The sequence below is a fragment of the Vulpes vulpes genome, chromosome 1 (assembly GCF_048418805.1).
Source record: "Vulpes vulpes isolate BD-2025 chromosome 1, VulVul3, whole genome shotgun sequence".
NCBI lineage: Eukaryota > Metazoa > Chordata > Mammalia > Carnivora > Canidae > Vulpes > Vulpes vulpes.
This window is the reverse complement of record NC_132780.1, coordinates 24,290,057-24,358,929: the sequence shown is the minus strand read 5'-3', so window position 1 is coordinate 24,358,929 and position 68,873 is coordinate 24,290,057. Positions and strand designations below refer to the sequence as shown.

Here is a 68,873-nt window from a genome sequence, read left to right as displayed (position 1 = left end):
CCTCGCCTGGCGCCTCGCCGCGCCCCTCGCCCGGAATGAGGAAACTGAGAGAGAGAGGGACTTACCTCAGGTCACACAGGTCAGGCTGTAGGAGATAGAGAGGAGAAGCCAGACCTAGCTGTGTGGCCTGAGTGGAGCGGCCTCTCCTGAGGACCCTGCCGGTAGCGAAGGACGCCAGCCCGGCAGCGACCCTGACGAGGAGCCTTTGCCTTGCCTGAGCCTCAGTTTCCCTCTCTGTGAGCTCGGGCAGCTCTCCCCCGGCTCAGGAAGCCGCAGCCACACAGGTGCGGCTCCCAACTACAAGGTGGAGACGGAGATGGAGTTGGAGAGCCCACAGCAAGGAGCGAGGGGCCACTCTGTGGCCACTGCGGACAGGGCTTGGCCTTCCCACGTTTGCGGCCCTAAGGTGCGGCCCCGACCCTGAGTTCACCCCAAGTCCGCACTCCCCCGTGTGTGCGTCAGCTGTCCGGATAGAGCAGCCCCGGGACTGCCCGGCGCTGCTGGGTGCGCGGGGGTCTCCGGGAACAGGTGCACTTGTCTGGAAATCCCAACTCTTGGGGCTGGGCTTGGCGGTCACTGCATGGGAGCTGCCCTCTCCCCAAAAGCGGGGAGTGGATCTGCCTGGCTTCCCTGGGAGACCCAGGCCAAGGGACCACAGGGGCAGGAGGTCAGGGCGCTGCCTGGGGTTCCTGCTGGCCTGTCACCTGCGCGCTAGGGCGCGTGCCACCAGCTGCCGCCGGGTGCTCCCTCCACAGGAGCATCCCCATTGCTCCGCGTTCCGCACACGGTCACCCCCCTCCCTCTCGAGTGTTTCTCAGTCTAGGAGCGAGGTCAAGCGCTGTGAGGGCGGGGTCTGCATGGGACTGGGGGTTTCCCAAGTGCTCCCCTCCTGCAGCCAGCGCCACCAACATTACACCTCCACGGCCACTCCCGTGCGTGGTGGGTGGGACACAAGCACAAAGCGTTGGACAGGCCTCCCAGGGACAGGAGTCTCTCCAAGGGTCCCCACCCGGTGCACACGAACTGCTCCTCTGCGCCCTCACTGTGTCCTCTGGGGAGCTGGGCGAACTGTGCGGTGGGGCAGGGGTCTAGTAGCCCGGCCCCCACCCCGGGAGTGGCAGGTGGTCCTCCTCTCCTGCCCGAGAATGGTGTTCTCCCCACCACGGTGGCCCCGCAGGGCAGGGGTCCTGGGATCCCTCACCCCCCTGCTGAGCACTGAGGGTCTCACATGGGGAGGGATCGCCTGTAGGGCTTTGTGGGGACCCCTGAAGTTGCTATCCTTGCCCTGGACCTCCTGACTCACTGGCCCTGACCCTTCCACCTCAGATTTCCCATTCTTTTGAGTTGTCACTATAGCGTGATTTATGTGATGGGAAAATAAACTATTTTAAAAGGTCATGGAAGCACACCCCAGGTGGTGTCTGCACCTGCCCCCCCCTGCCCTGACCCTCCCAGGGTGCCCCTTCCTTATTCAGGCCTCTTCTTGGCCCCTGCCTCAGCCAGGTCCAAAGGTAAGACCCGGGAATGCTGGCAGCTCACCACACAGGGGGCTCATCTCCCTAATAAAGACATCCTGTAGGTCAGAAAGGGGTCAACACCCCTGTATTCAGTGAAGGGGGGGCAGGCTCATGGGCCCTCCATTCTGACCATGATGAGAATCTCATGTTTCATGGATCTGAGATCCTGGTCAAGCCCTGCATGTGCCAGCAGTGGGGAGTGCGCACCACAGGGCACCTCCCAGGCTCTGGGTCCTGCCCCTTAGCACGGCCTGCCATCTCCCCATGAGGACGTTGGCTCCCGAGGACGGGGCCACATCTGCCTTGGTCGTGGTGCAGGCATCCAGCAGGCGCTCCACAAGTGAGCCGAGGAAGGAGGGGCTGCAGGCAGTGGGGCTGTGGGGTGCCACGGGCTGGGGGCTGACCTGTGTGGCCTAGCTGACCGTGCAGAGGGCCAGTGCTTGGTGATGAGGGGCCTGCGTGGGGAGGAGGAGCCAGCATGTCCTCCTCTCACATTCTCACGCTGCCCAGGGCCCACCGTTTGATCCTTTGCTTTTTCATTCCACACATGCTTCCTCCACACCTGTCACACACCCAGCTCAGGGTTAATCGTTGCAGGGAAAGTAGAGGGGACCCCCATCCCCTCTACTACCCACGGGTAGGTTCCCGTGATCCTACCAAGTGACCGGGTGTGGGCACTGGCGACAGCAAGAGGCTAGAGGCCTGCTGAGGGGCTGCTGGCCCCCAAGATGGCTCCACCACCCTCACACCCCTGGTCTCACCCTTTGGCAGTGCCCTCCGATGGCCAATCGGCCTGGCCTGTGCATCTGGTGACCTGGGGCAGAGCAAGCCAGTGCCCTTTGAGGCCAGGTCATCCAGTGCACTGGGGCTCTGCCCTTTCCCTGGCCGGGCTGCCTGCTCTGGGGGCACCACGTGCTAGGGTCACTCACGCCACTCCTGTGACCCCTGGCTGTGGCACCCCCAGCTCTCCTGGGCAATGGCTCTGCCATCCAGGCTGCACCTGCCCCAGTGGTCACCACATCCTCTCCCTCCTTCCTGCCCCCCTTCCCCTGCAGCCCCTCATGGAGCCTGGACTCCATCTCTGTAACCCTAGCTGTTGGGAACCGAGCAGAATGGGGCCACCCTCCGTGGCCCTCTCCATCCCGGTCTTCCTTCCCTCCAGCAGCCCAGGGTCACATACCTGCCTCCCCTCACGGGTACCCCCAGACCCTGACAGCAGGCTTGCCACCGCCTCATCCTGACAAGGGCTAGGGCATGAAGAGGGCCAGGTGACCCAGGACTTGAGACAGAACTCAGAGCCTCGGCAAGATGTGCAGAAACCCCATAAGGAGCAGAGCCGCTTCTGACAGCATCCTCATCACCCTCGAGGGGATCAAGGGCACAGGGCAGCCTGTTGGCCCAGCTTGGGCCCCTGCAGCTGAGTCTGCAGCACCATCAGAGGTGTGTATGTGGCCAGGAACTCCCATTGTGTGGACACTGCACTGCTCTGGTTAAGGGCTGGGTAGGACCCTGCCCACCCAATATCCCCCATGTTCCCCACAGGAGCCTGATGTGGAAACTGCCACGTGTCCAAGCGAGTGCTGCATATACTCTCTGGACTCAGGACCCCACTCTGAGACCCACCCTATGGAACAGCACCCCAGAACAGGAAGGATGTTGGTACCAAACGTAACAACTGAAAACCACCCAAGGGTCCCTCAGCAGGTGGCTTCCCACAAGAACCAAGGGACAGACGGCCCCCTCCACATAGCCCACATCAGGATGTATTTGTAAGTGATGGGAAACGACAAACATGGCTTCAGAGGCAGCACGGACTTCTTAGGACCATCTGCGGAACTCCTCATGGCCCCAGCGTGGCTGTAGGAGCTCTAGGTAGGATGCAGGGAAGGTCATAGGACAAACTAGGGACTTTTCCCAATGGCCACACAGGTCCTACCTAAAGTGCAGGAGACTAGAATTGGATCTTAACTGGCCCAGGGCAGACGTAAGCTCCACAGCACTACTGGTGAGGGAGACACAGAGGGCGGGACCAAGGGGTCGCCAGGAGCCCGGCAGAGGCATGGCCAAGCCGTCATGAAGGTCATCTTGGATGGAGCAGACAAGATGCACGCCAGCAGGTGCACCATCTAGGGCTATGTGTGGTGGGGGTGAACACACTTGGACTGTACGTCCATTACCTCGGGGACAGGACTGGGGCAAGACATGGAAAGCTGCTCACTACACTGCCAACAAGTTGGGGGCTGTGGGCTGGGGGTCCTGCCTGGTCCTCTGACCCCCAGCATGGAGTCCAACTGCCCTCTGCCTCAGGTAGAATGCAGCAGCCACAGCCTGGAATGATGTCCCAGGCCCCCGAAAGGGGAGGCTTGCCCTCAGGACTCTCGTCATGGACTCGGGCCACCAGGGTGCAGGGAGACCCAGGCCACCTGACGTGGCCACTGCCGGCGAGGTCTGTGCCCACAGCTGCAGCGGCCGGATGCCTGAGCCGCTGGCCTCCTCGTGGCCCAGCCAGCCACCAGCTGACCCACTGCCCAGTGGAGGTGCCACAAGCCCGGTGCCTGGAGCGGGAACGACAGCAGCTCTTCTGTGTCTTGAGTCAACCTGCTTGATGTTTTGTTACAGAGATTGAAAGTTCAGACAGTGAGTCTTACCTTCCCTTTTCCAGGGTCAGAACTGTTTATTTCACACCCCCATACCCTCGTGACTACTTGGCCGAGAGCAGAGGCGGCACCCAGCTGGGTCCCTGTTTACAGGCCAGGCGCCGAGACAAGGCAGCCCACAGAGCTGTGCCAGCAATCCCTGCTCCTGGCATAAAACACCCCCAGTGTCTTCAAAGGAGTCAGGTCACAGGGCTCACCTGGGGGGTACCTCTGTGGAAGCTGCCCAGCTGGGCTCCCCTGCACAGGACACCCCGCCGGAGCCCCTAGCTCGGCTCCCCGAGGGCTCCCAAAACCTGGAGGCTGACCAATCTCAAGCTGGACACGCAGGTCGAAGTGGGTGGCTGGGCAGTGGGGTTGGCGGGTCCCCCCGCGTGGCAGGCAGGCTCTGGACTCTGCCCCAGTCACCCAGGGACGTAGGCCATGTGCTGTCGGGACATTCCCACGGGGGCCCAGGAGGCCGGCGGTGTGCACCCCAGGTCTGCTGTGTGTACCATCGCCTGGGCCCAGGGGCAGCCAGCAGGACAACCAGAGGTCCAGGGGTCCTTGTCCACGCCATGGGCCGTGCCAGCCAGCTCTTGGGTGCCCTCACCCAGGTCTCTGCAGGAAGAAGATGGCAAGACTTGGGGGCGGAGCGGGGACCCCGTGTAACTGCGGTGTGTTCCATGCTGACCTTCAGTGGGCTCAGGGCAGCTCGAGACCTGGCACCCCTGCCTGGCCTCCGACCGCTCCCCTGTCCAGGCAGGGGGCCCAAGAAGCAGTGTGGAAGGGGCTCATTCAGGGTGTGCATAAACCCCAGGGGCCAGACTTCCTCATGGCCAGAGGGCCCCAGGCAGAGAAGGGACCCAGGGGTTGCAGGCACGTCCAGGGGAACCCTGCTCCTGTCACGCTGTCCTGAGGTCATCTGCATCTTCCGTTCCCTTATGCACTTCACCCTCAACCCACAACACAGGCTCTCCCGCTCTGTGCACCTCAGGCGCAGGCGGCCCCTCCAGAAAGCTCCCCCTAGATCTCTGCTCCCACCCACATCTAATTCTCAGAAGAGCTCTAGGAAATAGTAGGAATTGAGAAGCTATCTGTTAGTTCGATAAATGAATGAATCAATTACTTAGTGGAGAGAAAAGGCTGCTTAGCAGGCGAGTCTAGGTCCTCCAGGAGCAGGACCTCGGAGCCAGATAGGCTTCACTCAAACCAGCCTCACGCTCAGTAGTTGCGTGTGATGCTGGACACGCCTCTCAAAGGGGGATGAAAAGTGCCCCCACCTCCAGTTAGAACAGTGTCTGGCACAGGGGGCGGGAGCTGGGGGCCAGGAAGCACCCAGGAGGCAGAGTCAAGGGCAAGGGCGCACCTCGCCTCCCAGAGATGGGCTGGCCGCTGTGGTGCGGCTGCTGGGTGACTGGGCCCTGCTGAGGAGGGCACGTCCCAGCTAGACACGAGACAGTCTGTCACAGGTCAGTAACGGGGTAGACACTGCTGGGTGGGGTGACCCCAAACCTCTGTACCTGTCTAGGATCTGCTGTCTGAGGTGGGGCTACATTGGCAAGACCCTGCCCAAGGCTAGAGCCGGAGGAAGGTATCTGAGCGGGCCCCTAGGATCGTGCTCCATGTAGGCATGCTGCACCCAGAACTGACCCGTCACTGCCGTGGCTCAGCACACAAACCCACTAAAGCCAGCAATGTGGGCAGCACCGAAGGCGTGGGAGACGCATGTCCTCAGTGTGCATGGGGGAGGCACCCATGCGTGGGACACTGACACCTGCTGCGTTAGCAAGCAGACAACTCACAACCCAAGGTGATTGGGCAGCGGCCGGGGGATGGCCGGACTTGTGCTCCCAGGGACAGAATGGGGAACGAAAACATCCAGACTACTTGGCCCAACAGTCCAGCACTTGGGGCACACCACCAGGGTGGCGGGAGGCAGGAGGTGGTGGTGGAAAGGGCACAGGGCAGCATCTCTGCCACTGCACCACCACAGATACCTGGTGCCTGTGGGGTCCAGGGAGGGAGATGGGACATGGGTTCCTTTCTGCTGGCCCAGCCTGGGGCACCAGACAGCCACCCCATGTCCACACGGATGCCACCCCCTGAGCCTCAGGGACAAGAGCAGGATGAGCGGTGACGGTCACACTCACTGATCTGGCCCCAGCCCGACCGAGACCCTGGCTGCTCCAGGGAGGACACAGGGGTGAGCGGCCACCACGTGGGATGGCCATCGGGTTGGGGACGGGTGGAGGCAGGGGGCAGCTGGCCCAATTCTGAGTGCTGCCCTCTCCCCACCTCCTCAAAGGGCAGGGGGCTCCAGGCCATGGCAGGAGGGGCACAGGGTGGCCCAGAGCACCTAGTGGGAGTGGAAGTGGGTGTGGTTCCCACAGAGAAGGACTGGGGTCGGCAGACAGAGACCGTGAGCCTGGCGGGTAGGGCCAGGGACCCATCACACTGGTCCCTCTGCTTCTGGGTATTCATGACATTTCTCCAAAACAAAGTTTTAGGAAGGAGTTCCGAGTGACGTGCAAACAACACAAACAGAAAAGGAGTAAAATCCGCAGAGCCCACCCTTGCTCCTCAGGAGGGGCAGTGACTGACCTGCACGCAGCACAACCTGACATCAGGTTCTGTGACCCACAGGGCATGGCGGGGTGACCCCCAGACCCTGAGGCCTGGGTCGTGGAGCAGCAGAGTGGCTACCTCACAGGGTCCCTTTTTCATCACCTGACCTGGACCCACCTTGCAGAGACCCTACCCCCACCCCAGTCTGTGACCTACACCCACGCCCCCACAGGCACCTCATGGGGACAGTCTCTGTGGGTCCACAGGCCCAGACCAACAGGCCATGCTGCCAGATTACAGCACTTGGAGACCCAGCCGCTGCTACCATTCGTCATCAGGGTCAGAGAGCACATGCTCAAAGCTGGTGGCACCAAGCCACGCGCTGCCCGGACCAGACTCCTTGAGTCAGAGGAACATACGAGGACGTCCTTGTAACAGTTTGGGAAGCGTGTGCGTGCAGGAATCATGCGAGGACAGGAGGCAGCAACAGGGAGCGTGCTGTGTCCTGGGGAAGGGAGCTCGCTTCCCCTCGGGTCTGACTTCCCCAGATAAAGGCATGTGGTGGCAGTGGCCCTGGGCGCTCAGCTGCGGGGTCTGGACCCTAGACCCAAGGACCGCCCGCCATCAGCCCAGAGGGTGGGAGTTGAGGCCCAGGTGAGCCTGGGGTGGTGGTGTCCTGACCAATCTGGGCCCCCTGCCCCTGCCCGACACCCCCCATGCCGCGCCCATGCCCACGTGGTAAAACTGTAGTTGTCGTGCGCCTGGCCAGGCCAGCCCCTGGGCTCCCCGCCACTGCCGCTGCCGCCGCCGCTGTTCAGACCCCTGAGGTCGAGGTAGGCAGCAGGCACTGTCTCCAGGTCCCCGGCCCTCAGCTGGAGCCACAGCTGGGTTGCCCTGGGGAGAGACGGGGAAGGACGCTCAGGATGCCAACATGTCTGCGAGGCAGGAAGCTGTAGGATGGGTCGGGTTAGCAGGGCAGCTCGGACACTGTGAGTGTTCTGCAGTGAAAACATGCAGGAAAAGCTACGTTTATGGTGAAGACGGTGAAAGCGCAGCACCGCTGGGCAGTCCGGCTCACCCAGCACGGCGGGGCACAGGCCGAGTCCTGGGTTCCTGAGGGGCCAGGGCAGCCCCTGATCCCGTACGCCCGGAGGAGGCCCCAGCTCGGACGGTGGGACCAGCATACCTGTCAGGCGGCAACTCATTCCTCTTCATGCACCGCAGGAGGCAGCAGGTGAGGAAGGCCATGGACATGAGCAGGATGATGGCGCAGCTGACAATGGAGGCGATCACGGCCACCTTGAAACCGAAGGTCTCGTAGGGCGGCACGGCTGCAAGGGACACCGGGCCATCTCCTGCGTGGGGCTCGCCTGGGCCCTGGGACAGCCTGTTCCCTCAGGGAGGGTGGGGAGGGCAACACTCCGTGCTAACTGCTGTGTGTGGAGGTGCTATCAGGGATCCCTGCCTGTAAGATCAGGGTGCCAGGCAGGGTTCTGGAGGGTATGTAGGAGCTTGCAGCGGCATGCTGGGAACGGCTCTAATGGAGAGGGGAGTGCGGTGCTCTGGTCCCCACACTGCAGCCTGGGCTCTGGTGCTGGCACATAGCCCTCGGCCTCCCCCCCAATCCTTCAGGGCCCCAGGCGCTTTCTCAGGTCATTCAACAAGAAAAACACCTGTGTTTGGGGTCAAAGGACCTTTGCCACTTCTTGGGTCCTAAGGGCGTTCTGGGAAGATGAGGCCCAGGTACACTCGCAACACTGCACACTGTGCCCATGAGGGACACCACTTGCACCCAGCCTGGTCCTGCCTGAACACGGCCACCCAGGCCGGGGGCCTCCCTGGGCTCCCTGCAGCTACATGTCCATGTTCTGGCCAGAGGAGGGCGTGGACACCTCTGAGGGCTGTCCTTGCCCGGCCTGGCCCAACCAGGTGCCGTCATCCAGGGCCGTGCTCCAGAGCCATCATGGGGGTACCCTACGAGATGCCCTTGCTGAGGGCCACGGGCATGAGAACGTACCATCTCAGTGAACCCCAATATCTTGGGTTTCCTGTATCCTAGAGCCTGGTCCTGACCGGTACTCTTCTTCTGAGGTTCCCCCGGCCCACGATCAGGTTAAAGGCTCTGAGAAGTACCACAGCCTGTCAGCCCAGCATGATCGCGGCTGTGTTGGCTATGGAGCCTCTTCCGGGCACACGCGTCAACACAACACTGACTGCCTGTGGAGGATCTGTACTGCATGTTATCCCCTAATGCCCCATGTGTCACACAACTGGAAGCCAGAAAGCCATCTCTTCCCCCCGATGGGGAGCATCCTGGCCCTCAGCAGCCCCAGGTCTAGGATGGGTGGCACATGCTGGGCCCTATCTGGGGCTGCCACGTGCATTCATGAGAGAATGAACAAATGCAGCTGCCTGCTTCAAGGGTGACACAGTGCTAGTCCAGAGGACCCAGGTAACCAAGCTGCAGGTGCTGGGCCTGGGGGGCACATGCACACATGGCAGGAGGCTGTCCAACCGCCAGCACCGGCCCAACAGTCACCACACCCACTGTACCCTCTCCATGGATCAGCCCCCCCCCCAACCCTACAGGTGCTGAGCCAGGGGCGGCTCGGGGGACCGGACCTCACATTTGCACACGGGGGTCACTGAAGACCACTCAGCGATGCTTCCCTTCCAGGCGCAGGTGAGGAGGCCAGACCCGACCATCTGGTGGCCTGAGGGGCAGTGGAACACGATCACAGTCCCCACAGAGGTGCCATTGCCACGGACGACCTGGAGGGTGCCCCGCGGGGGTGGCTGCATGTGCGTGCATGTTCCTGTGGAAGAAGAGGGCAGAGGTGGCGTGGCATGAGGACCCCACCCCGGAGGCTGGATGGTGGGCAGGGCCCTGCCTAGAACAGGCACCGCTGCCCCAGCAGCCACAGGACTCTGGACAAGTTGCTAGCCCATCAGGCATGACAGTCATCCAGCCAGGCCCAGGGTGAACATGGAGTGGATGGCCAGTTGAGCCTGGGGGTGAACACAGAGTGGATGCCCCCGTGGGCGTGGGCCCGGGGGTGAACACAGAGGGGATGGTCAGGTAAGCCCGGGGTGAACATGGAGCGGATGGTCCTGTGAGCGAACTCCGCAGGTTCCGAGGACAACAGGAGATTCAGGTGACCCTGAGCAAAATGGGTTTGAATGGCTCGGGTGCGCATACCCTGGACCTTTCACAGGACGACTGCCGGCGTGTTTTCTCTTACTCGCGACATTCTCAATGACACTTGCTTTCCTCTGGGTCCGCCTGCCCACTGACTGTCCATGTGGTAAAGCCTCGGGGGAGTCTGGGTGACGCCTGAATGCCAGCTGCAGAGGTCCACACCCAGCGCCTTTGAGGCTCGAGGGCCCGCTGCACATAATGAGCGTCCAAGTATAGCTCCAAAGAAAGAATCGAGGGTAAAAGAAGGGACACGTGGATGGCGTGAAGCATGAACCGGAGAACTTCCCTTGTTCTCAGTAACGGAGATGCAATTAGGAAAAGGTGTTTGGAGAACACGGGATGAAGGTTCAGTCCCATCACCTCTCGAGACCCGACACATCATCCTATGGGAAAGGAGCCAATGGGGATCCAGCACTTCGCAGATGAAATGCAAGGAGCCGAGGGGCAGGAAAGGACACCTGTCCTGACAGCGTCGGGGGAGCTGGTCCTTAGGCCTCACGCACCAAAAGTAAGAGGAAAGGACCCCGAGTGAAGGTCACGAAGCTGTGAACGCCGCCCGGCAAATCTGCTGGAGGCACGCGGATCCCAACCTCTCCCAGATCACCCGGAAATTTAGGCAAAGGAAAGGATTGGGCGTCTGAAGCTGGGATTCGTACAGCAGGATGTGCTCCCGAGTGCGTGAAAGGGCACAGGCTGGAACTGGCGAGCATGCCCAGCTGCGGAGGTGGGGGCATCAGGCACATCCCGACAACCAAGTTCAGCTGTGCCATCCTGACATGAGGGTGCAGAGAGACAGCCTGAGCAAAGTGGCAATGCATAATGACACGGCTGGCACTCGCGTGGAACTTGCTGCGCGCCAGATGCAGAATGCACGTCGTACACGCATTAACCTGCACAGTGCCTGCCTGGGGGCCGCTGTTCTCGCCCCCACAGGTCAGCACCCCGAGGTGCGGGGAGGCCGACCCACATCCCGAGATCATGGAGCAGGGATATGGCCCCAGGCAGGGTGGCCCTGGCCTGCTTCTCAACACATGCGTGTGCACAGAGACACGCACACAGCCATGTGCCCCCGAGGGCAGCTTCTCTGTTCAGGATAAGGCCCCGGACCCGCTAGGCATGCGGTTCTGGTGCCCCCATGGCCAACGGGACCCGGCCACGTGACCCCACGCCCCCCCCCCCCCCCCCCCCGCTTGCAGTTCTGGCCTTCCTCTTGGGCGTATGGACATCCATACCAGGCCTCCCTCTGCCACCTGCTCCAGCCCCAAAACTGGAGCTCCCCCAACTATCTCAACCCACGGCCAATTCACCAACAAACCCCATGGGCTCTGCTTCTAAAATCTACCCCCAGGGATCCCTGGGTGGCGCAGCAGTTTGGCGCCTGCCTTTGGCCTGGGGCGCGATCCTGGAGACCCGGGATCGAATCCCACGTCGGGCTCCCTGCATGGAGCCTGCTTCTCCCTCTGCCTGTGTCTCTGCCTCTCTGCCTCTCTCTGTGTGACTATCATGAATAAATAAAATCTTAAAAAAAAAAAAATCTACCCCCAGGCCATATGCATGCATGTGGCACTGGGCTTCCCACATCCGCGCATGGCCAGCCCGTCCCTAGCCTTGCCATGTCCGTGTAGCCATCAGAGTGAGCTTGTGGAGGGGCCAGGGCCCTGAAGTTGGCCCTGAGGGGCACAGCCAGGCCCGTACCAGGAAGCAGTGGGAGCCGTGGACCTGACACCCACCATGCACAGTGACTGCCTACACCTACCCCATCCCTGGCTCTGCCCCATGAGAGCCCGGATAGGGCCTCACAGGCTGAAATGTGGGGGAAGCATGAGCCGGGTGCCCTCAGGCTCTGTGCACTTAACTGGGGGCTGACCCTGGGTCACCTTGGGTGATGCTGGGCACCTTCCGGTGCTTTGCTGGGGGACCACTCCCTGAGCAGGTGTCTGTCACTTCCTCACAGATGGAGACACCAAGGCACAGCAGGGCCAATGCCACACCACAGGTACCAGTGAGGGTGGACAGTGCTAGGCTTCCCTGTGAGCAGGCATCCGTCACCAGCGTCACCATCACCAACAGCACGGCAGCTCCAATAGAAGGTTCTGGTCAAGAAGGACCCTCAGTCCTAGCCTCGGGCCATGTTCACAAGTACCCCAGGGATGGCCCAGAGGAAAGTAAGGTAGTAGACGAGCAGAGGCATCTCCCCTGTAGATGGCACTCACATATTAACAAGATGGTGTCAGAATCACAACAGAAAAGTTACAAGTAAATCAGAAAAAAAACCCACAAATATCTCAGAATCCAGGGGCAGGGCAACCAGTTAAGAAAATGAAAAGGTGGGATGCCTGGGTGGCTTAGCGGTTGGGCATCTTTGGCTCAGGGCGTGATCCCGGGGTTCCAGGATCAAGTCCCACATCGGGCTCCCTGTGAAGAGCCTGCTTCTCCCTCTGCCTGTGTCTCTGCTTCTCTCTGTCTCCCATGAGTGAATAAATAAAATCTTTATTAAAAAAAAAAGAAAGAAAATGAAAAGGTGTTGATGTCATCAAGGAAGAAGACTTCTCCATCCAATGACCTGAGCTGGGATCTAGAAAATACCCAGGAATTCAGAAAAAACCTGCGGAAACTAATAAAAAGTCCAGCCAGGCCGCGGGAGGCAGGATGGACTCACAGAAATCCGTCCTGTTTCAGCAGGGCAGCCGCCAGTACTCTGGAGGCAAAGTGATCACAAACCCCGGCCGGGGGCATCCCAGGGACACTTACAGAGGAGAAATGGAATGAAAGGCCAGGCAAAAGTTAAACCCTGAAAACACTAAGACACTGGCAGCAGAGGTCAAAGTCCTGAATTGAGGCACAGCCGTGGCGCCCCCAACACCACAACCCATGTGAAGAAGCCACAGGCCTGGAGCGAAATCCACCAAAGTCCTGGAAGAAAGCAGAGCGGAAGCCTCTTTCACCCTCGGTTTAGACAACGGTGTCTCAGACGTGACCCCAGAAGACGCACAAGGAAAGGAAAACATAGGTAAACGGGACTTGGTTAAAACTAAAAACACTTGTGTTTCAAAGGACATGATCAAGAAAGTGAAGAGACGAGCTACAGGTGTGAGAGAACACGTGCCAGTCACACTGCCGGTCAGGGACTCGGGTTTAAAATGCATGAATTATAGACTGAATTATAGAATTTAAGAATGGGCCAAGGATCTGGAGGGATGTTTCTCTAGAGATAAACCAATGGCTGCCAATAAGCGCATGAAAAAATGCGCAATATCCCTTGCCTTCAGGAAAACGCTACTCAGATTGTCAGGTTGGTGCAGCTTCCCATCCAGCAGCGCCCGGACATGGGACAGTCAGAAGGTGACAGGTGTCCTGGGCTGGGGTGGGGGTGGGGACCCACAGCCCCATGCTGCCCACGGGAACGCAGCTATGGGACCCGCATCCACAGCCGCATTATTCACAGCTGCTGAAAAGCAGGAGCCACCATGCTGCCTGCTGATGGAGGGATGGGGACGTGGCCGTGGTCAGAGCCATGCACAGATCTCAGGGGACAGAAGCAGTGGAATGGCCAGCGGTGTGGCTGAGCCTGGTGAGGACCAATGCTCAAGGTCCAGAGCCCATACACAACCTCACGGTGTCTGACTGCATTTGTCTGAAATGCCCGAAGAGGCAAGTCCTCACCCACAGGGGCAAAGGGGCTGCTAAGTGCACGGCTTCTTCTGGGGGTGATGAAAATGTGCGAAGCGGCTGTGGTGGCAGCTGCACGATCTGCACGCGGTAACTGTATTCTTAAAGGGGGTGAATCGTACGGTCTATGAATCACATCTCAATAAAGCTCCTAACACATTTCAGGAAAACACTCTGTCAATCAAAGAAATGCAAATTTTAAACATGAGGTATAGTCTCTGGCTTGTTCCCTTGGTCATGTTAAAAAGACTACCCACGGCGGGGAGAGGGGGAGGCATGAGGGGAATGGGCGCAGGGTGCTGGCACGTGCCCCGACCTGGACGCCTCTGCTTGGGCAACAGGCCTGGCCTTCCCCGTGGACGTGGACACTGACCCCAGGCTCTGGGTAACTAAGCAGGCTCTGCTTCTGCAGGCGCCCAAGGGGTGAATGTACATGATGGATGGAAGGATGCCCTGGACAGACCAGAGCTGGGATCAGCGCCCCCACCAGGACCCGTCAGCCCAGACTCGTGCTGTCCTGTCAGCCAGTAGGTAGGCAGGAGACTGGAGCCAGGTAGATGGCCATGGCGTCCACAGGCTGGCCACGTGGCCCTTTCCCAGGGTCACTGGGCAGCCAACACTTCCTGGTCCTGATTTAGAGCTGCTACTTCTGCATTCTGCTGAGGCTAAGCAGCTTCTCTCAGCCCTGCCTGGGACTGGGGGGTGGGGAAGGAGAGGGAGGACATGAGGGGAGGGGAGGTCGCCCATGGAGAGGCTGAATCTGGGATGAGGTGTGCTCACCACACTCTCCTCAGCCTCACACCAGCCCTGGGCTGGGTCTGCACAAATAGAACCTTCTAGAACCTCCTAGAAGGCTCCAGTGCCCCAGGGATGGAGCAGGTGCTCAGAGGACAGGGAATGGGGCCAAGCTGGGAGACCAGGGCTCAGTCCCTCTGCTCTGCGGGTTTATCCCAAGGAACTAAAGAGTCAGGGAGTGAGCCCCCTGTAGGCGCCTCAGCTGCATGGGGGCTCAGCCCAGCCCAACTTCTGGTGCTCTGCCCACCGGCTCTGCACCCCCCCCCAGCTGGGGGACCATCACCCCATGGCTCTGGGCCTGAGGCCTGCCTGTGGGTGTGGCGGGGGCTGGGTGAGGGTCTACCCCAGATTGTAGTCTCGGGGGGTTGGGGGCACACCCCTGCCACGTCAGACAGCACTCCAGCCTGTGCCTTGGGTGGGGAGAGGCCCCATTGTCAACAGTCACATCCTGTATGGCCACCACTTCTGGTGGCCCTCCTGGGTTTCACCACCCGGGGGGGTGGGGGGCGTGCTCCTCCCCAAGTGCTCAGAGCCCTACAGGTGTGCGAGTAGGGGGCAGAGATGGGGCTGCGCTGCCCCCAGACCCTCCTCCACAGTGCATGCACCCCCCTTACAGGACAAGGAAGCAGATGTGGAGCTCACCCAGTGGACACATGGGGCGGGGCCTGCAGGGTTCCCAAGAGACTCAGCTGGGGACAATGCAGCCCTGTAAGAGGCACCTGAAGACACAGGCCTGAGGAACAAACCCCTGCAGAGGCTGGGGGCTCAGGCCCCTCCTCCCAGGGCCCATGAACTGACAAGGGAGGTCATACTTGCTCTTCGGGGATAGCCCTCCAGCCCCAGGCCCTGCCCACTGGGTCCCCAGATGCTGGTACCCCCTTTGCGCAGACTCCATGTCCCCATCTGTGAGGTGTGACTGGCCCCCAGGGTCACAAGAAGGGAGGACCACCCCATGGAGACCTGAGAGCCATGTTTGCAGCTCAGCAGCAGCCCCTCCTGGCAGCACTTCCCAGCCTCCAGTCCAGGGCCCCCAACCCCTCCACCCGCACCTCCCACTCTGGGGCTGATAGGGTCTCCTGCACCCCTTGCCTGGGCCTGCAGGCCGGCAAACACTTCTCTGGGCTGAGCCCGTTTTCCAGACACATGTCCACCCAAGACCTTTCCACGGGACTCGAGGCACAGCCAGGACCGGGCAGGGAGGCAGTACGGTGCCAAAGGGCTGCTGGGGCAGATTCCTGAGGGGTCACCCTGAGCCCTTCCTCAGGCTGGCCCAACGCACCCCTCAGCCTTGGCTGCATCTTCCTCAGACCCTTCATGACACCTGTCCTTGTCTCTTTTTTGCCCAAATATACCTTAGAGGAGGAAAAACAACAGGAAAAACGCAGCAAATGGATTTGACACAAAGACGACACCAACCCCAACCCAACCCTGTGGGCTCCCTGGACGGTGATGGGCAGAGGCGCTCTCCAATGCCCACACCCCCACCCCCCCGTCCATGCAGGGCCCCACCAGGTGCTTGCCCAGCCCAGCCCGCATGGCTCGTGGTGTGAAGATCAGGCCTCACTTGTTAATCTTTTATCTGGAACCTTGGACCACAGGCCGGCCCCTCCCACCCTCCTCCCTGAAGCCCACGCTGACCTCAATCCCTGACCTCAGCCCCAGGACCCAGGTAAATAAGTTATCTTCCCCTTCTGGCAAAGGAACTCGGGAGATGGGGGAGGCAGCCCACCTGAGCCACGGGGGACCCGCTTCTTGCTCTGGGCTTGTTTCCCCTAATGGCAAGGGAAACCAAAGAGAGAATTTAAAAGGGTAACCTATACATGTGCAGGTGTTCCATGGAGGGTGAGACTCCAAGACCCAGCAAGGGGAGCAGCCACGTGTGGGAGGCCCACAGCCTGGCTGTGTGTCTCTAGGCAAGACACCAGCCCCCTGGCAGTGTGTCTCCAGTCCCTGTGGAGGGCAGGCCTGGACCTGGGTCACTGGGGCGCTGCCCTGGCAGCTGGCAGGTCGGCTCCCCCACCCCGCGGACCACACGGTGCCATCCAGAGCACAGCCCAGGAGAGCACGCCCCCTCCCAGGGGAGAACACTGAGGCTCTGCCCGCACCTGGCAGTAGGCCCCGCTGGCCTCGGGGGAACACAGCCACGTGGATTCCCACGGCTCCCCTGAGCCTGGTCTCCCTCCACGAAGGGCTGTAGGAGTGACTCCCGGGCTTGCCCTTGCCGGCCGCCCTCCACCCCCTGCTGTGGCCCTCTCCCCAGGCCCCTCCGTCAGGCCATCCAGAACCACGTGGGGGGGTCACCTCCGGCTGCTGGAACCCTGTGTCCCTCCTGCAGGGCCACGTTCCCACACAATCTGCCCCATCAGGGAGTTGCTGCAGCTGCCCTGGGACGGGGGCCAGAGCCGACGGGGCCCTGTGGGCAGTGGAAGGGGGCCTCCCTGGCTGGCCGGACACCCAGCAGCCACTCAACAAACATTCAAACCCCTGCTCTGAGCCAGCCCCCCGCCCCTGCCCCTCCACCAGCCACACACGGGCAATAAAGGAGCACCGTGGGTCACAGGATGCCGTGTCCTCACAGCTGGACTGTCACACCCACTCTCAGAAGAGCAGAGCAACGTGTCCATTTTACGGCTGCAGGACATTCCCCCTCCTCCCCGACCCCCCCATGTGTGAAGGAGTGCCAGGTGCCTGCACAGGACCCCACACTTCACAGCCCCACAGGGACGAGCAGGCACCCACTTCACGGCTCAAGAGATGGTGCCAGGGGAAGGGTGGAGGCTGGATGACTGTGTGACCCTGGGGCTGAACACCATGGCAGGGTCACCGCACATGCCCCCCGGCTCCAGCACCTGTCCCCAAACCTGGGGGCAGGTATACATAGCCCAGTGCCCAGCATGTGGCGATACTGGGGCCAGAGACAGACACATCCCAGGTCAGGGGGCTTCCAACCCCAAGCGCTGGGGCAGAGCTTGCGGGCTGGGAAGAGGCTGAGCTGTGGCCGATCAGAAGCAGGGGTGTAACCCATGGGACTGGCCTCTGCAGCCCCTCCCCACCCCGAGGTCTCAGCAAAGTCTTGCATACAGGTACTTGAGGGCCTCTCCCCTTCCTGGTCCCCGACCCTATGGTGCAAGTCCAGTCGTCCTCTTGGTCAACACCCAGCTCCCCAGGCAGTGCTGCAACCAAGCCACAGGGTCTTCAAGAACAAAGGCCAAGCACCAAATTCGGGAGGGGTGGGGAAGGGAGGGCTGGGCTGGGGTGGGGTGGGAGGGAGTCAAAAGAAACAAGCCCACCTCACCTGACCTACTTCCCGCAGCTGAGTCCTCTGCTGTGCTGACAACTTACTCCTTGCCTCAGTTACTCAGGGGAGAAGGAGCTGCCACCAGTAACCCCCCGTGTGGCAGCCTCAGTGAGCCTGAGCCGGGTGTGACCAGGACCAGCTGCTCCTGCAGGCCCAGCCCCCACGGTGCGAGGAGCCAGTCTTGCACCTGGCCTGGGGCACAGGTATGCAGAGACCCTGCGGCTCAGGAGGAGGGCGGCGCCCCCAAAGGTGAGGCCCTGGAGCACCCGGTTCTACCGCTCCAGGGTTGGACTTCGCGGGCACTCAGGCAGCAAGGCCGGCCTTCAAACCCGGTGCGGGAGGGGCTTCCTTCACCCTCCCGCCCCCAGGACACCACCGCCAGCCCTCAGAACACTCTCGAAATCAATCACCACGTCTACTAACGCCAGCCCTCCCTCCCTGCGGGGACCTCGGACTTCACCCCGCCCCGCGACCCTGGGACCTGGGCGGTCACTCCGCTGCAGGCTCAGTTTCCCCACCTGGGAAGTGGGGGTGGGAGGCCGGCTTCCCGCGGCCGCCGCACCGACCTCCCTGCACCCAGTGGGACGGCCGGCAGAACCCGGTGAGGGCGCGCACCTGGGCGGCTGCACGCCGCCGCCTGGTTTCGAGCCGCCTGCAGCCCGGCTTCGGCTTCGCTGGGGCGGTGGAAGGGTGGGGGAGGCTCGTCCTCAGGGGGTGTCGGGCGGTCCCGGACTTGGTCGTGCGCCCCTGCCCCCCCGCCGTGCCCTCCCGCCTCCCTCCCCCCACGCCGTGCCCTCCCGGGCCACCTCCAGCCGAGCGCCCCCGCTCCCCGCCCGCGCAGGGCCGCCCGCCTCCGAGCCTCCCCGTCCGTGAAATGGGTGCAGAGCCCTGCTGGCGGCCCGCAGCCCCGGCGCTCACCTGTGCGGTTCCCTGGGGCGGGCTCGGCGTCCCCCGAGCGGTCCCCGGGCCTCGCCCTGCGGCGAGGGGTCGCGGCCGCCCCGGGCATCCCGGCGCTGGGCGGCCTCGGCGGGGACTGCGGGGCAGGAGCCCGGGGGCGGGGCAGCCTGGACACGCCCTCCTGCGGCCCCGCCCCGTGGGTCTGGAGGCGGGGCCGGCCCCTCGGGAGCCCCAAGGCCAGGGGCCCAGCTGGCGGCGCGGGAAGTCTCGGTCCAGCGCCCCACACGGGCTGTGCCCCTGGCTCCCGCCCCCCGACACCCTGGTCCCCGGGGCAGGTGTACCCCGTGAGCGGCACAGGGGCGCATCTGTGTCACCTGGGCCCCCCCCAGCTGGGGGCCATGTTGTGCGTCTTCACCGAGGACCCCCGGGAGCTGGGGGCGCACGCAGACCTCTGGGCTCTGGCGGGCCCCCGCCTACGCATCCGGGGGACCTGCCCTCCCCGGCTCGCCCCTGCAGCGCAACTCCCATGGGTCGTGGCACCTGGCTGCGGTGCGCCCCTTCCTCTCGCTCCGACCCCGCCCAGCCCCGGCGCAGCGCCCTGCCCTGGTAACGGCCCAGGGGCTCTCCTACCATTCACAACAGAGCTGAGCCGGCTCTGGGTGGCTCAGGGCCGCTCCTGAGCAGGGAGAAGCATCCTTAGCAAGAACAGCAGATGCAAAGGTCCTGAGGTTGGACTATTTTGGAAGGTTGAGGGACAGCCAGAAGTCGGGTGGCTCAGGAAGTCTGGGAAAGGGGCCCAGGTGAACACAACCGGCTCTGCTGCCTGGCAGGGGGCAGCAAAGAGGTGAGTGTTCTGGGACCCCCCGAGTGCTGTTCCAGCAGAGCAGCCCTCCCTAGTAGAACACGCGGGAGAGAGTTGCTTTCACCCCATGAGCTCTGATCCTTCTCAGCCCCACGGACCACACATGGTGGGTTTCTTGGAGCCACTGGGCCATACAGGTGTCCCCTATCAGCCGCACTGAGAGGGCCGGGTGAGCCCACGCCCTCCACACCGTGCTGGGGGCCTGCGGCCCACTCCCCTGCAGGACTTGCACCCTGAGCTAGGAGGGGAGGGGGACTGTGGCTCAGGCCATGGGGAGCCTGCAGTGCTGGTGGGAGCCTGGCCACCTAGAGAGCTGCTGGAGGCAGGCATGACATCCGAGCATAGGTGTCTGCAGAGCCACCTTCCATTCTGCTGGGAAGGTGCCCGGGCTGTCCAGTCGCCCCCATTGCAGACTTCTTACCCTGCCTGTCCCCGCACACTGTCTCTGTGCCCACATTTACCCGCTTTACAGGGACACAGGTCTTACTGGGTCAGCATCAGCCCGCTGGACCTCACCATGACTAGGTTACCTCTGAAGGGTGCTGTCTCCCAAAATGGTGTGTTCTAGGGGCGCCTGGGGCTCCATCGTGAAGCGTCTGCCTCAGGCTCAGATCATGATCTCAGGGTCCTGGGATCAAGTCCCACATGGAGCTCCCGCTCCTCCCTCTCCCTTTGCTTGCGCTCTCTCTCTCGCTCTCTCTGTCAAATAAATAAAATCTTTACACAACCAACAACCCCCTGTGTGCCGTGAGGTATGGGGTCAGGGTGTCATGGCTTGGATTTGGGGTGGGGGCAGGGTGGGCACGGCCGGCTGATGATGCCGTGTCAAGGTCGGGCAGCATGTGCTTCCCAAGGCCACGCGTCTGGCCCGCGAGCTGTGGGTGTTGAGGCGCGGGGCGCTGGTCTGTCGCGACCGGGAGGCAGCAGGGCCGGCCCCAGGTCCCGGCCACATCCCGGGGGAAGCCCTGTCCCTTGTTGTGGCTCCGAAGGCCCACCTGCTGCAAAGCCCAGCCTAGGGCCGCCAGATGGGCTGGGATCGGTTCTCAGGTGCTTCCACCTCTGCTGGGCTGCCCCGCCTGGAGTCTCTGGGCCAGCCCAGCAGCACTGCCTGGGGCAGGGGCGACACTGAGGCCCCAAGGGGGAGCCACTTGGCCTACCAGAGACCAACTGCCTAGACTACCCCTGCCTGACAGCTGGACCCCATCCACAGCAGGAACCATGGCCCTGACAGCCCCTGCCCCCCATCCCAGGGCTTCAATGTTCTAATCTCTCATAGAGAAGGTTCTGGCAATCCTCCTGACATCACAGAGACTGGGACACCATCAGTGTTGAGCTGACCACCAAGGAGGGCCCCACAGTCCTCACAGGCCCCAGCAGCCTGCCCTGGCTCTCCATGTCCTGGCCCAGACTGGGAGTAGTGCACAGACTATGCCCAGCTGCTGTCTCTCCACCCTCAGGCCTTAAACACCTCCTCCAGGAAGCCCTCCTTGTTTACCTGCCCCTACAAAGCCATGCTCAGCATGTGTGTGTGACCTCACAGCCCATGTGTGTCTGCCACTGAGAGGACTATGCCTCCACTTTGCAAGGGGAAGAGGCCAGGAAGGAGGCCCGGAAGGAAGTCGTGGGAGAGGCAAGGGGAGCCCAGCACGGATGTGTGAGGAACCGACTGAAGCCTTGGCCTCCCTGCATCAGAGGTCTGGCCCCTCACCTGCTCCTCGGCTCAGCCTGAGGCTGGATGCAGGTGGCATGCTTCTGGGGGAGGAAGGAACCGGGGAGGGCGGGGGTCCAGGGCCCGAGTCTCAGTGTTCTGCTCTGGAAGATGGGCCAACGTGTCCTGCAGAGATGTGAAGGGGGGTGAAGGGCCACCTCAGGTGTCCCCTCCTCCCGAAGGGCTGCCCCAGGAAGCCTCCTCAGACCGGGCAGTGACCGGTGTGTTGTTCTCCAGGGCAGGAGGTCGTGGGGCTGGAGGGGGCTGTGCCTGGGCTGCAGCAGGAGGGCCTCATGCTGTGTTTCTCTCAGATCCAATAGTAACTGCCCAAGTATAAACTGCTTTTTGTTTTTCTTTAAATATTCCTGACTTTTTTTTTTTTTTTTTTTTGCTTCTACTCAATAGAAACATGAGATTTTCATCCTAAAATCCTCTCACAATGGACCAAGCCTGGAAAGTTCCATTGAACATGGTGAGTCAGGGAAGCCGTGTGGCCTCACGGGCTTGGCTTCTTCTTCTTTTAATTAAAACCAATTTTCAGTAAAGTAACCTGCTTGTAGCTCCGTGAGCTGAGTGCTTGGGGAGAAAGGAACTGACCCCACGATGCTTTCTGCCAGGCCATTCAGTGCCGCCCATGCACTGGCCCCCAGCGACCCCAAGGGACGGCCACACCTGTACCCTTCCGCAGGTGAGCCCCTGCCAGGGCCCAGCTCTGACCCCGTGTTGTCCTCCCGGGCCAGCAGCCTGCACACGCGGGCTTGCCTGGGCTCTCAGGAGGGAGATGGCTGTGTCGCCCCAGGTGACATCCGGCTGCCGCCCAAGGTCACAGAGTGCGGGGACACGGCCCCAGCGTCCCTGTGTCACTGCAGGGCCAGGGCAGGTCGTGGATTCCTGATGGGATCCTGCACAGGAGGGAGGTGGCCTGACCGGCTGCTCCATCCCCGCTTCTGGGTTGCAGGTCCTGGGTTCCTGCCTCCCAACCTCTCTGGGTGCTGTGTGGGGTCACTACGCCAAGCAGGGATCCGTTCTCTAATCAGGAAACAGGAAACTAGGACAAGTTTCCAGGGTCGGGCACCTGTAAACCACTACACACGCTCCCAGGCCCGCCGGGATTCCACCGTGAAAAGATGTGTGAAAACCCTGGTTTATAGTGGGGAGACTGAGGCCCGGGAAGGGGCCTGTCCCGGTGCAGGCCACCAACCACATGGGTGCTCCAGGCAGGCACACAGTAACCAGGGCACTGGAGGGTCAAGGGCGATCCCGGGGCTTAGGGCTCCTGAGCCACTTAAGCTTCTTTCAGGCCTGCACCTGCCCGGGGTGTCTGCAGTCACCAGAGAAGTGTGAAAGCCTGTCCCCACCTCTCCCTGCCCTGTCACCCAGTGGGTGCCCCCCCAAACCTCACAGCCTGGGGAGGCATTTCTGGGGCCCCTGTAGGGCGGCCCCTCAGGAGGCCTGGGAGTAGGTGGAGGCCATCCCCATGGACACAGCTCCACAGCCCAGTGGCAGGGGCTGACCGGCCTGCTCTCTCTGCCTCCGATTCCCCACCCGTAAGCTGGGTGTCCTTGTTCTCCTCCCTCCCTGGCTGGAGGGTAGGCAGGTGCCTAGGGGTCATGCCCACAGTCAGGGTGGGAGGAGGGGAAGGAGGGGCTCCAGTGGCCTCAGGGAGGCAGGGAAGAGGCTGCTAGAGTGCCTGGGCCGCACATCTGCCTCGCCCCCTCCTGTCCAAGCTGATAGCCATTTTCCAGGAACCAGCTTGAGCACCGGCACCTCTAGGTTACGGCTGAGAAACTGAGGCTCAGGCCTGGGAGCCACACAGTTTGCCAAGTGGCTGCCATAGTGGCTACAAGAGGCAGAAACACCACGTCAGCACCCAAGCGACGCTGAGTGCATCGGGGAAGGGCCCAGGGTTCTGGGTCCCAGGGCGGGGTCCTGCCATTCCAGCATCGGACGCCGCTGCTCAGGGACACTCTGGACCATGGGCAACCTTGTCCAGGCACCCGAGGTGCTTGGGGGACCTGGGCTCCTGGATCCCACTGCTCCAACATGGGTGCTGCTCCTGACCACAAAGGCGACAAGGGCCAGGCCTCCTGGGAACCCTCCTGCCCTGCGCCCCGACCCCTCACCCCGTGCTCCGACCCCTCTCCCCAGTCTGCAGGCTCTCATCCCTCCCAGGTCCAGCAGAGGGCAGCCAGCACCCCTGTGAGCCTGACCTAAGGGCGTTCAGCCCTTCTTTGTCACCCACGTCCCGCTGCCAGGGCCTCGGTGATCTCTGGATCTGCGGGGTCTAGACGGAAGCTCTCCATGAAACTCCTTTCCTCCCATTCTGCCCAGCGCAGGGGCTCGGCTGGTGCTGCCATGCTTGGCGCGGGGGCTGCCACCTCCAGGCAGGCCTCCCTGCTGACCTGGGTTGGGCTGGGGAGACCAGGAGCTGACCCTGGGGCACACGTCTATCATGCGCCCTGATCTCTGCACCAGCCGGCATAGGGTGGCTGTCACCCACCGTGTGCAGAGTCCACAGACGGTGGCTGGTCCAGGTGGGTCATGTTGGCGACACCTCAGCACCCCCCATTCTGTCCACTCACCCCGGGAGCTCAGGCATAAGTCATCAGTGACCTTGACCTCAATGCGTGGCACCCCGGGGGTCCTCAGGGGTTTCATCTTCCCCGCCATGCCCCCTCAGCCAAGCCCCTCGGCCCAAGACTTCCCCTGAGGCCCCTGAGGTTTGTGCTCCGAGGCAAAATGGTTTCGATGGGGCCATGTGGACCCGGAGGGACCCCCCCCCCGCCCCGCTGCTGGGCATGCCACTGCCTGAGACGGACACCCCGGGGCTGCCTTCACCTGCAGACCAGCCAATGCCCTCGGGCGCCCATCCTGCCCTAGGCACCCCAGGCCCCAGAACCTAGGGCCTGCTCACTGTACTCAGCCCCAGCCGGGGGAAGCCACAGGGATGGCTCTTGCAGTCCCTGCTCCCTCTGCCTCCGCCAACCCCTCCCACACCCCCAGGGGCCCCTTGGGCAGGATGGCTCCCAGGCAGCGGCCCCTCTGTGGTGGGAGCTGGCCCGCCACGGGGTCAGCCCCATGGTGCCCGCATCATATGGGGGTCACCCAAGAAAGTATGGGGGGCTCCCCAACCCTGCGTGCGGGGTCCCTGGGCCAGTGGAGAGGATGTTCTCCGTCCTGGGAATGAGTGACCGTGCTTAGTCCCCACCACTGCGCCTCGTCCCTGCCTCGCCACCCCCGCCCAGAGTCCCCTCCAGCCAGCCCGGCCCCCAGCCCTGCAAGCTCCCCCGCCCCCCCGCCCCCCGCATGTCCCCCGGGACCAGAGGAAGGTCACTCCAGGTGCCTCCAGCCACATAGTGCATCAGGTCTCGAGGCCCCGCAGCAAAGAGCCATAGCAGCGAAGAGCCATAGCTCTTGGAGCCGTGAGAGGGTCCTCGCGGCTCCTCCCTGTGAGCCCTGGCGGCAGCTGCCTCTTCTTGCAGGGGCGCCTGCCTCCCATTTGGGGACCACCCAGGTGCACTGAGACCTCACCCAAACTAACGACTTTGGCAAAGATCTCGTTTCCAAATTATGTCGCATTCTGAGGTTTCAGGTGGACATGGGTTTGGGGGGACACTGTTCGGCCCCACCCACTCCAACCCACTTGAGTCTCACGTTCAGGGTACGCCCTCCGGTCCCCACAGCTCCCAGAGTCCTCACCCAACCCTGAGTGACAGGCAGAGAGGACAGAGCGAGGGACTTGCAGGGCCAAAGGTGGCTGCCGCCCGCAGGGCCACGGGGACTTGAGGGTGGGTGAGTCACCGTTAGTGGCCGATGCTCTGACCTCCAGGGTTGGCCACCCTGCTCTCGTGGCCCTGGCACCTTGCAGGTTGTCGCCATCAGACCACAGGCCCCACAGCCCTGGCCCAGGACCCATGGGCACCTGGGTGGCTCAGTGTCACCCCGCCCTGGTGCTCTTCCAGCAGGAGCCCTCGTCGTCCCCCCTCGTGCAGCTCTTCTGGGACATGGAGGCCAACTTCCCCTCACGCCCCGAGCTCTCCCAACCTGACTCCACTGCCACCTGCCCAGTGTGAGGTGAGCTGCTGTGCAAATTGCCACAACGTCCACAATAGCACACATTATGGTCATTAAACCAGCAGAAACATCTTCTGTCTTGGTTCTGGAGGCCGGGGCCCTGAGGTCCAGTGTGGGGAGGGTGCCTGCCCTCTGCAAACATGGGGACGGTGGTCCCAGGGCCTCCCCAGCACATCCTCTCCTCTCCTGATGCAATGCATCACTGGGGTTAGGGCCCCTCTGTCCTTGTCTGAACCAGTGACATGTGCAAAGGCCTTGTTGCAAATAATGTCATGTTTTCAGGTTCCAGGTGGACATGAGTTTGAGGGGAAACCATCCAACCCAAGATGTCTGTGTGGGCTTGTTTCCCTCTATCTTGTCCTCCACCCACTGTGGCCTCCAAAGGAACTGCTTGCATCCAGCCTACATAACAGGAGCTGCTCCTGAGAGGACCTTACCTGACATGGCCCCCCTCCCTGATCCCCACGGACCCACCCAGCTCCTGGGGACCTGCTCTGAGCCCCCGGGGCCCCCGGGAGACAAGCCCTCCATGCTAGCTGTCGTGTACCCCTCCGTGGGTGGGCGAGGATGACAGCCCTTCCCTCCTCAGCTTCGGGAGGACACAGGTTCCGGCTGCCCTGGAGGGGGGGCCCTTGGCAAGGACCCCAGTATCCTTCCTGAGGTGGATGGGACACCCAAGTGTTAGTTTCCTGGTGCCCCTTTGAGGACAGATGTGGTGTTTCCAGGTGTAACCTGCTTCTCTGGGTGTGGATAAGGCACAGGGAGGAGAGCCCCCTGCAGGGTGGAGCCACGTGTCATGGCAGCAAAGAGGACCACTTGTTCCTTTTGGGAACACTGCCAGCCGCACCCAGGAGGAAGACAGGGCCAAGGTGGGACCACAGACAGCGGCCATGGGTACAAAGGCAGTGGGGAGCAGGAGCAGGAGCCCCGCGGGTAGGGACGGCTGGTGTGGGGTGTTCCCAGCAGGCCCCTCCAGCAGGCCCTGCACCCACAAGCAGCACCGAGTGCAGGAAGCCCCAGAGCCAGCGGGGTGGAGGCTAGTTTTCCAGGACAGAGTGTACAGAATGTGGGGAGGACACCTGGCTCTGCCCACCCTGGGCCCTCATCTTCCCTCGTAAATCGGGAGCAGAGGTGGACCTGAGGCTGTCAGACCAGGGGGGCGGCCCAGGCTCTGATCACGCTGGCTGCTTCGGGGACATGCACAGCCCTGGGGTGACCTGGAGCCCCTGGGACAACCTGGAGCCCTTCGGGGATGCCCTGAAGCCCCTGGGATGACCCACAGCCCCTTGGGGACACCCTGGAGCCCCTTAGGCTCTCTGGGGGACCATGTGGGGTCCCTTGGGATCATGGCTGCATCATCTGGGGAAAGATGGACATGCTGATGGGAGAGGAGGACAGGCCAGGACCGAATGTCCCCCCAGCACCAGGCGCTGCCCACATGCACCTGCACCTGGACACAGACCTTCACTACACACCCAGTGGGATCCTGGAGGCAAGGCTGGGATCCTATGGGGGGAGGCCTGGGGGTCTGGGTGCGGGTCTGGAAGGCTCCATGGTGCTTTCCTCCATGTCTGGTACCTGAGGGGAGCACTGGCTGCCCTGCCCACCAGAAGCCCTGTGAGGGTGGGGGCATCCAGAGGGTCGGGCCTTGGGGGTCCCCGATATGGCCACCCCCAGTTGCCAGCTGGGCCCCAGGATGGATCTGCCACAGGGAGCTCACCTGCAGACACCCGGAGATGCTGTGCAGCTGCAGCTGGAGCTCCCCCAGTCCTGAGCCCTGGGGCCTGACCCTGCGACCCCTGTGTGCCCACTGCCATGTTCTGGGCATGGCAGTCCCTAGGTCTCCGTCCCAGGAGGAATGGGCTCTGTTCCTGAGACCCAGAGACCGGAGGGGCTGGGCCCTAACTGCTAGGCAGCCCCCCCGTCTCTCTGAGCCTCCATTTCCCCTTCTGTAAAATGAAGACTCCCAACCCACAGTGCTCAGGGGTTGCAGGCCAATAGTGTCCTCGACGTCGCCAAGGCTGCTGGCAGATACCGAGCTCCTGCTGAGCCAGGTGCTGTGGTGGGTGCTGCGTCCTGCCCTGGGGGAGGCTCAACAATAGAGACCCCCATGCAGGCTGTGGGGGCAAAATGAGGCTGGATGTATGCAAGGACCAGAGTCCAACCCTTGGCCCCAGCAATCCAAGTGACGGCACCCCAGAGGCACGCCAGCAGTGCCCGCTGCACCAATAGGTGGACCGAATGACTGAATGACCCCACTGTGTGACCTGGGGCAAGTGTATGTCCCTCTCTGGACTCATTTCACTACAGCCAGGATGCCTCTGAGCGTCCTCCTTCTCAGCAAGTGGCTGGCTCCTTTCACCTTCCAGTACCCACTAGGGCCTAGTGAGGACACGTGTTGAGGTGCTGCGGTGTAGCACGGGCCCCAAGCAACATGCAGAACCTCCATGGAGAGGCCCCTAGGCCGGGGACACCACTCGGTAGACCCCTAGCTCCACACTTGGCCCCTGGGCCTGGCATCAGGCTGGGTAGGTGAGCTCTGTAGACCACCCCCTGCCCCCCATACGGTAGGTTCAGGATGGCAGGGACCTCTTCCTGCTCCCAGGGCAGTAACCACTCATAGGGGGTGTGGGGATGCAGGTGGAGAGGCTGAGAGCCTCCGCCCTCCATGGGTGGGCAGAGGAGTGCCTGCTGGCCCCTAGACATCGCACTCCACGGCAGTGACTTCCCAGGAACACTTGAATTTCCTCTCCTGAACAGCTAGAGGCTGCAACCCCGAACTGACCATCACGGGGCTCTTCCTGGAGGCCCTCTGGGGCCCCAGGGACTTATCCCCACATGCACCCACAGACCCCCCTGCAGCCAGCCCACTCCGTGGTCCCCACCTCTTAGACCACTGCCGAGGGAGACCTTGCCCCAGGCCTGGACACTCTTCCTGTGATACCTTCCCTGGGTGTCTTCAGGAAGGCAGTGGCCCTGGGACCCCGTCCAACTGCTTCCCCCTCCCCCTGGCCTTGCTCCCCCTCCCCATAGAAGGGACTTCTTCCTCGCAGCCTCAGGCCAGGTCCACAAGGGCAGGGGGTTGTGCCTCCAGCTCTGCTGCAGCCACACAGCCTGTGGACCCGCGGCTGCCCGACGCTCTCCCAAGGATGGCAGGGGACTCTGCTGGGGGCAGCAGGTCACCATGGAAACCTGTGTGCAGGGACGCCAGGCTGCAGGGCCCAGAGAACTCCTGGGGGCCAGCTGGGAAGACCAAGTGGGCACCTGCTGGAGGGCCTAGTTTCACCCCCTGCTCCACCAGAGCACCACCACACACCAGCCAGTCAGTCCCAGCTGTTCCCTCAGTCTGGAGTTATGGGACCCGAGGGACCTCCTGTGACTCAGTTTCCTTAGCTATCAAGTAGGGACATCCTGGACAGGGTGCCCTGAGAAGAGTCCCCTAGGCCTGCAGAAGCAGTGGGTGCTCAGTGCATGCAGAAGGAGCAGAGGTCGTTGGAGAAGCAACTGGACCAGGGGGCGGGGGGTCTGGGTGCTTCACTGCCTGCCCACCCTTGGGCGGGGACCTGTTCCCCACAGGCCTCGCTGTGCCTTCGCCGTCTCCCCCAGACCGCCCTAACCCCAACCCCGAGGCCGTGCCCAGCTGCTGGCTGCCAGCATTTATTTCCACAGACAAGCACTGCCTGCCGCCAGTGGTGGGGAGACGGACACAGATGTCGGGCCCCATGTGAGAGAGGGGCAGGCCCAAGGGCCTCTGCTGGGCTTCTCAGGTACACCCCACAGGGATGCCCCACATGACCAATGGCCCCCCCAAATGGGGAGGCGGGTTTCAGAGCCAGGAGTGGGCATGAGGGAGGTGGAGTCCAGGGTCAGTCAGTCCAGCTCGCACAGTACAGATGGTATGGGGGGCAGGCATGACCGCAGACCTCCTCCTCAAAGGGGGTCCCCAGGCACCCCCAGGATGCTCCTTCTGCCTCTGGAGCTGGGTGCCCCACACCTGACAGGCCATACCCTGGCCAGGCCACACTGCTGGGGCTTGGGGCAGAGCCGGGCTCCTCGTGGACACATGCTGGGTGGCTGGGCCCATTTCCTCCTCTTCAGAGGTCCCTCCAGGGTCAAGTGCCCTGTGGCCTGTCCGCCCCCAGGGGGCCGGGAGCCCCCCACACCTGCACAAAGCCTGTACGTAGTCTCGGACACCACCTCCCAGGTGAGCACAGGCCCTGCTGGGGTGGCTTCAGAGCTGGGACACCTGCCGGAGGCTCAGCTCACAGGGCCGCCAGGCCCGGGTCCCCGCGGGCAGCTGCACTCAGGGCCTCCAGCCACCGCTGCTGCAGGTCCGCTGACGGGGTGCTCAGGTACAAGGACTGCTGGCCCTGCTGCAGCCGCCACACATGCCTGGAGTCTGGCCTCTCTGCGGGGTCCAACACACTCACTGTGCAGCCAGAGAGGGGGACGGTGCGTGGTGGCCAGCCATCCTGAAGCAAAGGAGAGCTGGGTGAGCACCCTGGCGTCAGCACTTCTGGCACCACAGAACTCTTCCCCATGGGGGGCAGCAGAGGGGTGACCTTGAGCAACCAGGGAAACTGAGCCCCGAGGATCACAGGAGCCTGAGCAGCATTGGTCCCAGACCCCTCTGGGCACTGTGGGCCTGGGGCACTGGGCTGCAAGAATCAGGGCGTCCGCCCAGCACCACTGGAGGGCAGGTGGGGGACATACCTGGCTGTCTTCCTGCAGGTGCAGCACCAGCTCCAGGGGGTCTGAGGCTGGGATGGTGGCCCACACCTCGCTCCAGGCTGCACCACTGTCCGACACCTGCAGGTGGCCGCAGAGCAGGCTGGGCTGGGGGTCAACAGCCGCTGGCCCCTGGAGACACAAAGGATGGGGTCATGTACAGCCTCGCAGTAGGTGTCATCCTCATGGGGGCGGGGGCCGGGCCTGGCCTCCTGCGAAACAGGCTGCACCTGGGCCCAGGCCAGCCTGACCCACCCCGGGATCACCATGAGGACTCCTGGTACAGTCTGGACCCCAAAGGACTGAGAGCATGGGCAGCACCAAACCAGAAACAGAGATAAAACAGGGCAAGATGGAATCGCAGGAGGCAGGGCATGGCTCACAGGGAAGGGCTGCACACGCGCGCCACACACACACACCATACGCATGTATCACAAACATGTATACCACGTGCACATGAACACATACACTGCACACACGCACACACGTATACGCACTATCTCTCCTGGCACAGGGGACACCAAAAGCCCTGGGGTCACAGTCCACAGAGGCTGCCAGGGGCAGGGCTCCCATCCAGGACAGTCACAGGACCTGGCCTGCCTACCTCTGTGCTGTGCTTGGGCTCCTCAGGTGCCACCTCGGGGCTGGGGCTCTCAGGTACTGCCCGCTGCGTCAGGAAACACCCTCGGCAGACCCGGCTCTGCCTGCCATTCTCAGCCTTGAACTCAGAACACTTCCCACAGATGACCTGTAAGGCAGAGGGCACCTGTGACCCCGGCCCCTGGGGACAGGAGGGACAGAGCACGTGCAGGGGAGCCTCATCAGAGGGCAGGGATCCCAATGCTGGCCCTTGCTGGCCATCCGGGACTTGTTTCCTTTCCTGGAGGGTCCCAGCATCTGTGCGCATGGTAGGAGACTGGGAAGGGGCACCAGGTACATGGAAGGATCACTAACCACCAGGGAAACGCAAATCAAAGGGACGAGGAGGAACCAGATATGTCATGCCTGTCAGGATGGCTAGGACCCAAAACAGTGTTGGTGAGGATGCTGGTGAGGGCGTGGAGAAACCTACCCCTTGTGCGTTGTTTGTGGGAATGCAAGATGGCAGAGCTTCTGTGGAAAACAGAGATCCACCTCCAAAAAACTGAACATAGAGTTACCCTATATTAAGCAATTTCCATGATTTCTACTGGATTTGTTTCTATTTCTCTGGATGGTTGGATTAGTGAGTGGATAGACAGATGATGACACATGCATCCATCCATCTTTCCATCTATCCACCCATCCACCCATCCATCCATCCATCTACCCACCTATCCATCCATCCACCTTTCCAACCATCCATCCATCCATCCATCCATCCATCCATCCACCTTTCCATCCTTTCACCCATCCACCCATCCATCCATCCATCCCCCCACAACTCACACATCCATCACTCATCTGTCCTTCATGTGAGGATTCATACATTTCTCTCTCCTTTCCCTAGGGTTTCAAGGTTTCACACGAAGGCATGACAATAAATACCATGCCCAGCACAGTCTGCGGGGCCCTGTGGAAAACCAGTTCTAACACAGCTCTGTGCTAAGACCCACTTGCTAACACGCGTGCCATTTTAATAACTTAGCCTGGAAGTACTTGAATCAACAATCCTTTTACCAGGAAAAACCCTCCCTTTCAACACCAAGTTCAGAAGCCCATCCTCAGGAAAAAGGGCTCTGGCCTCTGTGAGAACAGGGGAGATGATCACTGCGGGGTGGGGGGGCAGTGGGAGGCCACCCAGCTCCAAGCTGTGCTTCCAGATCTGGCACTTTTTCACCCACAAGACTGTCGGTCCAACACCAGAGCTGAACAGGCCGCAGGTGGGGTCTCCCTGTCTGCTGCAGGGTGCTGTCCCTGGTCGTGGGAGAACCGCTGGCCTGGACTCACCACCCCACACAGCTTGCACCGGTGCTTCCTCTTGGTGATGGAGTTGAAGGTCTCGCCGCAGCTCCTGCAGCCCAGCTTCTCCTTGTCGCGCCCAGTCTTAGCAGACCCTCTCCTGGACTCGAGCTACAGGAGGCAAGTGTGCAGGGAAGCCCGGTGAATGTGGGCAGTGCATGTGCGGGGCAAAATGCAGAAGGGAATGAAGCCAAGGAATCGTGGCCTTAGCCCCTGCCCAGCCCTGCCCCCAGGCTGCCCTGGGGTCACCATCGCGCATCAGGAGGGTCTGAGGGGCCTGGAACTCGGCCTACACAGAGGCCAGTGACAACCTGGTGGGTCTGAAAGGATGGTGCCCAGCATCCACACTGGGGAAGGGGCGCATGTGCCCAGCATGGCCTGAGGCTCTGGGGATGCACCCCCCCACACACATCTCCACCAAGCTGTCTGATCCTTCCACCCAGCAGCTGACAGGGGCAACAACAGGAAGTCAGGAAACTCAATGTGGTTTGTGTTCAGAGAGCTTAAAAAAGCCTTAGACAAGTCACGAAAATACCATAACATGCATTTCAACAAGTTGTGCCACGTCTGCAGGGACATCCAACCCCACAGAGGGAGGGGAGGGAAGAGGGGGTCTCACTTCGTTCCACCTCCTCCGTCTCTACAAACAACCCTGTATCCTTCATTGTCAAACATGTATTTTTTTAACCCTGATGTTGTCCAAAAGTAAGGAAGCAGTGCCCTGCCCATGAGGGGGTCCAGGCCACAGAGGGTCGCAGATCACAGTTGCCGGCATGGCACAGCTCAGGAGAAGACCCCCCGCCACCCAGAGAGGCACACCTAGAGAACCCGGTGCCTACCAGAAGGGGTACTACCGAGTGAGCAAATGTGGAGGCCTCCGGGGCAGGGGGGCACACCCAGACACTCCCAGGGCCGCATGGGGCCCAGACCTTCCCAGCCTCGCTGACTGTGCCCTCTCAGTTGTTTCCTGGGAACATCCCATAGAAGAGGAAGAAACACAGTAAACAAGCAGAAAGCAAAGCAGCCCGCATCCAACCAGCCCCTGCCCCCTCGCCGCCCAGGCACGGGGCTCCCCCTGCACTGCGGGCAGCCATGTGGGACGGGACGCAGGGCTCTCACGGCAGCAGGTGCAGCATGAGGCTTTGGTGGGGGCTCTGCGGGGTCGCCTGGCTGAGCCTCAGTTTCTCCATCTGGGTAGGACCTGTACAAGGTGGGGGATGGGCTCCAGTCTCTGCCCTGACCCCAGTAGCCACAAGACTGTGGACAAGTCCCCTCCTCTCTGAGCCTCCGTGTCTCCATCTGTACAGCAGAGTTGGCAACCGATCCTGAAGCCCATCACAGCGCCGGGACCCTGACTGACCACCCGTTTCCCCTCATATTCCCACATCTCCCTACCCCACTTGCAGCTCCTTTCCTGAGACCATCTGGGGACCGCTCAGGGCCAGACACAGGAGGGGTGCTACCTGGGGGCCAGGGCACAGGGCAGGGGAGACAAGGGTCCTCCACCGTCCCTCAGGGTGGCTCCAGTGTCCCTGTTTACCAGGTGAGGACGCCAAAGGCCCGGGAGGCAGGTGTGGTCAGAGGTCAGCTGGACCAAGGGCATGGCCATGGGGGCTTCCAGGGCATCCTGAGGGCAAAGGGGCCAGAGGGGAGGGCTGGGCTGAGGTATGGAGGTAGTGAGGGTGCTGGGGCTGGGGGGAGGCCAGAGCCCCGAGGCTGGCGGACAGAAGGCAGTCTGCTGCAAGGCGGCTCCGAGTGTGAGTGGGGGAAGCATCCACAAATGAGGGGCCGTAGCCCAGCCCACCCACTGTGCCACCCCTGCCACATGGGCTCCCGACACAGGGGACAGGCACCAACCTGCACGCGGGTCAGGTGCCCACATGCATAGCCCAGGGCGGGTCTTCCCAGCACTCTGGCCGGGTTATTGTTCTCGTGGATGCTGGGGCATTGAAAGGCCTAGGCTGTGTCTTCCATGGGTACAGAACGTGGCATCTGCTAGTGTCCACCCAAAGCACCCAACATGCCAACATGGGCACAGGAAGTGCCCAGGGCAGAGGGTCTGGTTCACTCGAGCGTTTTTGGACCCACAACCCAGAAGTAGGAGGCACACTCAGGTAAGAACTGGGCCCCACAAGAGGCTGGACGATGGGCCTCTGATGCCCTCCTGGTGGTCCCTGATCTTGCAGGCTGGACACAGGCCCCACCTGGCCCCCTGGCTCCTGGTGGGCAGCTCTGTCCAAAGCTCTGGAGCTGGGCTCAGGGTGGAAGGGCAGCACTAGCTTTGTGAATCCCCAGGTCCCAGCCGGGTGGTGGGGGCGGGGCCTGGCTCAGCCGTGGAGGGGTGCAAACGTCACCCCGGGTCTGAGCCCTGGGGCACTGATCTGTGAAGCACAATGTGACTTCTGCAGGACACAAGGCTGTAGCTACCTTGTGAAACTTCTGGGCTCTGGGCTGAGTTCCTCCTAGGAAGGCGCTTGCCGAGCCACGTGTCTGAGGACACCAGCGCTGGGGAATGGGGCCAGCCGCCACGCGGGCTTCACCTTCCTCTCTAAGTGTGTTGGGAAAAGGCCTAAATCTGTGGCAAGGATCACACTTTTGGCGTCAGAATGAAACCTCATTTTTGAGCCCCGTCCATAAACGTACCCTGAATAGGTCCAGGCCAGGCCCTATACGGCCCAACCCTCACCCTCGCTGAGCTGCCCCACACCCACCAACACCTGCTCACAGGACACACCAATGAGGAAAGCATGGGGACAGTTACTCTGTTCATCTGCTGAGGGTCCTGGGCAGGTGCAAAGGCCCTGGGGCAGGGTGGAGTGAGAGCAGGGAGGGTAAGAGGGTGAGGAAGTCCCTCAGGGGGCTCATGGGCTGTGATAAGACCACCATCCCCCACTGCCCATGCCACTTTCATGCTGCCTGACTCAGTGATCCTACCTACTTGCGACCTCATTCTGCTCTCCAGCACCCATGGCACCAGGGCCCCACTTGAATAAGGGGCTTCCTCCTGTCATTGGCCCCTACCCCCATCCTGTCCCCCAATGCTCCATCCTTCTGTGAGGCCCACACTTCTCAAGGTTCTGGAAGCCCCCAGGAGCCGGAGGGACATGGTGGGGGCCCGAGCTCTGCTCTCATAAGGAGTGGGGGCTGTCCCTGGCCCAGCCTCCCAGTGTGAGCCAAGATGGGAGACAGAAAAAAAAAAAAAAAAAGATGGGAGACAGGTTCTTACCAACATTCAGCTCCTGACAGGAACCTCACTCCTTGTGGCCACAGAGACCACTGCCGCCCCCAGGATGCTGTGTCCAGCATCCCCTTCCCCTGGCGGGCTCTGTCTACCAGGGCCCCTGCGGTGGGGCTGCCCAGAACAACGCCCACACTGCATAACCAGACTGGACGAGCTCTGGGCCTCCACTGGATTTGGGGGACTCTCCAGCAGCTCTAGGCTGCCCAAGGGGCAGCACCCATGGAGGCTGGAGGCCTGGAGGGCAGAGCATGGGAGGGGGAGGGAAAGGCTGGCAGGTGGGAGACTAGGGGGCCTCAGACCCAGGGGTCAGGCTGGGGCTTGGGCGGACAGCCTCAGGGTGGGACCCAGCCCTGCTCCGCCTGCCTACCCAGGAGCACCTTTCAGCAGCCTGCAGGTGCCACACCCCCCTGGTGTCTTGGGGCATGACTGTCACTGGGGTCCATGACCAGTAGGCCAGGGGTCAGTAACCATGCTCCCCTACCCTGGATGCTCACGTTGGGCCAGGCACACACCCTTACCCTTCTACCTAATCCCCCAAACCACTGGCAGGGGGTGGTCAGCATGTCCACTAGGGAGGACATGGCACAGACTTCCCAGCCCCTTCCCCACCTGTGCTGCCCCAGGTGGACAGGTGAGCAGATGTGGAGTGGGGTCCTGGGCACTCCTGCCTTCCTGGGCCGGAGGCGCGGGTGGGACATTCCCCCTGAGAAGTCTTCCCTGGGAGTGCCAACCCCTCGCCCAGCGTCCTGCCAAACCCCACAGCCAGGGGCTGATCTTTCCCTGGGGACAGCCAAGCTGCCTAAGGAGGAGGTGACACTGAGTCACATTTCATCCACATACTTTTCACACGCGGTAAAGAGCACGGCTGTGTGACTGCCACCCAACTGATGCAACGACGCGTGGGCCCCTCCCTGAGCCTCTCCCAGCAGGGCCAGAGCCTGTCCCAGGGGGACTCAGGACATATGGGGGTGGCTTACCCCTGGACCTCGGTCCAGAGGGCTACCCAACCCTCATGCCGGAGGGCATCCCCATCCAATTGCACCCCAGAGGGCACCCCGACCCTCCCCTAGAGGGCACCCCCATCCAACAGTGCCCCAGAGAGCACCCCGGCCCAACCTCATCCTCTACCTCCTGCCCCTGCTGAAGCCGGAGTGTCACTCACCCCTGCAACACCCCGTCCACCACTGGCTGCCAGGGCAGGCTCCTCAGGGCTGGCACTCACCACCTGGAAGGAACAGAGACAGCCAGCATGAGCAGGGGTTCCCCAGCCACAGACTGAGACCCAGTGCAGCATGAACCACAGAGAGCACCCCGGCCCTCCCGTTTGACCACAAGGGCCCAGTGTGGGACACTCCCGGAGGCCTGCCCAGCCCACCCGGCTATAACACTCCCCCCTTCATCCTCAGGCCTGCTAGGCCAGAGGGCAGTTTGGCTCCTCCTGTATCACTTTAACCACAGGGATATTGCTGAATCCACAATGCCTCTATTCAAGGCAGCTGGGGAGGAATGCAAACTTTTCTTCTAAAATATGCCCAGAAAGCAAAAAAAAATAAGAGATTTGACGTGAATATTAAGTGGCCTGACATGCAGCCTGGAAAGGCCATGGGGAGGGCCAGCTAGGCCTGGTGCTGGGGACTTGGGACAGTTAGGCATCCTTGGTTTCATGACTGCCTCTGGCAGGGGATGGGAGTGAGGGACCTTTCCTCTGAAGGTGGCTGTGCCCTCAGGAGGTGGCTGCGACCCAGAGTGCCCCCGATGAGTAGCTGCAGCTGTCGTCCCCTACCTGGCCCTGGGCGGTACCCTGCCTCCTGGTCCCCCTTGGCCCCAGGGTGCTCCATATGGGGACAAGCGAGCTGCCCCCACTGATAAGATCACAGCCCCTCCTCATGAGGCCTGGCTGCCTCCGTGGGGCACTCCGTGAAGGACAGGCGGTGAGCATGGTCAGGGAGAGTGCAGGGACCAGCGTCCCTCCAAGATGCCGCCCTTCCACATGGGGCCTCATCCCAACCCTCCCCCAGCCCCGGGGCGCTGGTGCTCACAGAGGGATTTGGAGGGAGGGATGGGTCCTCATCCTGGCCAAAGGAGCTACTGAAGGCCTTGAAGGTCTGGCTGTTCTGCTTGTGTCTCTCTATGGTGTCCTCGATGACCTGAGACAGACCCCCAGAGAACGAGGGCCCTCAGTGAGCACATCAAGGAGGGCAAGACCAGCATACCCGTCCCCACAGACAGGTCACCTGTGGCCGACCCAGACCCCACTCCCCATGCACAGGCCCCAGGCCTGCCCTGCATGTGGTCAGGTGCCCTCCCAGCATTCCAGGCTGCTGCAGACACTTCCCGGACATTCTGTGTGGATTTTTGGATATATTTCCATGTCCTATGTCAGTATGTCCCCCTCATTTCTGTTTGAATTTCCTTTTTCTCTTTCCACCTAAATTTCTGTGAACTCTGGAAGCCACAAGGCCTTCCCAGTTAGCACTCCACCGGGCTCCCTGCTCAGCCTCTGCTTTGACCTTTGCCTTCAGGGGCTTTGGTCTCCGTCCAGAGTACCCACTGTGGCTGGTCCCAAGGCAAGTGTGCTCTCGCTGCCCCAGGACACTTACCAGTTGCCTCTGGAAGCACAGCACCCCTCCCCCCAAGTCCAGCTGCTCGTCCCACTAACCCACTGTTCCTGCAGGCTGGCTCTGGGGACCCCTCGGGCCCCCCAGAAGCACAGACTCAGCCCCAGGGTGAGGGCCCCTCCCTGCTTGCCCGCCTCTAGCCCTTCATTTTTGCTTATCTACTGTAGTGCTAAACAAGTGAAAGGGCTGAAAGGCTGGTGGTGTCTGAAGGTACTTAAAGAGAGCACTTTGTCATTTCGAGGAGGATGGACAGGTGAGGTGAGCAACGTGGGGAGTCAGGGGGCTGCTCCATCACTCGCTCCAACGTGAAATGGCCACACTGCACAAGAATTTGGTCATCTGATTACTTTAAAATTTTAGGAGCTTCACCTGAATCCATTCTTTTTTCTCCTCTTCTGTCCTATAAATACAAACACAGCAGCTTATTAACCCTGTCTTAGACGCTGCTAACCCCATTCCTCTCAGTCTTGTGGCACACCCCTGAGCTGCTCACAGCCTCACAATGCAACTCAGGGCCTTGGAAGACCGTCCTTGAGTGCCCTGTACACTGTGGGCAAGTGGGGCCAGATGCAACCAGGTAGACAAGGTGTGCCCAGGTGGACTCAGGTGCAATCATGAGACCAGGTGTAATCAAGTGTGTCCAGGTGGGGTCAAGTGTAGCCAGGTGGGATCAGGTGTAGTCAAGTGTGTCCAGGTGAGGTTAAGTGTGGCCAGGTGGACTCAGGTGCAGTAACACGAGATTTGGCAGGATCAGGTGCAGCCAGGTGGGGCAAGTGGGGTCAGATGCAGAGTCAAGTATGGCCACATATTGTCAGGTATGTTCAGGTATATCCAGGCAGAGTCAGATGCACCTACATAGGGTCAGGTGTGGTCAGGTGTGGTCTGCAGACTCCTCTGTACTGGATATACACCAACACATCCCTGGACCAGAACAGGTCATTACAAAGACCTCACATTGCTGGCAGAAACGAGATGGGATCTCCCGCACACGCCCCCAAAGCAGAGCATAAGCCTACACCAATACCAGGGGAGTGTGGCAGTAGCCACCACAACTTAAAGCAGATGTGCTACCGTCAGACCAACGGTTCTCCTTCAGGAACCTCTCTGATGGAATAAAGACAAGCATGCACAAATCTAGTGTGAGGATGCTGCTTGCAGCACCTGCCACAGTGAGACCTGGACTGAGCACAGGTGATCATGATGGAAAATTATGCTGCTTCTGGAAACGGGGCTCAGATCTGGGATGGTGCCTGGTAAACTAAATGAACAAAGCAAGAAGCAGAACGGGCCGTATGGTAAACAGCTGTGTGTGATTTGAAAACCTGGGACACCTTCATGCCCAGTTCGGGAAGATCAGCTCAGAGGTGATTAAGAATGTCTGCTGGTGGGAGAAGAGGAAGCCAGGGGCTCAATTCTCATCAACTTCCCTTTAGACCTGTTACATTTTAAGTCACAAGTGAATAAAATGAACGAAAAGAACGGGTTGCAAAGTTATTCCGTTTAGAAAAGGAAGCCGTCTGCTAAAATCTCAGGTCATAGACATTTACAGCAGCAGCTGCTGGGATGGCTACTCGTACCGGGTCTGCAGCTCCAGGGACCGTTTCCTTCCCTTTATGATGAACGTGTGCACTGCATTTGGCTTGACGATATCCTGCACCTGGAGGCACAAGGGTCAAAGGACAAAATAAAACCGCTGATGGCTTAGCAGGCCCTGAGCGACAGCCTCAAGCTGTCCTGCAGGAGGGGCACAGGTGACCTGGCAGATGGGACACCAGGGGAGCTGGTCCATGGAGGAGGGCTAGGGCCTCTCATCCTCTGCACTGGCAGCCGTGCCGGCCAAACCCTCCCACCTGCAGGGCTTCTCAGCAAGTAGGGAACAGCCCCCAGACACGGAAGCTTTCCCACCAACGCATCTGAAGGCACGGCCCCTGAGAGAGGAAGGGAAATCTTCAAAGGGCCAGGAGGCTCTGTCCCCCTGTGCTGGGTCTGTGCTCCACCAGCCCCTGTGACGGGAAGCTACCCCTCATCCCCAATTCCCCACCCCGAAGATACTAGGCTGGATGTAGCCCACTGTCAGCCCACCTGGGGGGAGATGCGGGCCCACCCAGGAGCTGGGATCGAGTCTCATAGCAGGAATTCCCAGACGCCTCAAAGGTGAGAGTGTCTGCCTTCGCACGTCTAGTTAACCACCCACCACTGACTTCTCACACAGAAACACCTACAAAAATGATTTCTTCTAACGATGAGAAAAAATTTTTTTTCTGTAGCTTTTACTTTTGATGGTGTTTCTTAGACTTGGGTTCAAAGAATTTCAAAGTAAGAAGTATTTTTTCTTGTATCACTAAGGCAAACCTTCATATTTTAAAACTGATTTAGCGCTCAGTATTTCTGGAGAAATTCACAGCCCTCCCAGGTGAGGGGAGGCCCAGCTCCTGTGGCCCCTATGCCAGGAGACATGGAGAGGTGGAGAGGCTCAGGAGACAGGGAAGGCAGACAACACGTCATCTAGACCCCGGGGCTTGCAGAACCTCATGTGGACTCCAAGACAGTGCAGCAGGAGAGAAGCACACACAGGACCAGGGGACCAGGGTTGGGCAGGGAGGGCAGCCCGTCCACATTCACTCAGGCTTTGCCTTTGGGTCTGTAAATGGGGCTCTGAGCACCAAGCCTGCAGGGACAGAGGCTCGCCCAGACTGGTGCTGTCCTTCATCCTGCAAGCACAGGGCAGCAATCCCTGGAAGGCAGGCCAGTGGAGGGACGGATCCTGCTCACACCACCCACGGTGCCAGGCTGAGTGGGACTCAGAAACACCTAGGCCACATGTGGGCACAGAGCTGAAGCTCGAAAAGTGGGTGGGAGGCCAGGTGCAGCGGTGACCCTCCAGCAGCCGGGGCTCAGTGACCCTCCCTTCCTGAGCCCTGCCAGGGGAGCAGGGAAGAGGGAAGAGGGAGGGCCTCACCCACCTGGAGGCCTGAAATGTCCATCTTCTCCCGGACACTGAACTTCTGGCCCATGAGCCGCAGTTTGGGCACACAGTAAAGGATCATGCTGTTGAACTGCAACAGGGACAGGCGGTGAGAGGTACCTGTACCTCCACAATGGAAAGGCGACAGAGGAGGGAGGCAGGGCTCTGCAGCTGGGCTGGGTAAGGCGGTGCTCAGGGTGAGGGGGTGTGGCAGTCAGGGCAGGGCGGGGCAGGGCCTGACCAGGAAGAGGTGGCGGTCCTGTGCTGAGCCACTCTTGGCCGACAACTTCTGGATGGGGCCCTCCTTGATCAGCTCGTTGGCGGGATTGACGATGTCCTCCTCCCCACCTAGTCGCTCGTACACCTCCAGGAGCTTGTGCATTTTCTCCTGTGAGAGACACAGGGCTCAGGCCCGCTGGGGTGGGGGATGGGCCCAGAGGTGAGAGGAACCCCACCCTGTAAGCCGGGCCAGGAACCAGGTCACCAGGTCAGGGCAGGGAGCCCACACGCAAGGCGCAAGGCGGGTGTCAGCTCCTATAATTCCAGCACTCACCCGGTAGGTATGGGCCATTTTATCCCTAATTTACAGACCAGGAAACTAGGGCATGGACAAATCACATGAGCTGCTGGGGCTGTTCCTACAAAGAACCGGGTGGGCCCTTCTATGTCAGAGAAGAGATTTAGCCCCCATCACTGCCTGTGACGACCGGCCTGGTTTCCTGTTCCACACACAGACCACGTGGTCAGGGCCCTCATGACACCAGACCAGTCTGCAGGTCCTTTCCCTCTGGCCTCAAGACTGGCTCGGTAGTCAGTGGCCAACCAGCGCCCCTGGGGTGTGACAGGAAAGGGGAAGCAGCCTGTGACCCCAGCTCTGAGCCCACAGGCTATGGGCCCTCACCTGTCACTGCCAGCACCCAGGGCAGGAGTTGGGACCCAGGAATGAACACAGCTGAAGGCACAGCTGAGCCCACAGTAACATCAGCTCAATGACACAGAACCTGAGCCTGCCATGTCCCAGAAGCAGGCTGGTTTGGCTAGCCCTTCTGTTTCTGGTCCAGACACAGGCAGTCAATGAGCGTGGGGTGGGGGTGGGGGGCAGAAGGGACAGCTGTGGACAGTGAGAAGAAGCAGGCAGGGAGGCCTCAGGCTGTGTCCATACCCCTCAGAGATGGAAACCCACAGGGGCTCCCTGTGAGCTCACGACCACAGACTCTGAGAAGCACCTCTTCTGCCTCCGTCAGATTTAGTTGTCGGGAGGTAGAAAGGGAAGTTAGAAAGGACCCAGAGCGAGATCTGACCTAGCTCTTGCAGTGGATGCCCCAGGGGGCCTGATCTCAGGCTGGCCTGTCCCAGGGGCCCCAGAACAAACCCACGACAGGCAGTTGCAGAGGACACAGCAGCGACTGCACACAGCAACAGCCACGAAGAAATAAGTGGCTGTCTCTTGTATCTCACATTTGAGAGACGTGGGGTCAAACAAATATTTCACTTTTTTTCCTCTCAAAAAACAGCAGTGCCCATGTGAAAAGAAACAGGTCTCAGGATTGGGACTGTGGTGACCTGGAGAACTGCTGGCGACGGCACACAGAGGCTGGGGCAGGGCTTATGGGGCTTCCCAGCAAAGCCAGAAGTTTGGATTCTCCTGTGAACCCCCTCATCTGGAATTCTGGGCAAGGACTTAGAAATTCTGTGCCGGCACCGTGCAGACCAAACAAGGGACAAGGCCACCTGGGTCACAATAGGGGGTGGGCATGGGCTCCAGGAGAGCCTCCGAATCAGACCCCAGGCCTCAGAGGTGTGACATCAACAAGGGGATGCCTTCCCCTCCACCTCTGGACGGTATCTGGAGGTGGGGCCCTCGGGAAGTGGAAGTATAGGGGAGGTCATAGTCTTGGGGCTGGAGGCTCCACGATGGGGTCAAGCCCTGACACGAGACATCAGAGAGCATGCTCTGCTTTTCCCATGCAGATATGGGAGGAGACCACCACCCACCAGCCAGGGACAGGGACAAGGGGGCCGGGACCCAGAGCTTGAGGTATTCACTGTGGTGTGAGCCTGTCTGGGATTTTGTCATAGCAGCCGTACTGGCTGAGACTGAGCTATGAGCCAGTAAGGGGCAGGCCTGTCTAGCACAGGAGGCGTGCACGCTGTGGGGCCCTCATGCATCCTCCAGGAGCGCCATACTCACCATTTTCCGAATGGCGGCATTGGAGTGGTTGGCAGCGGTAGAGATGAGCTCCAAGGACCCTGTAGCAGGAGGAAGACGCCGAGTCAGGCTGCAGGGTACCCGCGGGCATCACCAGGGGCTGCCCTGCTCCCATTCTTCCCTGTGGGTGTCAGGAGCTGCCCCAAGCCTGGGCCAGGCAGGGGGGTGCCCTGCAGACATACTGTGTTTGGTGGGGAGGGGGGGTCTGCTGGGGCTGGCACCCCACTCCCCAGGAGCTGCCCCCCTGGCCCCACAAGGCTCTTCCTGCGGCCTGAGCTCTGCCAGATGTAGCAGCCCCCTCCCCAGAACCACTGTCTGCCTATCACACAGCAATGGGGGCAGGGCGGTTTTCCTCTGCCCTCAAAGGTTCGCAGTTACTTCCTGAGATGAGCTTGGGGGACACTTGGCCATCTGCACTGCTCTGTGCTTGTGTCTGTTTCTCTCTCTCTCCTCTGTCTGTGGTTTTCCAGCAGAGGCCCCAGCTCCCACTGCCCAGGAGCCCTGTGGCCTGGCAGCTGGGGGGCTTACTTTCTGCATCCTTCCAGTCAGGGGCGTCTCTCGGGAGCCTCTTCAGATAGTCCTTGAGCAGCAGCTCGTAGCGTGGGACCCTCTGCACGGGCTCCAGCATGTGGTGCTGCAGCGTCAGGTTCCCACACACGTCCTGCTTCTGTGGGGCAGACAGGCAGCATGTGGCACCTGCAGACACCGTGTGGGCCTCCCCTGCCCCCGCCCACTTCTGGCTGCCATTCTGCTGACTGCAGAACACATTTACATTGAGCTGAATGAGGCTGGGAGAGACTGAACCCAAGGACCCAGACCCCCAGCACTGGTTGTCATGCGCATCCTCGCAGGAGAAAAACAAGTCCTTGCAATGCCCCTTCCCTTAGGGTACCCCCCACCCCATGTTCCCTTGCTTGCTCCCTTGCTCGGGTGCTTGAGGCTGGGCCTCTTCCCTCCCTGGACATGTGTTCTTCCGACAGGGGGACCTGCAGTCCTGCCTAGAGGCTCCAAGAGCTGCTGGGTGCTCTGATATCAATGCAACCCTGAGTGCAGGGGTGGGCACTCAGGCCTCACATCCTGTCCCTGCCCCACGCTGCTCCCAGCACTGCCACCGTGCCACCTCTGTACTGTCCCACTTGGGCACCCTGTCCTTGCTGCTGCTCCTCCTGCAGATGCCCTGGCACGTGCTCCTTGGCTGAGAGCCTGCCTGCCTCTTCCAGAGTCCCTCTTCCCCCCTGCGCCTGCTCAAGGAGGTGCGCCCTCCTCCTGCTTCTCCTCTGCTTCTTCCCACCTGCCACGGCCCCTCAGTGCCCACAGCAGAGCGGCTTCCAGCTCAAAGGAGCTCCAAGTGCTTTAGACCCTCCAGGGCTAGAGCAGCACAGTCTGCAACTATCACAAAAACAGTCCTTCCTGGGGGAGAACTATCAGGAGTGATGAGGAAGCAGATGGCAACAGAATTTCAAAGTATCTCCCTGCAAGAAACTTCCTGCAAGAAACTTCCTGCGACCATAGGGGGGAACACATGCTTCCTGGGAGAGGAAACCATGGTGCAACTTGCCCTAGTGGAGTGCACAACCATCACACCTACGCCTGCCTGCACCTCCCGCCTCCCGACACTCCTGCCAATGGTGCTGGCCCACCACCTGGCCGCAGACCCCACAGACCGAGCAGTACGAGCTCCCAGTTCCTGTTGGTCACTCAGGGCTGGGGGGGCGGCTGTGGGCACAGCCTGGGAGGCTAGAGAGGCCCAGACTAGGGGTGAGGGTGCTGCAGGGAGGAAGGGCTCAGCGTCAGAACTGTCCTCTCTGGGTAGGGATGGGGTGCCGAGGAATGCAGGGGGCATCTAGGACTCCACACTAGGAAGTCACAGTGACCCAATGGCCATAGGATCTGGGGAAAACACAGACAGTCATGGAGGAACATGCGTGAACGTGTGCACAGAGGCACTGTGTGATGTTCACACACCATGCTCAGGGTAAACAGGATTCCTACCTCATCCCACAACCCACCTGGAGACTGTTCTGGAACACCAATTCTAATCTTTTAACATGAAGCCTTAACATTAAAAAATGCATTTATAAGCATTATTTTGAAGATTTTTTAAAGCACTATTTTACAAAAAAACTGGCAAATGTTTCTACTTAAAAACCAAAAACTCTGGCCAATATCATAAATAAAATAAAAAAAATAAAAGACTGATAAGGAAGATAACTCATAAGGTACAGGACAGGTGACAGAAGGCATTCCTAACACACAAGAACCTGGCAAACAGATAAGAAAGAGTGACGCTGAAGGGACGAGAAGGGGCTGTTTGCAGGAAGGGAGAAAGAAGGGGGATGAGGCCAGCTCGGCCTCCTGGGGTCCCAGGCCCTGGAGGGAGGAGGGAGGCAGGGCGTTGGAATCCAGACGCCACCCGACAACAGTGTGGCACAGACCATATACCCTCCTGTGCAACGACCCTGAGGGACTCAGCAGAGCCTCTGGGCACAAGCCACCATGTTGCTAGGACACGACCAAAGCGCACCCCGTGCAGCCAGTGGGGCTGCCCTACCTGGATGCTCTGCACAATGTCCTTAAACAGTGGTGAGCGCTGGGTCCAGGTGCTCACCAGCTCCACGGCCCGGTCAAAGTTCTTGACATACTCGCCATACATCTTGAGGAATGGGGCCAGCTTCTGCAGGATGTCCCCGAGCCGGGGGTTCGTGTCCCTTCGGGGGAGGAGAGGTCATCAGAGAAATGGCTTGGGCCAGTGGCCTCGAAGTCCGGGCTTTGTGTGGGACAAGGACTTCATCCTGAGTCCGTGGGGCAAGTGCACAAGTCCCAGCGCTGTGTGATGGTGGGCACACTGGTCACCCTCTCTGAGCCTTCCTTTCCTCCCCTCTATTGTGCAGGGTGGGACACTGCATGTGACATGGGGATAAACCAGAAGATCACGTGGCCCTCCAACCATACAGGCATAGGACTGCTGCTCCAGACCAGGGGTGCCAGTGGGGAGCGGATGCTCAAATAACAGGCTACTCATCAGAGAGAGTCCATGAGACCCCATGTGCCCTTAGATGAACAAATTTCAGGAAGAATGGGATGAGTGGACACTGGCAGCGTCATGGGAAAGCAGCTGTGTGGTACCAAAAACAGTGCAGAAAGGAATTTGAAAATAAATTTCAAGAAGCATAAAAATGGTAAACCAATAGTTTCTGACCTAAAGCACAGTTCAAAGGGGGAAGTGACCCTAGAGAAATCATCAAAAAGCAAGCAAGTGCACAAAGTCATTGCGCTGGTGGATATCCCTGGAAGATGGGTGGGCATCCCTCCCTGGCTCCTTCCCTGGGGGACGGGAGCAGCCCCACAGGCGTCTGTGCACCAGGAGCCTCTCTTAGGCCTTGAGGACAAAACTCGTTTTCAGCAAGTGTGGACAGTGGTCTGTCTGGCTGTGGCTTTACTCCGACGGCCTTTAGGACACTGGGTAACTGGCTCTGCGGGTGGAGTGTGCTCCTCACTAAGATCCACAACCTGACAGGGATGCCTGCGGAGCCTCGCAAGCCCCTGGCCTATGTGCTCTACTGGCCTGGCTGCAGCTGGAGACCCCAGTGGGCTGAGTTCCCAATGCTCCCAACGGCCCAGCTCAAGCCAGGCTGGAGATGAGAGGTTCCAGCAGAGACCCCGAAGCAAAGCCGCAGCACCAGCAATTACGGGAGAAGTGCATGGGGTGAACAGCAGGGCAAGGGCCATGTCCATGATGTCTTACTATCCTGACTCAGTCAAGTTGGCCCTCTGCTAAGAATAAATGACCACGGCAGAGGGACAGAAGGACAGCCTCCTGGGGGCATCCCAAGGAGCCAAGGTGCCCTGAGAAGGGGAGCATCTCATTTTTTAAAGCAAAAGAGGAGAATACACGAGGAGAGAAGAGGAGCCTGCCAGCACAGTTTCCCTGCTGTTTGGAGGTCACAGATCCCATAGAGCCTGAGTGGGTATTGAAGTCACTTTGAAGTGCAGGCGGAAGAAGCGAAGGCACGGGGACGGGAGAAATGGGTCAGGGCTGGCCCAGGACTGCACAGGAAGGCCTCACACACCGCCTGTCTCTCAGGCACACAAAGCCCAGACTTCGTGGCCGCTGGCCCTGAGAGTCCCACACAATTGCTGGGACAAGGTCACCGGGACCCTCGGCCCGTTCCTGGGGACCAGGAGCCACACTCACCACTCCTGCGTTATCCGCGTCTGCAGCTCGGGCAGGAGGAAGTGCCCATGGAAGCGATAGATGGAGGAGATGTTGGAGAAGATGCCTGTGGTGACCTCCGATGGAATGCCTGCTTCCACCAGCTGGGCGCAGAAAACCTGGGTATGCAGAAGCCCGCAGAGAGGCGCTAAGAGGGGAGCCGCCACAGCTGCCATCACTGGGGTGAGGGGCTCAGCAGAGGCTGCTGCAGCCTCCCGTTTTCTTAACGAACCTCTGCTTCATCAAACTGGCTCACAGCTACGGTTCTATAGTGAGCGCACTTATGTCTATACACGCGGTCCTCGCTGACCTGACTGGGACAGCCCAGCTGCCTCCGCCCACCGCTCACAGGAACCGGAGGGTCCTGATTTCCTTTCTTCCATTCTGTGAGCTACAGACAGAAGCAACGCCTCACAGAACTCGGTTCATGAACCCCAGACTGTTAGGGGACAGGGAGACTCTAGCCCAAGACCTTTGCCCCCAGCCCCGGGCTCAGACAGCAAAGGGGGGTAGTTCTGGAAGAGACGCATGGCTGCATGACAAGTCATCCATCCTCCAGCTGTAAGGCCCAGGCAGTGCTACACGTGCACAAAGGTGAGAACTCCCATGCGGGCTACCTGGTCCAACAGGTGCAGCCGCTTCACGTACGTCTCCTCGGTGTGCAGGAGCTCCTGGGCAATGTGGAGCAGCTTCTGGGACTTGGGGCACTGCAGAGAGAGGAACCACAGGTCCCCGGGGAGGTGGGGTTGGTACCAGGGCGACCAGGGGGCCTGCAGGGCAGAGCAGGCCACATGCCCTGGAGCAGGGGCTCAGTTCCCACAGCTCCCACTAATCCCCCCAAAGCCTCTGCATTCCAGAGACAACCCTGCCCTCCTGAGACCTTGACCACAGAGCAGCTGCAGCAGCCACATCAAAAAAAAAAAAAAAAAAAAGTGGTTTGTGGCCTGTCAGCAAGACAGCCACTCAGAAAGCTACAGGCCCTCCTTCCCTAGAGACGTGGCACTAACAACATATGGACCAGAGCACCCCAGTGAGAACTCCAGAGACAACTAAGAAGCCACTGATCCATGTCACTGTAAAATGGGAAAACCAACAGCAACAAGTACGTCTCTGTGTTCCCCCCACCCCGGGCAGCACCACATGGCACATGCTGAAGTCCTCGCGCGAGAGGTCCCATTCTGGATGGACATGAGGCTGTGAGCCATGCATCCTGCACCCCGGCACATCGAGGGACCGCCCAAGGGGCCATCAGCTTCTATGTGGCCTGTGGCCCAACTGGGAGCACCTGACCTGAGCCCGAGTTTGAAAGCCATGGAAACAGGCCTGCTGCGAGTGAGAGCAGACATTATGCAGGTACGGTTTAGAGTAGGATGCTCCACCTTTAAGGTGTTTTAAGTAATTTCAATGGTAACCATTAGGAAAATATCTATAGTATACACACAACAGGCAACGAGAAGGGAATCAAAATGTAGCTTCACAAAAACAGTGATAACTAAGGGAGACACTAAGAAACAGCCCCCCCCCAAAAAAAACCCACGAGACACACAGAAAACAATGATCAAAATGGCAATGGTCTCCCCAACAGTCGTTACTTTAAATGTAAATGGATCAAACTCTCTCATCAAGAGGTAAGGACTGGCTGGACAGATTGAAAGAAAAGCAGCCAACGGTGTGCTGTCCACAAGACACTCACTTTAGACTTAGGGACACACAGGCTGGAAGTGGGAGGGTGGGAAGACCCACCATGCGAGGGGAGGCCAGGAGAGAGGCACCAGGCAGCACAGACTACCAGATGCAAGGAGCATCACACAATGATAAAAGGACCAGCTCTCTGAGAAGGTAAAACAGTTACAGATACAAACACACCAGGGCCGCCTGCTGGCTCCGTCAGAAGAGTGCAGGACTCTTGATCTTAGGGTTGTGAGTTTGAGCCCCCATGTTGGGTGTAGAGATGAATTAAATAAAAAGCTTTTTAAAAAGTTTAAACCAATATTCTATGCACCAAAGCTCACAGTTCCTAAATATGTGAAGTGAATTTTGATAGAGTTGAAGGGAGTCCCAGGAGACCTCAGTCCTGTACTTCCAAGCCTGGACAGGTCCTGCAGACAGAACCCTAAGGAAACAGGGTGTAGGTGGCACCATCCACCACACAGACCAGCACCCTCTGCCCAACCACAGAAGGCACACAGGGGATATTCTCCACGACCCTCTTCATATGAGGCTACAAAACAAACACCAATGAACCTAAGACCGAAATCATATAAAATATCTTTTCCAATCACTGAGAATGAAATTAGGAATTAACAGCCCCAGAAAAACCAGGAAAGCCACACAGAGGTAGAAATCAAACAACACGGTCTTAAATAAGTGGCAAAGAAGTCACAAAAGAAAACAGAAAACAGCCTGAAGTGAAAATGAAAACACAAACACCACAACTTGTGGAATGCAGCAAAGGCTGGAGGAGGAGGGACATTTGTTTGTTTGTAGCTGTAAATGTGTGTGTGAAAAAGGAAGAGAGATCTCAAACCAACACCCTAACTTTACACTTCAAGAGAACACACCAGACCCAAAGCAGGCAGAAGGAAGGAAACAACAGAGATCAGATCACAGATAAATGAAACAGAGAACAGAAAAACAATGGAAAAAATAATCAAAACTAAGGGTCATTTCTCGAAAAGACCAACAAAATTCACAAACCCTTAGCTAAATTAACTAAGAAATAGAAAAACCTCAAATAAGTAGTGTTAGAAATACAAAAACGAAACATTACAAGCGACACCACAGAAATAAAAAGGGTCATGAGAGACCAACATGAACAATTACACTCCAACAAATCAGACGGTCCAAACGGATAAATTCCTAGAAAGGCACCAAGATGAAGATGTGAAGAAACAGGAAATCTGAAGGAGCAAAAATAAGTGGATTGAATAAGCAATAAAAAACTTTCCAACACAGAAAAGCCCAGGACCACATGGCTTCACGGGAAAATACCAATCTTTCTCTAATGTTCCAAAACATCAAAGAGGAGAGACATGTCTGAGCTCGGTGAGGCCAGTGGGCAGATGGCTCACAGGGAAACTGGGGACAGGCGACCCTGACACTCACTGATATGGATGTCCTGACACGATGGGACCCCACGCCCCAGGGAGGTTTATTCCAGGACTCGACACACAGTGAGAAACCCTCATGACAACCTGAATCTATGCCGAAGCAGCATCTGACAAGACTCAGTGTCCTTCTGCAACAGAAACAGCAGTGGCCGGGACCTCCTCGCATGACGAGGGCTGACTTCCCACAGGAGCACGATCTCACACCGCTGGGTGGGGGACGGCAGGCACAGGATCCCCGAGGACGAGGATGGGCCGGCATGTGATGGGGAAGACAGACGAACCCACAAGTGCAGGCATCTCCGTGTCTCAGACATGGAGACCGGGCCTTCCGCAGAGCCCATGTGGGCAGGAAGGGAGGTGGGCCTGGGTGTGCACCGGCCCCCACCACCTGGAGATCAGGGTGGCCCGCGGAGCCCCCAGGGCCACACCTTGAGCGTCACAAGTGGTGTGGCCCGTAGAAGCCACATCAACTGGCTTCCGTGTTGCAGGATGTCTGCACATCTTGGGACTTCGCTGACGCTGGAGGGAGGGTGCCCCCAGGGTCGGCTGAGTCCTAGAGATGTAAAGGACTACATACTGTGCCTCTTATGCTACCAGCCCCAAAGAGCATGGCGGGCACCTCCATGGGCTCGCCAAGGTCCCCTGCCTTGGTCACCCAGCCCCAGGCATCACACCTGGGACAGCTCCCTGCAGCTCAAGTCATTCAAGCTGATCCTAAACCTGCTCACCCTGCTTTGCCTGCTCCTTCCCCCAGAAACCATGAGACAGACTCTCCCTAACAATTCCCACCCCCTCTACCCCCTGACCCACTGGTCCTCCCCGTGTGGCCCTGGGTCCAGGCCCACATCTCTTCCTGCGGGCTGTAAGTCAGAAACTACCCCTTCGCTGGCCTTCATCTCATCTGTTGGTGTTACTGCACCAGGATATAACAAAGCCACGGCTTTAGGACATGGCTCCCACCTGCCCCCCAACAGTGTGCCCTCCAGGCCTGTCTTCTGCCCCGTGCACTTTAGCAAGGACCATCTCACCAGGGCCAGTAGGTCTGGTGTCTCGTGTGCCTCTCGTGGGAGTTGGTCACTTACCCATGCTCCCTGTGCACAGGGGGTGTCTGGGCCGCAGCCCTCTGCCTCGTTTCCATCCCCACGTGTCCCAGGGCAGAGCCCAGATGCTGCTGGGATGCACACGGGCTCTCCCACAACAGACCTGCCATACCGTGGGTACACCTGCTTCCTGGGCCCTCTGCTCAGGGCTCACCCCTGCCCGGGCTCCCTTCCTACCCGTCACGCCCCCTAGCGACCCTGTGGATCTGTGTCCCTGACACAGGTGACACTCATGCTGCCTTCCTCACAGGGGCTCTGTGAGGTGGGTGGCCAGCACCGTGGAGCGCGTGGTGGTGGCTCTGTGAGCACTGACCTCTACCCCCATGGCCGCCAGGGCTGGGGCGCCGTGGGGACCGTCACCCAGGCTTGGGAGTGAGGTCGTTGCCTGAGGGGCCAAGGCCCTGCCCTCTCCGCCACCCAGCTGCCAGGCCTCTCCAGTGTGCTGATGTGCACCTGTTACTGAAACCAGGTGCAGCTGATGCAACCACGACATCACAACCCCTGAGAGGAGCCCAGGCCACCCCAGGACAGGAGGGCGGCCTACCTTGACTGGGTCCACAGGGGCCCTCAGGGGGCTGCTCTTGGGGTCGGGCTCCTCACCGTTACCTTTGCCCACATCGCTATCGGCCGCCTCCCGCACGGCCTCGCCTTCTGGGGCTGCCTCCAGATGGCCCAGGACTGCGGGGCCCCGGCTGGCCTCGCCACCCTCCTCACAGGGGAACTGCTCACTGACCACACTGCACGACGGGCTGTCAATCCCACTGTCCCGGTTAGGGAGCTTAGCACCACCGTTGGGCACCCCCGAGGGCCCTAGGTCCAGGGGGCCGTCCCCTGAGGTGGTTGGGGTGCCAGGGCTCCCAAGGTCAGGGTCCTTGCCATGGGCTCTCGGCCCGAGTGGCAGTCCTTGGAGCTTCCCTGGGTCAGCCCTCGGGAGCTCCAGAGATGCGCAGCCAGGCCCAGCATCTGGCTCCCCCAGGACAGCACCGGGAGCATGGGTTGTTGAGGACGTCCCTTCTGACTCCATCCTCAGAGCTGAGCTCCTAGGGCCCCGTGGGGAGCTGGCAGGGCGGGGGGCAGGCTTCCTGTGGGGAGGAATGAGCAGAGTCAGGGCTGGCCAGGCTGGGACCAGTCCCCCAAAACGTGCCACCCAGGGAAGGGTGGGGGTGGGAGGGGCTGTGCATGGAGAGAACAGCCCACAGGGCTCCAGGGAGTCCTGCCCAGACAGGCTCTTGGGGAAGGACAAATGAAAAGCATCTTATTTGAAAAATAAATTTCTTCCATGTTAAATTAAAAACAAAAAAAGGAAAAAAAGTCAATAGACAAAAAGAAAGGAACGAGCAAGGGAAGGAATCCCATAATGTGAAGCCACCTGCTGCTCAACACATTTAAACTACATGCACAACAACAGCTGTGAGCACAGTGGGTCAGGTCACTGGGGGCTCCGCACCCCAGGAGGTGGTCCTGAGGGGCCCTCCTCACCATCACTGTGACCTGCCACCATCCACAGACCTGGACCAGGGAGCCCAGGGCTGTGCCCCAGATTACTACACCCTCCAAAGAGCCCTGGAGCCCCTTGCTGCTTCCACTGCCGCCCCCCCACCAGCCCTGCCCAAGGAGAGGAGAGGGGAGGAGAGGTGAGGGGAGGGGAGAGGAGTCTAGTCAGGAGTCAGGGTGGGGGGAGGGGGCACCCAGCCAGGAGAGATGGACATTCCCTGGAATCTCCCTTTGGCCCCCTCACCTGATGCCCAGATCTCCAGGGAGGGCTCTGCGCCTGGCTCCCCACCGGCTGTGTCCCGGGTGTGGGTTGGCCGCCTCAGGCAGTGAGTGTCAGCCGGGCTGGGAGGTTGGCTGAAAATCTCCTTCCTGCCCAGCAGGTCTACAACAGGGGTCCTGAAACAACACGGCAGGAGCTCGAAAGCTGCCTCCACCGCAGTGCCAGGCGCCAGGCCAGCTCTCAAGGCGGGGGTGGAAGGCAGCTCCGCGGCCCCGCCCCGCACGGCCAGCCCCGCACAGGCCACCGTGAGGGCAGACAGGGCAGCAGGGCAGCAGCCATGCCCGAACCTCCGGGCCACCACCGACCGCCCCACCCGAGGCACCCACACTGGGAGGCCAGGTCTCACCAGGGTGCAGAGAGCCAGGGGGTCACCACCCAGCCACGCCAAGCACCCACCTGACACCTCCCAACATGGGCGCCCAGGGCTCACATCCACAATCACCCCGCAGCCAGCAGCCTCTCCACACACACCCCTCCTCCCTCGAGAAACAGGCTAAAGCAGCATTGATGGGGACACAGCCCCTCACGCTCCCACACAAAACCGTAAAGGTGTCGTGGGCAGGACACTCTGGGCCCCTGCTCCGCCCATGACACCTGCCACACCACTCGCATCTCATGTGGCCAAGCTGCTCTGGGCCAACCTGGCAGGGGGATGTTCCCCAGGTGCCACATTTACAAAAGGGACGGGTCCAAGCGGAGCCCAGGTGGCAGGCACACAGCCTGGGGAGGTCTAGCAGCGTGGATGCCCCCTGAGCATTCCCATCCCGAGCAGGTGCAGCCTGCCCTTGGAGACTGTGCACCATGACCACTGTCCTTCCCAGGACAGCAGAACCTACTCAGCCAGAAGGGAAAGCCCAAGGCTGCACATGAAGACGTCCCCGGGGAGCGGAGTGTGGGGGCAGCAGCAGAGACCACTGCCCTGGTCTGATTCAGGAAGCCACAGGATGCAGCCCGTGGCCTTGTCTCCCCACTGCCCTTCAAAGCCAAGGTCAGCAGCAGGGAAGGCCAGCCCCATTCCTGCTTGCCCTCCACATGGCTCAGAGGAGCAGGGGGCTTCTGGGAGGCAACGCACATACGCACACACACCCACACATGTGCTTCTATAACACAGGGACGCACACATACACCCCACATGCCAGGAGCTGTGCTCAACACACTGTATGCTTGCTCACAGGTACCAAGGTGGGTGATGTGTTTCAGAGAAGGGAGCCAAGGCTGTCCCGGACCGCGCAGGCCTGCAGAATGCCAGCACCTGTGAGCCAGACCCGCCAGACACTGCAGGCTCATTCTGACAAGTCCAGATCCTGGGGTTGAGGGTGTGTGTGACCATGGAGCCACAGAGCTGCCCTCAGTCACCTCTACTGGCCCTGGCTCCTGCCTTACAAGTGCTGAGTTGCCCCAGATGAGTGAGGCTGGCTCCTGTCACCCCCCTGGTGAGTGGCAACCGTGGTACAACCTGGGCCCCTGACACCAAGGCTGCTGCCACCCAGCATCAGCAGCCCCAACACTGAGGCTGGGAGAGGCTCAGAGAGATGGAGAAATCAAATGCACCCCCCGACACAGGGTGCCATGGACCATCTAAGGGGCTCCATGTGCAGCAGCCCCCAGATGGGACAGCAGGAATGCTCGGTCCCCGACCTGGAGCGCAGCCCCGCTCAGTGGCTGCCAAAGACAGAAAGGGATGGTCCTGAAGATGGACCCCGAGGCTGGCCAGTGCCCAACTCCACCTATTGCCAGCTGTGCCCTCCTCAGGAACAACACAGAAACCCCACCATCCCCGTCTCTTGCCGCCTGTCACCCAGCACCCTGTGTGTGGTCCCTGCAGACTGAGGCCACTAGAGGCGTGAGCCTGAGCAAAGACACCTTGGACACCATGACCCTCTGACTGGCAACAGCCCCGGAGAAACCTGCCAGCCCCTGTATTGTGCTAGACGATGACACTCGGCAGGCTTGCTGGTCTGCCCCACTAAGTGCGGTGGCTGGTTACGCACAGCCAGCCATCTGAACAAGCCTAAAGACACACAGGGCGACATCAGGGAGCGTCCCAGCTGGGAGCCTAGGCTGCAGCAACCCAGAAGCTGCAGCACGGTGAGAAAGGCCTGAATCCCAGGGCTGCTTGGCCCCAGGGTCAGGCTCCAGAAGCACAGCTCTCACCCTGAGGCCTCAGCCCGGGGTCTCTGTCCTGTCTGCTGAGTTCATGGGAGCACACGGAGATGGCGGGGTGGGGCACAGGGCTCAGGGCTAGCTGAGCACAGGAAAGGAGGTGCCACCCCACTTACAGGGACACCGCATCGGCTCGTACCAGTGCCCGAAGTTACGTGCTCTCAAAAGCTGCATGAGTGACATGTCCCTTTCAGAAAGCTTAGAAATTACGGAAAAACAAAAAGGAAAGAAAGTGACCATCACCGTGGCATGGGATGCCTATGCGGCAGCAGCCTGCAGGCTGAGTTGCCCCGGGGGCTCCTAGGTGAGCCACAGCTTTCCTTAGAGACGCTGCTTTCATTCCATGACTGAATTCTGACACTTGGTCCTCAAGAACACCTTCTTCCCAGGAGAACTGAAAGCAGAGAGCTGAACAGGTACCTGCGCCCCCGTGGTCCCAGCACCACTATTCACGGCAGCAGGCAGCAGGCAGCAGGCACGGCCCATGGCCATGGCGGGCACATGGACACGGCCCTCAGGAGGATGGACACCCTGACAGCAGCCACAGCATGGTCGGCCTTGAGGACGTGATGCTGCGTGCCTGTCGCAGACACACACGCCACGAGGGGTGCCTGAGTCGTCCAATCACAGAGACAGGAAGTGGATGGGGGGGTCGGGGGGTTAGTGCTTCATGAGGATGCAGCCTTAGTTGTGAAGATGGAACATTCTGGACATGGATGGTGAGGATGGCTGCACCATCACGCAAACACACTTCATGCCAACAAACTGGATGCTTCTAAGTGGCTTAGACGACAAATTTTATGTCCTGTGTGCTTTACCACAAAAAAAAGCAGCTTAAAAAAATGGGTTTTACAAAATTCTCGTCAGAAGTTGTGTGAATGACACCCAAGACAACAGTGACTCGAAAATGCCCAGAACTCACCTCCGTGAGGACCCTGCCTTTCCCCACACATCACCAGAAGCGCTGGGCCCCGCCAGAAACACGCTCTGTGGCTGAGGCTTGGCCCACAGCCAGCGCTGCCTGGAAACCTCCAGACCTGCTGCTCTACACATCCCCCCCACCCTACTGCCTGCCCCTCCAGAAATCTGGCCCTGACGCAGACCTGGGGGGTCCTGATGCAGACCTGGAGGAGGGGGGGTTCTGATACAGACCTGGGGGGGGTAGGGACCTGACACAGACCTGGGGGGGTTCCTGACACAGACTCCAAGAGGACAGATCGCAGCCCACACCCATGTGCCCCGCTTTGTGTCCTCCCCGTGTGCCCTGACCCCCCCCATCACCTCCAACCCCCAACCCCCCCCACCCCCAGGCAGTAAACGACACTGCGGTGGGTCCTCCCGTGCGGATCTGGGGAGGTGGTTGTGCCGCTGGGCTGAGCGGCCAGCACTTACCAGCTGGACCACCACGGGCCAGTTGCACTGGCAGACCCTCAGTTTCCTCCTCTGTAAAATGGACACACCTTCCTGAAGCCCAAGGTGGAACACAGCCTGCAGACCCACTGGCCACGTCCTGCGTGTCCCACAGCCCAGCACACAGACACGGCCAGGCTGATGGGCATCGGCCACGGGCGGGCCTCGAGCTCCCAGGCCCCTGTCACCAGCTCCATCGTGAAGGCCTCGGGGAGCCACGCCAGGGCACAGCAGGACCACCAGCCCAGAAATGTACCTGCTCCAGCGCAAGGAGTCATGACGGCGGAGCTGGCTCAGGCGCACCGGCCGCATGGTGCACAAGTGCACGGGACGCACGCAGGGTGCAGGGTATGAAGGCCGCAGAGTACAAAGGCTGCATGGCACCGAGGCCACATGCGCACAGGCCTGGGGGGCCTGCAAAACTGAGCACGTGCACTGCTTCCCCTTTACCGGCTCCCACAGAGGTGTGTTCCCCGCTTCCCCCCGTCCCCATCTGTTTTCTCACCGTAAACTCGCACACTCCTGAGCGTCATTGTACCTCGCTCAGGGCAGGAATATACCTACAGGCACCGCAGTCACCAGCACAGTGGCCCACCAAGACAGGGGACCTGGTGTTCGGCCCAAGTGCATGGGGGAGGGGTGCTCGGGGGCCAGGGTTCGAGGCTGACCGCTGGCTCCCCAAGGACTCCCCCTGTGCTTACCGTCCACTATAATACCTAGAGAAGTGAGTGGACGAGAGCCCAACAACAGCTCCCAGCGGAGATGCTGCGAGCACAGGCGGTGCTGCCCAGGGTTCCGGGTGTGTAGCCTGGCCCCCACCCCCAGGGTCAGCGCCGCAGCTGTGCAGGGGAGGGGGGTCCGCTCTCACTGCCCCTGGGGGAGGACCCACACACACACACACGGACCCTGTCCGGGGTCACTCTCACTCTATGCAGCCTCACCTGACTGCACAGTGACCTTCCAGGTTATTGCGGGACAGGGACACCAGGCAGCAGGTCACCCTCCCAAAGCCACACACTGGCAGGGGGCTAGTGTTCTGTGTCCTGGGCAAGCTGGACTTCATGGGAGCCCATGAGAGCCCCCAGAGCCCACCTCTGAGATGACCAATCATTACCACCATACATGGGACCCCAGACAGATGGATGTGTCCCAGGTGGAGGGAACAGTGTCCCAGGCAGAGGGAACAGACAGGGAGCAGGGCCAATGAGAATCAGCCAGGCCATGTGGGAAGGGGCTGTGTGCCCAGGGATGAAGGCGGTAGAACACTGGGGTTGCTGGCAGGGGGTCTCCCAGCCAAGGGGAGCTGGGGGACCATGTAGGTGAGTGATGCCCCACTTAGGGCTGGGCTCCACATGTGACCGCTGGGAGCCAGTGGTCAGTCTGAAGTCCTTCACATCAGTCCTAGGGTCTGACCTCCACATTCACCCCCATTTCTTAGGTGCCTAACTCTCCTCATGGGTCATTGGGGGTCATGAGAGCCCACCTGGGACAGGTGTGGAGGATGGGGGCCACTCCCAGTTGGTGCATTACAGTCACTGTTCTGAGTCCAGGGACATCTCCACCCCTGGGCTCTTGAGGGGCTCAAGGCAGCAAGGGCCCAGGTGTCCCCAAGGCCTCTGTCAGCACCCCCATCTGAGCTGTGGCCACTGAGACCAACTGAGAGTCAGAGCACATGGTCCCATGCAGCTTCAGGGGCCCCTGGTCGTTGTGGGGAGACAGACAATAAGCCAAAGGAGCGGAACCAGGGCCTCTGGCCTCCTGCAAACCCCCAGCTGGAAACAAACCACTTCCTCCCTGTGCACCGCCCTGCCCAGCCCCAGTAAGCTGTCAGGCTCTGGAGGTTGGCATTGGGTGTAGTGGGGCAGCTCATATGTCAAGACCCAGGGCTCCTGGGTCTCATCTTCTTCAGGCCTGGCCCAGGAGTTGGCCGGGCAACTGCAGGCCCCGAGGGTCCAGGGAGCCGGGTGCTCTGGGGCCCAGAACACAGCCCTGCTCTGCACAAGCACAGCGGCATCCGGCTCCCCACACTGCCACCCGTGGTGTCCCCCCATCCCCTGCCCGGAGTCGCAGCACCGGGATCCCACTTCCCAGTAGCAAGCACCACCACATCCCAGCCCCGCCAGTGTCCAAACTGCAGATTTCGGGGGAACCTTCCAGAGCCACATTCTGTGGGAAGGCCTGGCCCCCCAGGAACTGTGCAGACCAGTCACCCTTCCTCCCCAGGACAACACCCAGGGATTCGGTGGCAGGCGCATAGGCTGGGTCCCTCCCAACCTCAATTCACTTTAGCAGGAGTCTCAGGTGCCCTAGACAACACCCAGCGCTGTCCCAGCAGATGGCATGCCTGCCGCTGGATGTGGCCCACCAGGTGCTGACAGGGGCACCTGAGAGGCAAAGGACAGACCCACCGCCATGCAGCAGCACATGCTTCCCACCATGGAGCAGCCACCCGCAAGCCGCACCTGCTCTGAATGCCCCCCCACCCGAGCGGGGACCCTTGCAGGGCCGGCAGAGACCCCGGGGCCAGCTCCACTCACCTGCCCTCTGAGGGCGTGCTTCTGCTCCGTGCGGACTTCAGGCAGCAGCAAAACACAACTTCCTTTTGCTGGTTTTGCAAGACGGGCCACCAAGGACTGTGCCTTCGCATTTCCGCAGCGTCACACGCCCCAGCTCACTGGTTCCCCAAGCTGCCTCCTTTGCGAAAACACAGCCCAGAGCAGCCGGAGAGCCGTCTGGGCCCCACTGAGCCTCGGCATCGCAGCCTGTGCTGTCAGACTCAGGCAGTGAGCCGTCAGGGGTGTAGGCGATGGAGGCCACGGCCTTCCTGCCTCCCCTCGCCTTGCGGGCTCCTCCACACAGACCTGCAACCCCACGACCCCGGGAACTGCCGGAGGTCCCGTGGGCCTGAGCCCCAGGGGCCACTCACTGCAAGGAGGCTCGTGGGCCATCAGAGGAGCAGGGACAGGGCCAACCCTGGTCACAGGGCAGTTCGTGACCTCCGGAGAAAGTAAGTGCACAGATGAGCAATCTTCTGAGCCCAGGCCCGGTCCCACTGGTGGCTTCTTCCTGCCTTGCATGCTGCTTAGAAACAAAGTGATTTCTCTGAGTCCTAGTGTCCTTGTTGCTAGCAGGTGACCCTGCCAGGTGACTAGGGAGCCCCCCAAGGCAGCGCCTCATGCACAGGAACTCATGAGTGTGAGGACATCACCCGGGTCCATGAGCCAGGGCATCCCTGCAGCTCCTGTGGGCCTGCCTTACACATCCCAAGAGTGCACCTTGGGGGCGCTGGTCCACGCACTTTCACGTGGTGTCCGCACCGTGAACCCGCTCCCTGGGGCAGTCAGGCTGCAGGAGCATGCTTGCCCTCCCGGTGCCCCAGGTTTTGAGGGTCTGAGGACCAGACACAGGACGAGGATGTGATGACCTGGGCGAGCATGCAGGCTGCAAAGGACTCAGAGGTGCCCAGGCTCACAACCCGGCTTGTGCGCTGAGAGCTCTGAGCCCCAGGCCCCCAGCCATGGGATGGGGAGGATTCGGAGTGCACAGAGCTTTTAGGAGGACCAGGGTCCCCGGGCACCTTCCCATAGCACCACCCTTGCCCACTGATGTCCCTGAGGCAGGAGACCTGCAGTGAGACCCCCATGGGGCCTGAGGACCCAGGCCCAGAGCCTGCTGCACGCAAATGGCCCAAGGATGTGGGACTGCATGAGGGCAGTTCCCAGTTATAACACCCAAGAGGCGATGGACAAAATGCCAAGTGGGGTGTGGCCTGGGAGGTGGCACTGTCTCCCAAGGAACCCCCGTGGCAGCCAGCTCCCTAGATAACCCAGGGCCAGTCACAGCCAGGTGTGCCCTTGGCATGGGGCTGACCCACCAACATGGCCCCTGGGTCACCAGAAACATGGAGGTGACCTCCAAGGTCCCTCCCGGGCCACCTGCTCCGGGGGCGCCATGGAGACCCCCATGTGGGCAGGCATGGACGCCCCCAGCCAACAGCCAGCACCAGTGAGGGAGGGAATCTTCTGGAAGTGGGTGCCCACCCTGTTGAGCCTCCAAGTGAGACCCCGAGCCAGAGCCAAGCTGCACCCAAATTCCTGAACCACCCAAACCAACAGAATCGGTATGTTTATGGTCATTTAAGCCACCAAGGTTTGGTTATTTGTTAAGCAGTAATAGTTGACAAAATGTGCTCATGGGGAACAGGGGCAAGGGGTGACCTGAGATCAGGGGTGCCAGCTATGCTAGAGAGACATCTGAAGGGAGTTAAGGCACTGTTTTCCTCTCTAGTTATTTAATTAATGATCCAACAGACCAAACTGGGTCCTCAGCCCCGAAGGGAGAAGTGGGAGAGACCCCGTGTGCGCTGCTCAGTTTCGTGACTCTTAGGACTTCCCAGGGCCAAGGCTCCTGGGGGAAGGCCGCAGGCCCCCTCCCATCGTCCCACAGCCTCCCTCCCTGCAGGCTGCCCACGCCTCCCTCGGCAGCTCCCAGGACAGGGCTCTAACTCGCTTTCACACCATCAGCTCAAGTCAAGTGAGGCACATCCTGGACGCCTTAGCCGCATGTCCAGGTTCTGGAAATGTCTGTCGTGTACTCATGACCAGGGCTGCGAGAGGCTCCAACCTCAAACAGTGTTGCCATGTCTGGTGTCCTTTTAGTGAATGCTGCTGTGCTTTCTTGAACCCAGCTCGCCGAGTGCCCACGGACCCCAGGGCCTCAGACAGAGGCAAGAGGTGAAGGCAGGTGTGGACAGATGCCTTGGAAATGCATCAGGACAATGTATGTTATAACCCGCAATGATGGTTTAAACACACTCTGCCAAAACCAGGTGTTTGGGGGATGCCTGGGGGGCTCAGTGGTTGAGCGTCTGCCTTCGGCTCAGGTCATGGTCCCTGGGTCCTGGGATTGGGTCCCACATTGGGCTCCCCGCATGGAGCCTGCTTCTCCCTTTGCCTGTGTCTCTGCTTCTTTGTGTCTCTCATGAATAAATAAATAAAATCTTTAAAAAAAAAAAAAAACGGGTGTTTTTATAGTATAAAATATCAAGCAGCATATCATGGCCTCTTGGGATTTTTGTTTTTGAGATGTTATGTATTTGAGAGACAGAGAAAGAGAGAGCATGAACAAGAGGGAGGGGCAGACTTCCCGCTGAGCAGGAAGCCCGATGGGGGACTGGATCTCAAGACCCTGGGATCATGACCTGAGCCCAAGGCAGAAGCTCAACCACTGAGCCACCCAGGTGCCCCCCTGGTTGTTTTTCATCTGCATTTCTTTGAATGCAAGAGCAAGAGGCAGTGTTGCTGCTCCCACTTTCTTCTTTCTGGGGAGTGCGGTGACCATGTGGCAGTGGCTGAGGCCACAGGACCCAGCCCAGGACGACAGGAGCCACGTGTCCCCTCCATGCTGAGAATTAAAGTGTTTATTTCTTTATAAAAAAAAAAAATGTATCCAGATAACGAAATTCTCTCTCCTGTCTTTAACAGAATCCTGGGCACAAACGACATTAACATTCGGTGTTTACCGAGCCCCATGGTGCTCCGATTGGGCAAGGGGTGCAGTGAGTGGGGGGCTGGCAGGTGTGGGGATGTGGAGGAACCGGCTGTACTGTCTCCACGACGTGTCTGCTTGGCCAGGGTTATTCCAGGGTCAACGGCTTCTCAGTTCCACATCTCATGCCCCTGAGGCTGGAGCCGTCGTGCAGGGACCACAGGCCCCAGAGCTGCGCACAGAATCTCATTTCTTCTAGCATTCACGTCCTTCAAGCTCCCTGGCTCCTTGTCACCCAGTGAGGTGGCACGAGGGCGGAGGACAGCGGTCACCAGATGCAAAACACTTGGTCTGATGTTTACATGTATGGAGCTGCCTCCACTCAGCCCACAGTTGGTTTTCTTGCAAAACGGCCCAGTTTTGTGTTTTTGCGATTCAGAGGTTGGCCCCCATTGGGTGAGTCATCTCCATCATTGAGTCTGGGTGAGGGGGCCGTGGAATGATCCGGAAATGGGCCAAGGTCAGGAGCCGGTAGCTCACGCAGATGTGCTGAGGCCGCCACAGCCGACGCCCTGTGGAGCACCCACCGGATCAGGACAGACCCTGCCACAGGATGGGGGATGGAGGGACCTTTGCCCTTGGAGCCAGCACCCACCCGCCAAAGCCATGCCAGGCATACCTGCACAGGTGACCAGGCCAGTCAGCACCAAGGCCCTGCTCGAGGGCACCAGCCGGTTGGCCGTTCGGCTGCTGCTCAGAAACACCTGCCTGACAGGAGGAGCGGCAACACCTCCGGGGGCAGACACCCCGGCACCAGATATCCTGGTTGGGAGCTCTGCAAACTCTTAAATATGGTTCTGGGGAAACACGCCCACTTCTGCATGTGGGCGACACACAAACGATGAAACACTCGTGCTTGATATGTGAATTCCTGCATCTTTTATGCAAGTTTGAAAAACTTAAAAACTGCTCAAACTGTTTAAAAAGTATCCAATGCCTGTCTTATGAATGGAGCCAGGTGAGAGTGAGAGCTCTCTGGGGTCTTTTTATAATTACATAACCATATTGTCTATTTCTCAATTTAATAATTTTTATACAAGGATGAGAACAAACACAAATTTTAAAATTCCCCTTCTTCTCATGCCTCTTCCTCATGGCAGAGCACTGGATGATGCTGCACAAGCACAACACAGGGGTGGCACGTGGGGTTTGGGGCAGTGGGGCACGGGATCCCCCCACAGGGGACCGGGGGTGGGGAGGGTGAGGAGAGGACCCAGCAGGAGGGGGCCCAGGAGCCGAGGGTGGAGCACTGCCACTCCAGAGGAGAAGGGAGGCCTGAAAAGGAGCCAACAGTGCTTGAGAAGCATGTTCCCCCGCACCTGACAGGAGGCTGTCGGAGTCGAGGTAACAGAGAAACCCTCCAGCTCACAGCCCTGCCCCCGCCACAGCCTCTCACACTGCAATCCTTCATTCCACAGATGAGCAAGGACATGCAATACAGCGTATTTGTAATGAGGAGAACTGGAGGTGTGAGTGTCCGACTACAGGGAGCTGCTCCAGTACATTAGCCCGGGACAGGGGCCCAGGGGTTCTGACAGGGAAGTGTCTGCCTTTGCCTCAGGGTGTGATCCTGAGGTCCTGGGATCGAATCTTGCATCGGGCTCTCTGGAGGGAGCCTGCTTCTCCCTCTGCCTGCTTCTCTGCCTCTCTCTGTGTCTCTCATGAATAAATAAACAAAATCTTAAAAAAACAAATCCATAGAAGCAACAGAGGAAATGCATTCTGTCCTGTCCCGGAGGTGGGAAGTCTGAGGTCCCGGCATGGGCAGGGCTGGTTCCCCCGAGACCTCTGTCCTGGGCTGGGAGATGGCCACCTCCTCCCCATGTCCTCACACAGCCGTGCTTCTGTGTCTGTCTGTGTCCTCACCTCCGCTTCTTACACGGACACCAGTCACACTGGATGAGGGCCACACGTATGACCTCCTTGAGGGCTTGGTCCCTAAATGAGGTTGTGTCCTGAGGCACCTGGGTTTTCAGCATAAAACCCAGTTTCCCTGGACCACTCTCTTTCACCATACACAAAGATAAACTCAAAATGGATGAGAGATCTAAATGTGAGACAAGAGTCCATCAAAATCCTAGAGGAGAACACAGGCAACACCCTTTTTGAACTCGGCCACAGTAACTTCTTGCAAGATACATCCACAAAGGCAAAAGAAACAAAAGCAAAAATGAACTATTGGGACTTCATCAAGATAAGAAGCTTTTGCACAGCAAAGGATACAGTCAACAAAACTAAAAGACAACCTACAGAATGGGAGAGGATATTTGCAAACGACATATCAGATAAAGGGCTAGTTTCCAAAATCTATAAAGAACTTATTAAACTCAACACCAAAGAAACAAACAATCCAATCATGAAATGGGCAAAAGACATGAAGAGAAATCTCACAGAGGAAGACATGGACATGGCCAACATGCACATGAGAAAATGCTCTGCATCACTTGCCATCAGGGAAATACAAATCAAAACCACAATGAGATACCACCTCACACCAGTGAGAATGGGGAAAATTAACAAGGCAGGAAACAACAAATGTTGGAGAGGATGCGGAGAAAAGGGAACCTTCTTACACTGTTGGTGGGAATGTGAACTGGTGCAGCCACTCTGGAAAACTGTGTGGAGGTTCCTCAAAGAGTTAAAAATAGACCTGCCCTACGACCCAGCAATTGCACTGTTGGGGATTTACCCCAAAGATTCAGATGCAACGAAACGTCGGGACACCTGCACCCCGATGTTTCTATCAGCAATGGCCACAATAGCCAAACTGTGGAAGGAGCCTCGGTGTCCATCGAAAGATGAATGGATAAAGAAGATGTGGTTTATGTATACAATGGAATATTACTCAGCGATTAGAAACGACAAATACCCACCATTTGCTTGAACGTGGATGGAACTGGAGGGTATTATGCTGAGTGAAATAAGTCAATCGGAGAAGGACAAGCAGTGTATGTTCTCATTCATTTGGGGAATATAAATAATAGTGAAAGGGAATATAAAGGAAGGGAGAAGAAATGTTGGGAAATATCAGGAAGGGAGACAGAACATAAAGACTCCTAACTCGGGGAAACGAACTAGGGGTGGTGGAAGGGGGGAGGAGGGCGGGTGTTGGAGGGGAATGGGTGACGGGCACTGAGGTGGACACTTGACGGGATGAGCACTGGGTGTTTTTCTGTATGTTGGTAAATTGAACACCAATAAAAATTAATTAAAAAAAAAAACCCAGTTTCCCCCCAGTTTCTCTGGGGACATGGTTGGTCCCATGACATTGGTTAAGGGCATCCCCGTTCTTGCTCAGAGTGGCCAGTGTTCCAGCCACGCAAGGAGGTGAGGCCAAGGATGAAAACACATGCAGAAGAGGCGGAAGGAATAACAGTGTCCCTGTGTGAGAGGACATGAAATCCTGAGAATCCACACACACACTGCTAGAGCGACCAGGTGAGTTTAGAGGGTCACAGATGCAAGATCAATCCACAAATTCACTTGAATGTCTGTGCTGGTGGCGAACAACACACAGACACCAAAACCTGAAAAGTGCAATGCCATTCACACTAAAAGAAGAAAACACCTCAAATGCAAATACCACAAAACATTTACTGAGCCTGCATGCTGAAAACTATAGCATGCTGATGAAAGAAAGGAAAGTCTAGAAAAAAGAGGCATGTTGTATTCATGGACTGACGACGTGGCATAGAAAGATGTTGTTTCTCCATGGATAGTATGCAAGTTTCATTCAGTTTCTTTAAAGTCCCAGAAAGGTTTTTTGTGGGTCTGAGACGAGCTCATTCTGGAACCTCCATGGATGGGCCTCCTGGCAACCATGACCAGGAGGGACCCTCTCCCGACAGTAAGGTCCCTCTGTCCCCACAGCAAAGGGAATGAGGTGGTGCCAGGGGGACAGACACAGGACACAGGGATCCACAGGACACACAGGGTGACCCCACAGGAGCCCCACAAGGGTGCGGGTCGCTGCCCAAGGCACAAAGCGAGGACAGACAGCCTTCCCACGAGCACCACTGCAGGAACAGGAGGTCCTCAGCAAACCAGGAGCCTCAACCCAAACTGCATGCCCACTAAGATCTCCAGCTCAAGATGGATCGTAGATCCAAACATAAAATGGAAACTACAAAACTTCAAGAAAAAAAACATAGAAAACAACTTTTGGGACATGGGGCCAGGTGGAGTTTCTAGAATGGACACAAAGAGCATGAGCCCCTGGTGGTGGGGACGTAGCCCTCACACCTGCCCTGTGGCCCAGGGAAGGCAGGACTGCAGTCGTCCACGCCCGCAGACGGTAGGCCCACCTGGGAACAGCTGGGCAGGATCGCAGGAGGACCTGCCGGGACACCCCGGACACTGCTAGGGCCCCGGCGTCCCATAGAAGTGCCCCCTGTGCTCCCACAGGATCTCACCCGTGGGCCCCACGCCACCCAACATGGCCACACCCGGCGTGGAGCAGCCACAGCTCCCGACAATCCGGGTGAGCCTCCGACGTGAGCACCACCTGAAAAGTCCCAGATTCCACTTCAGAGCCTTTCCCAAACACCAGCCATGTATGTGCTCCTGGCACAGGTGAGCAGGATGGGGCAGGGGATCGTGGGGATGTGCGGGGTGTCACCGCAGGGAGGGGCAGAGCTCCTCGGCCTCCATACAGCTGCATGCAACCCCCAGCACTCACAGCAACAGTAAAAGCTCAATGTTTAACAAAGGGCTGATGGGGTCCCTAGACTCTGAAGAGCAATGAGTCATCCAGGGAAACACAGCAGTTCCAGGGACCCTCGGCATAACCAGGAGGGAAGGTGGGGGCCCCAGGCCTCGAGGCTCCTGCCCAAGGCCTGGCACAGGCCACTGGGGGCAGCAGAGGCTGAAGGAGCCCTGTCCCAACGCCAACCCAGGGTTCAACCGACTCAGTCTATCAAGGCCTTGCTGGGCGCAGCTCCCAGGAGGAGAGACCCTGGGCTGCCCCTCCTCCTCCCTGCCCGGTGCTCCTTCCCCTCACGGGTCCCAGGGCTCCTGTGCACAGGGGTGGTGGGGTGGGGGGCAGGACCCCACGGGCTTCAGATGGGGCCCCCAACACCCTGCCACAGACCAGACCCCAGACTCAGGAAAGGGGTGCCCCCCAACACCCCCCCCCCCAGGCTGCTGACCTTCCAGCTCTGGGCACGGAGCCTCTGGGGCCTTGCAGTTTTCTCTCCACGCTTCTCAGTAATACATTTTTGCAAAGAACATTGATTACATTTTCAACTGGGAGAAAATGTAAGACGGTCACATCTCCTCTGCTGCTCATTTGAGACTCCAAACCTCCAGCATCTGCCCTCAGAGCCAGCTGTCTCCGTGTCTGTTTATATGTGGAAAACTTAATTTCTACTTAGCTGTCCTAAATTTCTCTGAGGAAAAATGTGGTTAAGAAACCCAAAAGGAAGGGAGGCAGAGTCTAATCTTGCTTTCTGAAAACACTTTTTTTGCAAAAAGTTTTCTGGTTCCTTTAAACCAACACTGCATTTTGTTCAAAGACAGAAAATGCTTGTCAGTTGGGTCAGGCAGCTCCAAGGACAGCCAGGAGGGCCGGGTGACCCAGGGGACGGCCCGCGCGGACAGCCATCCATGCCACACCTGGCTCGGGAGCCTCGGAGGCTAGCGTGAGAGCAGTGAGGGTCTGACTGGGGAGCACTCACTTTACCTCCTTATTTAAACAAGAGAAGGAGAATTGCTCTAAAAATACCTGACTGGGGCAGCCCCGGTGGCGGCGCAGCAGTTTGGCGCCGCCTGTGGCCCAGGGCGTGATCCTGGACCCTGGATGAGTCCAATGTCAGGCTCTCTGCATGGAGCCTGCTTCTCCCTCTGCCTGTGTCTCTGCCTCTCATTCTCTCTCTGTGTCTCTATGAATGAATGGATAAAATCTTAAAATAAATAAATAAATAAATAAATAAATAAATAAATAAATAAATTAAATTAAATTAAAATAAAAATACCTGATGGTGTAGACATCTCAGCCCAAAGGAGCCTTTGTGGTTGCTCTGGAGGAGCACTGCGGGCCTCTAGCCCTCAGAGGGGGTAGTGTTTGAGGGCTTTGCACACCACACAGGACAGGAAGTGGCCCCTGACCTGTAACAAGGCGCCAAAGGGGGTGCTGTGTCTGCAGTGCTTTTTTTTTAAATCCTGTAAGAAAAAAAAAATCACTGTGTATATACACTCTGCACCCCCTGTTTTACTCAACTCTGCAGACGCTGCATTTTTTTTTTTTTTACACAAATTGAAGGTTTATGGCAACCCTGCATGGAATCAGTCTACTGGCACCATTTTTCCAACAGCATTTGCTCACTTCATGCCTCTGTGTCATACTTCGGGAACTCTCAAAATATTTCAACCTTGTCCATTATTATTATATTTGTTATGGTGATCTGTGATCTTTGATGTCAACACTGTAATGTTGGGGTACCATGAGCCGTGCCCACAGAAGACAGGCAACGTGACTAATAAATGTTGTGTGTGCTCTGACTGCTCCAGGGACCGGCCATCCCCCCCATCTCTCTCCTCCTCTTGGAGCCCCTCTAGGCCCTGAGACATGACCCTATTGACATTAAGACAATGGATAACCCTACTGTGGCCTCCAAGCATTCAAGTGAAAGGGAGA

At 59.5% G+C, this 68,873-nt stretch overlaps 2 protein-coding genes across 3 annotated transcripts; both read right to left on the bottom strand.

The window, feature by feature from the left end:
- Window positions 1–4,159: 4,159 nt before the first annotated feature.
- On the bottom strand, window positions 4,160–18,749 carry SUSD3 (sushi domain containing 3). Its single transcript, XM_025984409.2, has 5 exons — window positions 18,598–18,749; window positions 9,346–9,534; window positions 7,905–8,049; window positions 7,454–7,612; window positions 4,160–4,771 (listed from the first exon to the last, which is right to left on the bottom strand). Exons 1-5 carry the CDS (start codon window positions 18,683–18,685, stop codon window positions 4,576–4,578), a joined length of 777 nt encoding a protein of 258 aa, XP_025840194.1. The 5' UTR covers window positions 18,686–18,749; the 3' UTR covers window positions 4,160–4,575.
- A 10,115-nt stretch (window positions 18,750–28,864) lies between these two features.
- On the bottom strand, window positions 28,865–59,547 carry FGD3 (FYVE, RhoGEF and PH domain containing 3). 2 transcript variants are annotated; one of them, XM_025984406.2, is made up of 18 exons: window positions 59,230–59,547; window positions 53,084–53,235; window positions 51,890–52,427; window positions 47,753–47,842; window positions 47,118–47,254; window positions 45,474–45,630; window positions 43,451–43,589; window positions 42,905–42,963; window positions 40,955–41,101; window positions 40,712–40,804; window positions 39,326–39,405; window positions 38,118–38,148; window positions 37,170–37,277; window positions 36,293–36,355; window positions 31,878–32,000; window positions 30,553–30,696; window positions 29,934–30,080; window positions 28,865–29,692 (listed from the first exon to the last, which is right to left on the bottom strand). In XM_025984406.2, the coding sequence occupies exons 3-18, from the start codon at window positions 52,367–52,369 to the stop codon at window positions 29,483–29,485; spliced, it is 2,208 nt and encodes a 735-aa protein (XP_025840191.1). In that variant the 5' UTR covers window positions 52,370–52,427; window positions 53,084–53,235; window positions 59,230–59,547; the 3' UTR covers window positions 28,865–29,482. The 2 variants fall into 2 exon arrangements, with proteins under 2 accessions (XP_025840191.1, XP_072616694.1); XM_072760593.1 differs by having other exon boundaries at window positions 52,079–52,427; window positions 59,230–59,308.
- Window positions 59,548–68,873: the final 9,326 nt, after the last annotated feature.

What these genes read in the sequence shown, in the direction of transcription:
- SUSD3 (XM_025984409.2), bottom strand. Translation starts at nt 18,685, where the DNA reads ATGCCCGGGGCGGCCGCGACCCCTCGCCGCAGGGCGAGGCCCGGGGAC. An exon ending in CGCCCCAGGGAACCGCACAG is followed by an intron (nt 9,535 to 18,597) that starts GTGAGCGCCGGG and finishes CTTCTTCCACAG; the next exon opens with GAACATGCACGCACATGCAG. An exon ending in AGTGACCCCCGTGTGCAAAT is followed by an intron (nt 8,050 to 9,345) that starts GTGAGGTCCGGT and finishes TGTCCCTTGCAG; the next exon opens with CCGTGCCGCCCTACGAGACC.
- FGD3 (XM_025984406.2), bottom strand. Translation starts at nt 52,369, where the DNA reads ATGGAGTCAGAAGGGACGTCCTCAACAACCCATGCTCCCGGTGCTGTC. An exon ending in TGGACATTTCAGGCCTCCAG is followed by an intron (nt 39,406 to 40,711) that starts GTGGGTGAGGCC and finishes TTGTGCCTCCAG; the next exon opens with GTGCAGGATATCGTCAAGCC. An exon ending in TCCCTGGAGCTGCAGACCCG is followed by an intron (nt 38,149 to 39,325) that starts GTACGAGTAGCC and finishes TTGTATTTATAG; the next exon opens with GACAGAAGAGGAGAAAAAAG.